The sequence below is a fragment of the Saccopteryx leptura genome, chromosome 2 (assembly GCF_036850995.1).
Source record: "Saccopteryx leptura isolate mSacLep1 chromosome 2, mSacLep1_pri_phased_curated, whole genome shotgun sequence".
Classification (NCBI taxonomy): Eukaryota; Metazoa; Chordata; class Mammalia; order Chiroptera; family Emballonuridae; genus Saccopteryx; species Saccopteryx leptura.
This window is the reverse complement of record NC_089504.1, coordinates 284,547,066-284,619,154: the sequence shown is the minus strand read 5'-3', so window position 1 is coordinate 284,619,154 and position 72,089 is coordinate 284,547,066. Positions and strand designations below refer to the sequence as shown.

General features: G+C 39.4%; 1 protein-coding gene across 3 annotated transcripts; it reads right to left on the bottom strand.

Moving 5' to 3' along the window:
* Window positions 1–18,115: 18,115 nt before the first annotated feature.
* FMO5 (flavin containing dimethylaniline monoxygenase 5) lies at window positions 18,116–44,859 on the bottom strand. Of its 3 annotated transcripts, none has more exons than XM_066362115.1 (9): window positions 44,729–44,859; window positions 44,083–44,260; window positions 36,681–36,869; window positions 33,474–33,636; window positions 32,535–32,677; window positions 28,680–28,879; window positions 24,838–25,190; window positions 21,479–21,551; window positions 18,116–19,366 (listed from the first exon to the last, which is right to left on the bottom strand). In XM_066362115.1, exons 2-9 carry the CDS (start codon window positions 44,215–44,217, stop codon window positions 19,021–19,023), a joined length of 1,602 nt encoding a protein of 533 aa, XP_066218212.1. In that variant the 5' UTR covers window positions 44,218–44,260; window positions 44,729–44,859; the 3' UTR covers window positions 18,116–19,020. The 3 variants fall into 3 exon arrangements, with proteins under 3 accessions (XP_066218212.1, XP_066218211.1, XP_066218209.1); XM_066362114.1 differs by lacking the exon at window positions 44,729–44,859 and adding an exon at window positions 44,477–44,626; XM_066362112.1 differs by lacking the exon at window positions 44,729–44,859 and having other exon boundaries at window positions 44,083–44,470.
* Window positions 44,860–72,089: the final 27,230 nt, after the last annotated feature.

Here is a 72,089-nt window from a genome sequence, read left to right as displayed (position 1 = left end):
GGCAGATAGCCACATGTGTGTGTATGTAGCCTATATAAGGCTATGGGTACTTTACCTCCATGCGGATTGCTTGCCTGCCACTGTGAGGGGTAATTTTCTTCTTTGCTCACCCACTGCTGTGAGAAGAGGTTTTCCCGGCCTGATCTGTGGTGGCGCAGTGGATAAAGCGTCAACCTGGAAATGCTGAGGTTGCCGGTTCGAAACCCTGGGCTTGCCTGGTCAAGGCACATATGGGAGTTGATGCTTCTGGCTCCTCCCCCTTCTCTCTCTCTGTCTCTCCCTCTCCTGTCTAAAAAATGAAAAAATAAAAAATAAAGAGAAGAGGTTTTTCCCTTGCTTGTTTGTTCACCCACTGTGAGAATCTAATAAACAGAAATGGCCCAGTACTTTCTGGCTCTGCAGTTCCTCTACTATCTCTGCCAGAATCCAGTGTGAACCTGCCTGGCCTCAACCACTGGCATTACAGGTGCCTATGTGACTAGCCCCCATTTAAAAAGCTTGGGGACAGTGAAAAGAGGTGAAAGCCTTCTGATTGTTTTTGTTTTTTTAGAGGAAAGAAGAAGCAAAAAATTGACTGTGGGAGAGGGGACAGATTTGAGGTTTGAGCAGGTAGAGGTTGTGAAATCATCAACTAGGAAAGAGTAGAAGAGAGAATTGACTAGAAAAAATAAGGTGGGATTGGTAGGTAGCACTGAAGGCCCACTTAGATTTGGTCATGATGAATTTAAGGTAAGTCATCATAGTGGTATTCTGTTGCCATTTTTAGCTCTTTTATTTCTGGCACATAACTAAAGGTAAAGTTCAGCCAAGCAAGTTTGGGAAAGAAGAGTAAGGAAGCTGAGAGTACACGGGTAGGGTGTGATTATGTTAGACTATTTTAAATCTGGTGGTCTGGAAAGGGAACACAGGGCAGGTTGACGGAGGGCCCAGTGGAGTCTAAGGACTGTTGGGATTAGAATGAATAAGCTGAAAAGATAAGAGATGGTTTTGGGACAGGGATGCTTGACATCGAGATTCCGGTGGTGTTGGAGCTATTGATAATGATAATGTCTTAGATATGGCCATGGGTGTAGGTAGCTAAGATGAGGTAGATTATAAAATCATTGAAATAAGAAGATCATTAAACAGAGAGAGTTAGAGATCTACCTCCACACTCAGACTCATTCTTTATTCCTCCTTAATAATAGGACCTTGATTTTTACCTGGACACATTGCCTCTCTGTATAAAGACACACATTTCTTAGCCTCCCTAGTAGCTAGGTATATGTGACTAAGGTCTAATGACATCTCAGTGGAAATGTTATATGGAACTTCTAGTAAGTCTCCTTAAAAGAAAAGGTCTGCGCACTTCTACATTTCTCTTTCTTCTGTGTAATGTTCATATAACAGCGAGAGCTCCAGTAGCCATCTTGGACCATGAGGTAGAAACCACATGCTGATAGCAGAGAAGAAAGAGGAGCTGTGAAGCTGTTAGACATTTCAGGACTGTCTTCCTTCAGACTTTTATATGAGAGAAAAATAAATTTCAATCTTGTCTAAGCAACTGTTACTTTGGATTTTTCTATTATAGGCAGATGAACCTAATCCTAAATAGTACATTGAATTGGTGAAAATATTATTGACATAGGTGTTAATACCAACTATAGGGGTAATTATAGAGAGAGGCAGAGTTTGGTGCTAAAACCTTCAGTGAATGAAAGGAAGTAAAAGGATGTCTGTAAATAACTTCAAACAGGCAAAGTAGTGAGTGCTTCAGAAAGGTTGAATTTGAGAAAGCAAAGAGAAACAGTCATGAGGATAAAAAAAACAGTGAGGGCCAAAAAAGATATTTACTGCACCTTTTTCCTTTATTAACATATTGACTTTTTAAATCCTGTGTTTGACTGAGGAAATATAATATACCTCATTTTATTGTGCTTTATTTTATTGTGCCTCACAGGTTTTGCATTTTTTTTTACAGATTGAAGGCAAGACCCTCCACTAGCAAAATGATTAAGAATCACTTTATTGTGGTACTTGTTTTATTGGTGTGAAACTAAAATAAAATATCTCTAAAGTATGCCTGTAAGTTATAGACAAGACATATCACTTGTATTTCAAACACATATAGAGATGACATGCTGACTCAGATTAGCGATCTATTCCAGAATATTTTCTAGAACAAGTTTTCCCTAAACATTTCAAAATTAAGCACTCCTTAATCTTCTTAATCACTTTTTTTCTTAGTGAGAGAAAGAGAGAGAGAGAAAGAAAGAAAAAACAGACAGAGACAACTAGACAGGAAGGGAGAGAGATGAGAAGTATCAACTTGTTGATGAGGCACTTTAGTTGTTCATTGATTTGCTTTCATATATGTGCCTTGATGGGGTAGGGGGCTCCAGCTGGGCCACTGACTTCTTGCTTAAGCCAGAAACCTTGGGCTCAAGCCAGCAACATTAGGCTTCAAGCCAGTGACCTTTGGGCTTAAGCCAGTGACGATGGGGTCCTGTCTATGACACCATCCTCAAGCCGGCAACCCCACACTCAAGCTGGTGAGCCTTTACTCAAGCCAGATAAGCCTACAGTCAAGCCAGCAGCCTGAGGGATTCAAACCAGGGTCCTCTGAGTCCCAGGTCGATGCTCTATCCATTATGCCACCACCTGGTCAGGTCTTAATTACTTTTTACAAAAGTATTATTAACCATTTTTTTAAAATTTATTTATTTATTTATATTGAGGCATATTCACTATTTTATTAAATCTTTAAAAAAATTTTTATTTAGAAAATTAACTTTAACCGGGTGACTGATAAATAAGATTACATAGGTTTCAGGTAAATATTTCTATAGCGTTTGAACTGTTGATTATGTTGTATACCCATCACCCAAAGTCAAATCATTTTCTGTCATCATGTATTTATACCTCTTTATGCCATTCCCCTCCCCCATCCTTCATCCCCTCTTTCATGTTCCCCTGCCCTGGTAACCACTTCACTTTTATCTATGTCCATGAGTCTCAGTTTTATATCCCACCTATGTGTGAAATCACAGTTTTTAGCTCTTTCTGATTTACTTATTCCACTCAGTATAATTCTCAAGAAATTATAAATGTCACTATGTAAATGTCACTATGTCATCATTTCTTATGGCTGAGTAGTATTCCACTGTATATATGTACCACATCTTCTTTATCCAATTCTCTGTTGAGGGAGACTTTGGTTGTTTCTATGTCTTGGCCACTGTGAATAATCCTGTGATGAACATGAAGGTGCATGTGTCTTTACAAACCAATGTTTTTGTGTTTGGGGGGTAGATACCCAGTAGAGGAATTGCTGAGTCATATGGTAATTCTATTCTTAATTTTCTGAGAAACCATCATACTGTCTTCCATAATGGTTGTACTAATTTTCATTCCCACCAGCAGTAAATGAGAGTTTCTTTTTCTTTATAGTCTCTCCAACACTTGTTTTTATCTGTCTTGTTGATAATAGCCAGTCTAAAAGGTGTGAGGTGGTATCTCATTGTAGTTTTCATTTGCATTTCTCTAATAACTAGCAAAGATGAGCATCTTTTCATGTATCTGTTGTTCATTTGCATGCCTTCTTAGGAGAACTGTCTATTCAGGTCCTGTCCCCATTTTTTAGTTGGATTGTTTGTTGATGAGTTTTGTGAGTTCTTTATATATTTTAGCTATTAACTCCCTATCGGGGCTGTGGTTTACAAATATCATCTCCCATTTAATTGGCTGCCTATTTGTTATTTATTTATTTATTTTTTTTACAGAGACAGAGATAGAGAGTCAGAGAGAGGGATAGATAGGGACAGACAGACAGGAACAGAGAGAGATGAGACGCATCAATCATCAGTTTTTTGTTGTGACACTTTAGTTGTTCATTGATTGCTTTCTCATATGTGCCTTGACCATGGGCCTTCAGCAGACCGAGTAACCCCTTGCTCTAGCCAGTGACCTTGGGTCGACGCTGGTGAGATTTGCTCAAACCAGATGAGCCTGCGCTCAAGCTGGTGACCTTGGGGTCTCAAACCTGGGTCCTCCGCATCCCAGTCCGACACTATCCACTGCGCCACTGCCTGGTCAGGCATGGCTGCCTATTCGTTTTGTTGTCAGTTTCTTTTGCTGTGCAGTTGTTTCTTAGTTTGATATAGTCCCATTCATTTATTTTTGCCTTTGCTTCCTTTGCCTTTGGGGTCAAATTCATAAACTGTTCTTTATGACCAAGGTCCATGAGCTTAGTACCTATGTTTTTTTTAATGTAATTTATTGTTTCAGATCTTATATATATTTAGGTCATTGATACATTTTGAATTAATTTTTGTGCAGGGGGACAAACTGGTCAAGTTTCCTTCTTTTGCATGTGGCTTTCCAATTTTGCCTGCACCATTTATTGAAGAGGCTCTATTGTGTGTTTTGGCTCCTTTGTTGAAGATGATTTGTCCATATATATGTGGTTTTATTTCTGGGCTCTCAATTCTGTTCCATTGGTCTGTATGTCTGTTTTTCTGCTGTTTTGTTTATTGTGGCTATACAGTGTAATTTGAAGTCAGGTATTGTAATACTTTCAGCTTCGTTGTTTTATTCTCAGGATTACTTTGGCTATTTGAGATTTTTTTATGGTTCCCTACAAACCTGGTGATTTTTTTGTTCCATTTCTTTAAAAAAATGACATTGGAATTTGGATGGGAATTGCATAATTTGTACACTGCTTTGGGTATTATGGCCATTTTAATGATATCATATTTCCCCATGTGTAAGATGCACTTTTTTTCTGAAAAATGTGAGGTCTAAAAACTAGGTGCATCTTATACAGTGGTTGTAGATTTTTTTACTGGCATTTCTGCTTTTTTGCACTTGTTTTTGCACTCATTGTTTAAGACAATGATTTGTCATCAGATACAGATGAGGACAAGCTAATCAGTGGGAGTTTTGACAGTGATGAGGACTTGTATGAATTTTATGATGAACAAAAATTGAGTTCAATAACTTTATGTAATATATTTTCTTTTTTTCAAATTTAGGGCCCCAAAATTAAGGTGTGTCTTATACATTGGAGCATCTTATACATGGGGAAATATGGAATGTTGATTCTTCCAATTCATGAACATGAAAAATTTTTTTATTTCATTGTATCTTTTTCAATTTCTTTCAATAATGTTTTGTAGTTTTCAGTACATAGGTCCTTCATATCCTTTGTTAAGTTTACTCCTAGGTATTTTATTTATTTTTTTGTTGCAATTGTGAAAGGGATTGTTTTTTGAATTCATTTTCCAAAATTTCATCATTGGCATATAGAAAAGCAATAGACATTTGTTTATTGATTTTGTATCCTGCAACTTTACCATACTGGTTTATTCTTTCTAGTAGTTTTTTGGTGGAGTCTTTAGGGTTTTCTACATACAGGATCATGTCATCTGCAAAAAGTGATACCTTTACTTCTTATTTCCTGATATGAATGCCTTTTATTTCTTTCTTTTGACTGATTATTCTGGCTAAAACTTCCAGAACTATGTTGAATAAAAGTGAAGAGAGTGGCAGCCTTGTTTTGTTTTTAATTTTAGAAGTAAAGCCTTCATTTTTTAACCATTTAGTACGATATTAGCTGATGGTTTGTCATATATGGTTTTTATTATGTTGAGGTACTTTCCTTCTATATCTATTTTATTGAGTGTCTTAAACATAAATGGATGTTGCATCTTATTGAATGCCTTTTCTATATCTATTGACTTTTATTTAATAGATCATAGGATCATATGACTTTTGTTTTGTTGATATGGTGTATTATGTTAATTGATTTACGTATGTTGAACCATTTTTGTGCTCCTGAAATGAATTCCACTTGGTCATGATGTATTATTTTTTAATGTGTTGTTGTATTTGATTTTCTAGTATTTTGTTAAAGATTTTGCATCTGTATTCATTAAAGATATTGGTCTGTAGTTTCCTTTTTTGTATTGTCCTTGCCAGGTTTTGGTAACAGGGTTACGTTGGCTTCATAAAATGTGTGAAGAAGTATTTCTTCTTCTAAATCTTGGAAGACTGAAAAGGTAAGGTACCAGACCTTCTTTGAATGTTTGGTAGAATTCACTAGTGTTTTCATCTGGTACTGGACTTTTATTTTTGGGGAAGTTTTTGTTAGTTGTTTCTATTTCCTCCCTTCTTATGGGTCTATTTAGGTTTTCCACTTCTTTGTGACTCAGTCTAGGAAGATTGTATAGTTCTAGGAATTTATCCATTTCATCTAGATGGCTGAATTTGGGGTTATATAATCTTTAATACTATTCTACTATGATTCTTTGTATATCTATGATGTCTGTGGTAATTTCTCCTCTTTCATTTTGAATTTTGTTTGTTATGAGTCCTTTCTCTTTTTTCCTTAGTGAGTCATCAATTTTATGGATCTTTTCAAAGAGTCAGCTCTTTGTTGTATTAATTTTCTCTATAGTTTTATTGTTCTTTATTTCCCTCAATTCTGCTCTATTTTTTACTATTTCCTTTCTTCTGCTGACTTTAGATTGCCTTTGTTCTTTTTCTAGTTCTTTAAGATGTGATATTAGGTTGTTTACTTGGGATGTATCTTCTTTCTTTCTTTCTTTCTTTCTTTCTTTCTTTCTTTCTTTCTTTCTTTCTTTCTTTCTTTCCTTTTATTTTGTGTGACAGATACAGAGAGGGACTGACAGAAACAGACTGACAGGAAGGGAGAGAGCTGAGAAGCATCAATTCTTTGTTGTGACACCATAGTTGTTCAGTGATTGCTTTCTCATATGTGCCTTGACCAGGGAGCTACAGCAAAGCAAGTTACCACTTTGCTCAAGCCAGCAACCTTGGGTCAACCCAGTGACCTTGGGCTTCAGGCCAGTGACCTTCGGGCTCAAACCAGCGACCAAGGAGTCACATCTATAATCCCACTCTCAAGCCAGCAACCCCGCACTCAAGCCAGATGAGCCCATGTTCAAGCTGGATGCTTTAGAGTTTTGAACATGGGTCCTCTGCATCCAGGTCTGGCACTCTATCCACTGCACCACTGCCTGGTCAGGTTCTCTTGTTTCTTGATATAAACCTATGATATAAACTTCCCTATTTTTACTGCATCCCAGAAATTTTGATATGTCATATTGTCATTTTCATTTGTCTGTATATATCTTTTAATCTCTGCTTTTATTTCTTCTGTGATCCAGTCATTTTTTTTATAGGTATGTTGTTTAATTTCCTCATTTTTATGGCTTTTTAAAATTGTTTTTTGCAGTTGAATTCTAATTTCAAAGCCTATGGTCAGAAAATATGCTTGGTATAATTTCAATCTTTCTGAATTTGTTGATGTTACTTTTGTGGCCCGACATATGGTCTATTCTTGAGAATGTTCCATGCACACTGGAGAAGAAAATATAATCTTATGTTTTGGGATGAAATGCCCTATAAATGTCTATTATGTCCAGTTAGTCTAATATGTCATTTAAGACCAATACTGCTTTATTGATTTTCCGTTTGGATGATTTATCTAAAGCTGTCAATGGTGTGTTGAGATCTCCAAGTATGATTGTGTTTTTGTCTGCTTCTATTTTTATATCAGTTAGTAGATGTCTTACATACAGTGGTACCTTGACACATGAGTTTAATTCATTTCATGGCCAAGCTCATGACTCAATTTGCTCATGTGTCAAATCAAATTTTCTCATTTAAATTAATGGGAATGCATTTAATCCATTCTGGCCTCCAAAAACCACACAAAATTTTTGTTTTATATGCTTTTAAATAAGAAAATGTAATTTATAAATAACAAATACATATATATAATAAGAGAATGTAAAAAAAATAAACTGAATTATGAAGTATTTACCTTCAAGGTCAGGCAAAGATGCTGGCGGTGGGGGAGGAGACCAGCAGAAGAGGTTTTCATTTCATGCGCTATTGCTTAACATAACTTACTCTCTACACACTTCATGCTACCTTTAATTGCAAAATTTGACTTACATACTACATATGATATGTAACTTTATCGCTAAACTTAATTGCTATTTTTTTACTTTGCTTAATCATCATTTTCTTCACTGACTTTTGGCTTTTTCGCCACACTTCCCTTGCTTTCACTTACAGGCCGTTTCAACAAAAACCTTTGCATTGAAGTTTATTTTTTCCTCCCTTTTAGAATGTTCGGAAGGCCATCTAGTGGAGGGTGGTAGAAGCTCATGATTCAAATATCTGTTTGTGACTTAAAGCAAAAAATCCCGCCAGTGACTGCTCGTCCCTCAAATTGCTCGTGTGTCAAAATACCACTGTATTTTGGTGCTCTCTGAGTCTATGCATATATAAGTGTTATGTTTCTTGATACAATGTCCCCTTTTTAATCAGGAAATGCTCTTCTTTTTCTCTGGTTGCCTTTGTTGTTTTGAAGTCAACTTACCAACTCAGTTTTTAATTCATGTATTGAGTTCCTTTTCTTTTTTTAAATTAATTTTACTAGGGTGACATCAATAAATCAGGGTACATATGTTCAAACAAAACATGTCGAGGTTATCTTGTCAATCAATTATGTTGCATACCCATCAACCAAAGTCAGATTGTCCTCCATCACCTTCTATCTAGTTTTCTTTATGCCCCTCCCCCTCCCCCTTTTCTTCTCTTCCCCCCCTTCCCATAACCACCACACTCTTATCAATGTGTCTTAGTCTTGTTTTTATGTCCCACCTACATATGGAATAATACAGTTCCTGTTTTTTTCTGATTTACTTATTTCACTCCGTATAATGTTATCAAGATCCCACCATTTTGTTGTAAATGATCCGATGTCATCATTTCTTATGGCTGAGTAGTATTCCATAGTGTATATGTGCCACATCTTCTTTATCCAGTCTTCTATTGAAGGGCTTTTTGGTTGTTTTCATGTCCTGGCCACTGTGAACAATGCTGCAATGAACATGGGGCTGCATGTGTCTTTACGTATCAATGTTTCTGAGTTTTGGGGGTATATACCCAGTAGAGGGATTGCTGGGTCATAAGGTAGTTCTATTTTCAGTTTTTTGAGGAACCACCATACTTTCTTCCATAATGGTTGTACTACTTTACATTCCCACCAACAGTGAATGAGGGTTCCTTTTTCTCCACAGCCTCTCCAACATTTGCTATTACCTGTCTTGTTAATAATAGCTAATCTAACAAGTGTGGGGTGGTTTCTCATTGCAGTTTTGATTTGCATTTCTCTAATAACTAATGAAGATGAGCATCTTTTCATATATCTGTTGGCCATTTGTATTTTTCCTGAGAGAAGTGTCTGTTCATGTCCTCTTCCTATTTTTTTATTGGATTGTTTGTTTGTTTGTTGTTGAGTTTTATGAGTTCTTTGTATATTTTGGATATTAGGCCCTTATCTGAGCAGTTGTTTGAAAATATCATTTCCCATTTAGTTGGCTGTCTGTTTATTTTGTTATCAGTTTCTCTTGCTGAGAAAAAACTTCTTAGTCTGATGTAGTTCCATTCATTTATTTTTGCCTTCACTTCCCTTGCCTTTGGAATCAAATTCATAAAATACTCTTTAAAACCAAGGTCCATGAGTTTAGAACCTATGTCTTCTTCCTTGTACTTTATTATTTCAGGTCTTATATTTAGGCCTTTGATCCATTTTGAATTAATTTTAGTACAAGGGGACAAACTGTAGTCCAGTTTCGTTCTTTTTCATGTAGCTTTCCAGTTTTCCCAGCACCATTTGTTGAAGAGGCTTTCTTTTCTCCATTGTGTGTTGTTGGCCCCTTTATCAAAAATTATTTGACCATATATATGTGGTTTTATTTCTGGACTTTCTATTTTGTTTCATTGGTCTGAGTGTCTATTTTTCTGCCAATACCATACTGTTTTGATTATCATGGCTCTATAATATAGTTTGAAGTCAGGTATTGTAATGCCCCCAGCTTCATTCTTTTTCTTTGGGATTGCTTTGGCTATTCGGGGTTTTTTATAGTTCCATATAAATCTGATAATTTTTTGTTTCATTTCTTTAAATAATGTCATTGAAATTTTGATGGGAATTGCATTAAATTTGTATATTGCTTTGGGTAATATGGTCATCTTGATCATATTTATTCTTTCTATCCAAGAACAAGGAATATTCTTCCATCTCATTGTATCTTTTTTGACTTCCCTTAACAATGATTTGTAATTTTCATTATATAAGTCCTTTACATTCTTTGTTATGTTTATTCCTAGGTATTTTATTTTTTTTGTTGCAATTGTGAAGGGGGTTATTCTTTTGAGTTCATTCTCAAATGTTTCATTGTTGGCATATAGAAAGGCTATGGACTTTTGCATGTTAATTTTGTATCCTGCGACCTTACTGTATTGGCTTATTGTTTTTAGTAGTCTTTTTGTAGATTCTTTGGGATTTTCAATGTATAGGATCATATCATCTGCAAAAAGTGATACCTTTACTTCTTCTTTTCTGATATGGATGCCTTCTATTTCTTTGTCTTCTCTGATTGCTCTGGCTAGAACCTCTAGCACCACATTAAATAAGAGTGGAGAGAGTGGACAACCCTGTCTTGTTCCTGATTTAAGGGGGAAAGCCTTCAGTTTTGTGCCATTTAATATGATGTTAGCTGATGGTTTATCATATATGGCCTTTATCATGTTGAGATATTTTCCTTCTATACCCATTTTGTTGAGAGTCTTAAACATTAAATTGTGTTGTATTTTATCGAATGCCTTTTCTGCATCTATTGATAAGATCATGTGGTTTTTATTCTTTGTTTTGTTGATATGGTGTATTATGTTAACCGTTTTATGTATGTTGAACTATCCTTGAGATTCTGGAATGAATCCCACTTGATCGTAATGTATTATTTTTTTAATATGTTGTTGTATTCAATTTGCTAGTATTTTGTTTACTATTTTAGCATCTGTATTCACTAGAAATACTGGTCTGTAGTTTTCTTTTTTGTGTGCTGTCCTTGCCTGGTTTTGGTATGAGGGTTATGTTGGCCTCATAAAATGTGTTTGGAAGTATTGCTTCTTCTTCAATTTTTTGGAAGACTTTGAGTAGAATAGGAACCAAGTCTTCTTTGAATGTTTGATAGAATTTGCTAGTATAACCATCTGGGCCTGGACTTTTATTTTTTGGGAGGTTTTTAATAGTTTTTTATGTTTCTTCCCTATTAATTGGTCTGTTTAGGCTTTCTGCTTTTTCTTGACTCAGTCTAGGAAGGTTATATTGTTCTAGGAATTTATCCATTTCTTCTAGATTGTTGAATTTAGTGGCATAAAGTTATTCATAGTATTCTACAATAATTCTTTGTATATCTACAATGTCCCTGGTGATTTCTCCTCTTTCATTTTGGATTTTGTTTATATGAGTTCTTTCTCTTTCTTCCTTGGTAAGTTTTGCCAAGGGTTTGTCAATTTTGTTGATCTTTTCAAAGAACCAGCTCCTTGTTCTATTAATTTTTTCTATAATTTTTCTGTTCTCTATTTCATTTATTTCTGCTCTGATTTTTATTATCTTTTTTTTTTTGGCTGGTTTTGGTTTGTCTTTGTTCTTCTTTTTCCAGTTCCTTAAGGTGTAAAGTTAAGTGGTTCACTTGGGCTCTCTTATTTGTTCATATATGCCTGAAGTGATATGAACTTCCCTCTTATCACTGCTTTTGCTGCATCCCATCGATTCTGATATGTCATATTGTCATTTTCATTTGTCTGTATATATCTTTTGATCTCTGTGTTTATTTCTTCTTTGACCCATTCATTTTTTAAATGTATGTTGTTTAGTTTCCACATTTTTGTGGGTTTTTTTTCCTCTTTTTTGCAGTTGAATTCTAGTTTCATGGCTTTATGATCAGAAAACATGCTTCGTAATACTTCAATTTTTCTGAATTTGCTGATGTTGTTTTTGTGGCCCAACATATGGTCAATTCTTGAGAATGATCCATGTACACTGGAGAAAAATGTATACTCTGTCACTTTGGGATGAAATGTCTTGTAGATGTCTATCATATCCAGGTGCTCTAGTGTTTTGTTTAAGGCCAATATATCTTTATTGATTCTCTGTTTGGATGACCGATCTAGAGCCGTCAGTGGTGTATTGAGGTCTCCAAGTATGATTGTATTTTTGTCAGTTTTTGTTTTAAGGTCAATAAGTAGCTGTCTTATATATTTTGGTGCTCCTTGGTTTGGTGCATATATATTAAGAATTGTTATGTCTTCTTGATTCAGTGTCCCCTTAGCCATTATGAAATGGCCATTTTTGTCTCTGAGTACTTTTCCTGTCTTGTAGTCAGCATTATCAGATATGAGTATTGCTACGCCTGCTTTTTTTTTATGTTATTTGCTTGGAGTATTGTTTTCCAGCCTTTCACTTTGAATTTGTTTTTATCCTTGTTGCTTAGATGAGTTTCTTGTAGGCAGCATACAGTTGGATTTTCTTTTTAAATCCATTCTGCTATTCTGTACCTTTTTATTGGTGAGTTTAATCCATTTACATTCAGTGTAATTATTGACACTTTTGAGTTCCCTATTGCCATTTTATACATTGCTTTCTGTTAGTTTTGTGTCTTGTTTGATCCTTCTCTTTCATTTTTCTATCTTTTGTTTTTGTTTGGTTGTATTCCATACATCTTTCCTCTGTTGCTATCTTTTTTAAATCATGTGCTTCTGTGGTGGTTTTTTCAATGGTGGTTGCCATTAAGTAATGAAAAAGGGTTCCTACCCTGTTCATTGTAGTGCACTATCTTGTGAGTACTTTTGCACTCCATTGTCCTTTGCTACTGTTAATCTCCATCCTCTCCCCCCCCTTTCTTTGTTGTTGTCACAGTTTAAATTTGGTTTTATTGTGTTTTTGGTGGAGCTTTTACTTGTCGTTTTTTTTTTTTTTTTTTTTTTTTTTTTTTTTTTTTCTTTTCATTTTTCTGAAGCTGGAAACAGGGAGAGACAGTCAGACAGACTCCCGCATGCGCCCGACCGGGATCCACCCGGCACGCCCACCAGGGGCGGTGCTCTGCCCCCCAGGGGGCGATGCTCTGCCCATCCTGGGCATCGCCATATTGCGACCAGAGCCACTCTAGCGCCTGAGGCAGAGGCTACAGAGCCATGCCCAGCGCCCGGGCCATCTTTGCTCCAATGGAGCCTCGGGTGCGGGAGGGGAAGAGAGAGACAGAGAGGAAAGCGCGGCGGAGGGGTGGAGAAGCAAATGGGCGCTTCTCCTATGTGCCCTGGCCGGGAATCAAACCCGGGTCCTCCGCACGCTAGGCCGACGCTCTACCGCTGAGCCAACCGGCCAGGGCAGTTTTCTTTTGTTTTGTTCTTTGTATCTGATTGGAGAACCCCTTTTAGTAATTCCTGGAGTGGGGGTTTTCTGATGATAAATTCCCTCATCTTTTCTATATCTGTGAATGTTTTTATTTCTCCTTTGTATTTGAAGGATAGCTTTGATGGGTATAGTATTCGTGGCTGAAATTTCCTCTCTTTCAGAACTTTAAATATTGGGGTCCACTCTCTTCTAGCTTGTAGTTTTTTTTTTGAGAAATCTGATGATAATCTAATGGGCCTTCCTTTATATGTTGTATTCTTCTTTTCCCTGGCTGCCTCGAGAATTTTATCTTTGTCATTGGTTTGTGCCAATTTCATTATGATGTGCCTTGGAGTAGGTTTGTTGGGGTTAAAAAAACTCAGAGTTCTGTTTGCTTCTTGAATTTGAGGCTTTAGTTCTTTCCACAGGCTTGAGAAGTTCTCATCTATTATTTGTTTGAATATGTTCTCCATTCCATTTTTTCTCTCTTCTCCCTTTGATATACCTATTATTTTTATGTTATTCTTTTTGATGGAGTCAGACAATTCCTGTAGGGCTTTCTCATTTTTTTTTTTAAATTTTTGAGTCTCTTTCTTCTTCTCTCTGTTGTGCCTCAAGTTGCTTGTCTTCTATTTCACTAATCCTACCTTCTATCTGGCCTGTTCTATTAGCTAAGCTTGTTACCTCGTTTTTCAGCTCGTGAATTGAGTTTTTCATCTCTGTTTGATTTGTTTTTATAGTTTCAATTTCCTTGGAAATATATTCTTTGTGTTCATTGAGTTGTTTTCTGAGCTCCCTAAATTGCCTTTCTGTGTTTTCTTGTATATCTCTGAGTATTTTTAGAATTTCTATTTTAAATTCTGTCATTTAGTTCCAAGGTTTCCAATATATTAAATTTTTTCTCCATAGATTTTTTCCTCATCTATCTGTGCTTCCTCTCTGTCTTTTCTATCCATGATATTCAATTTATTTTTCCTTAATGGCATCTGAGGGTGGTTTTGTTGATAGTATTAATAAGAATTAATAAAGAATAAAAAGTTTAAAAAAATAAATTATTATTCCCCCCCCTTTTTTTCCTCTCCTCTCCTCTCCCCTCCTTCTTGAGAAAATTTTGTGCTGAACTGTGAATTATATTATGCTAAATAGAACAAAAGCTACCTATAATGGAGGGCCTGAGTTGGGGAGAAGTGGTAAAGGAGCATAGAAGGGGGTATGGACCCACAAAATGCAAAAAAGGAAAAAATTTGGGTCAAGAATAAAATGATTTGCTTTTAGGTGATGGTTGACTAAGAGATATGATGAGAGGAATAACAGGGAAACAGGAAAAAGGGGGAAAATTTAAAAATTACTATTGTATTTAGTGGAGCAAGAGCTAGATAAAATAGAGAGCCAGGGTTGGGAGCACTGCTAGTGAGTTAAAAAAGTGAAGTAAAAAAAACCCCAAAGTGCCACAAAGAAAAATTTGAGTCCCAGATAAAGTAATTTGTTTGTGATTGAGGATTGAATGGGAGGAAAAGTAAAGGAGAAAAGAAGAAACTAATATAGAGGGAGAAAAGAAAAGGAATAGGAAAACACAAAAAGAAGAAAAAGAATAAAAGGAGAGAGAGAGAGAGAGAGAGAGAGAGAGAGAGAGAGAGTTAAGGGTTTTGGAGTGCAACCCTCATAGAGAGAAAGGAAGAAGAAAGAAAAGACAATGGGAGATGTAACACTTATGGGTAGTGTAGTTCAAGGAGAGGAGAGAGTAAGACCAGCAGAGAATTAAATGACCAAATTGGAAGAGGAAGAAAATAATCAAGATAAGAAGAGAAACAAATGAGCAAATATAATAAAATGGGATAGGTTATAAATTCTATGAAATATTCTTGATTTTGAGAGGTTATCTTCTTGCTTTTTCTTTTCTCTCCTTCTTCCTGGTCGGTGACTCTGTACCCTGGGTTCTGCCCCTGTGGCACGCTCAAGTAGAGATTTACAGTTGATAAGTCTCTATAGTGATGTCATATATTGGGCTTCAGTCTCGTTGGCAGTTGAGGCTCATTAACATTTGCAGGCTCCGCCAATGAGAGAGTCTGTATTCCCGGAGCCTGTCTCCTAATCTTTCCTTCCTGAATTAGTAGCCTGATGATCCAGCTATGGGGTTGCTGCTGCCTCTGCTTGGAGAGTAAGAGGCTCAAAGAGTTGGCAACTCCCCACTCTATTCCCACTCAGCACAGGGCTCTGGGTAAGGCTCAATCAGTCATAGCCACTAGTATAATCAGACGGGGCTTCGGCTCACACAAAGACCTCTGACTCTGCCCCTCTGTCTGGGAACACGGGTGCCCAGTCCCGGGGGAATCGCTAGCCCAGTATCTGCCCTTGCTGACCAGGATATCCAGCCAGTTGCCTCTCACTCCCGGTGAGGCGCCCCGCCCACAGGGAAAAGTTCCAGCGTAGGAAGTTTCGCTCCCACTCACTCCTCACGTGCTGCTTTTTGGGGCACAGGGGCGACCTCAAGATTCTGGTTTCGGCCCATAGAAAGGCCTCTGACTCTGCCCCTCTGTCTGGGAACACGGATACCCACTCCCAGGGGAATCTCTTGCCCACTCTCCGTGGTTGCCGACCAGGAGATCAGGCCGGCTGCCTCTCACTCTGAGTGAGATGCCCCACCCACACGGAAAAGTTCGAGTGTAGGGAATTTCACTCTCACTCACTCCCCACACGCTGCTTTTCGGGGCACAGTGGCAACCCCGAGACTCCGGTTTCAGCCCACAGAGAGGCCTCTGACCCTGCCCCTCTGTCCGGTAATGGGCGCCCTCTCCCGGGACTCTAGGAGGAATCTCTCGCCCACTATCTGTGTGTGCCGACCAGGAGATCGGGTGGATGGCTGTCCCAAGTGCCTTTCTTTGTCTGGATTTGGTGTGAGCGTTAGCTTGTGTTGACTGGGTTGCCACAAGCACAGTTTTTCCTCGGCTTGGATGTCCGTGCCACAGCCTGGTTTGGACATTTGTGCTGCAGTCTGGTTCTATTCACACCCTATGCCCGCCTTAGTTCCTATGCTCTCAGTTCCCAGTGAAAGCAGCCCTTATTTAGGTTAGTAAGGAAGGCAGAGTGTTTCTTCCTCTTATTTCCTTCGGGTTTGATTATATATTTAGTCAATTTTTCACTCAATCATACCTTCGCGTTTAGTGTGGAACTTCTGGAGGCTCCAAGGATAGATTTTTCTGTCACAGGTTGAAGATCTTGTTGAATTTTGGGGGAGATTTATTGGTATCGCTCCTTATAGAGCCATTTCTCTGACATCATCCCCATGTATTGAGTTCTTCATCTCTGTTTTTAAAGTTTCAGTCTCCTTGGTGAAATACTCATTTTGTTTATTAATTTTTTTGTCTCATTATATTGCCTATCAGTGTTTTCTCTCATCTCATTGAGCATTTTCAGAACTTCTATTTTGAATTCTCTATCATTTAAGTCTAAGGTTTCTATGCAATTGAGATTGCTTTCTTGAAATTTTTCATTTTCTTTTTTGAACTATTTATCTGTGTGGCATGGTATTTGATTTCTTCTTTCTGATGCCATTTGAGAGTGGTCTTGTTAAGAAGGCTAACGAAAAACAACTAAGGAAAATAACAAATAAAAATCAAAAAGTACAATAAAAAATAGAAAAATTTAGAAATAATGACAAGTAAAAAAGAAAAACCACAAAAACAAATAGTAAAAATAAAATAAAAACAGATAAAACACTCATAAAAAAGAATAAAAATGTAAAAATTAAAAATGAAATTCAAAAGAGAAAGAAAAAAAACAATAAAAAAAGAAAAAAATTCTGTTTTGAAAGGTTACTGTTTTCTCCCAGTAGGTGTCACTGTATTACAAGTTTTAGCTCTGTGAAATTCCTGGGCTGACCTCTGCTAAAATGTTGCTGTTGCAATGATGTAGGTAGGGCTTCAGCCACGTTGGTGGGTGGGGCACATTGTGAAGACTTTATGGCTTTAGCAGTGGTGATCTCAGGCTTCCAAGCACTCCTCCCTACATCCCAACAGACCAGGGAACCAGATGCATGGCATATCTGTTCTTCAGGGGAGAGAGTGGCTCTGGAGAGTTAGCTGTGGGGTCTCTCTCCACAACTCTTCATACCTGCAAAGTGAGAGAGGCAATATCTGGGAGGCCAGGGGGCCACCCTTTGGTTTTCTCTGTCTCTGCCAAATGTGGATGCAGGCAGACTGCAGGAACACTGGCCATGACCCCTCATTCTGCCACCACTTTGGTTTAGTATCTCCCCCTCTGCCCCTCAATCTCTCTGCTCTTCCTGGCAGAAGAAGACCCAGTCAGTCTGGGCTTTTCCCCTCAACAGTGTCATGGCAGACAAAACTGTCACTCTGGGCTTCCTTCCTCTGCAGAGCCCCAGCAGAGAAAGAAAAAAGAAACAACAAACCCTTCAGTTTGAGCTTCTCTCCGGAGTGGACCATGAGTGTATTTTATCTTTCACTCCTCTTTCCAATCCTTCCCATCTTTAGTCCATTCAGTGCATGTATCTTTCATGCACACCTGCGAGCCTATCTGGGATTACTATTTTGCTGCATTATAATATTTCAACTTATTGAAATTTTAAAGGAAGAGATCAGAGGTATCCCTCATGCTGCCATTACTCTGTTTTTTTGTTTATTTATTTTTAATTAGATGTATTGGGATGACAATGGTTAATAAAATTATATAGGTTTCAAGTATATAATTCTGTATAATAATCATCTGTATATTACATTGCATGCCCACCACCCAAAGTCAAAGTTTTTTCCATTATTTGACCCCCTTAACCCTTTACTACCCCCTTCCTTCTGAACACTTCTATATTTAGTTATTATCAATTCTAACTTAATAAGAAATGACTTCTTTAAATACTTATTACTTTTTATTTTATGTGTCGGAGGGGTTGGAGAGGAGAAAGCAGGAGTTGGGGGAGACAAACCAAATTACATTTGTATGCCATGCTACAACAGTAGGCAGCTACTTATATTTCTTAAGGTAAAGTCTTGTTGGATTCTAATGTGTGAACTAGAGATAAAAGAAGATAGGACTAATTTAAAATCTCAAGTTTTTCAACCAACTTGAATCGTCTGACAAATGCTAGATTATTAGAAACAACCTAAGAGCCTAAAAAATTTCTTCATTGAGATAATAAAGACCTTTGCTGAAGGAAAAAAGAATCTAAATGACCAGAGATCAGATATACAATAAACTAGTGAATAGCTAATGAGACAAAATGTTTAAGTATCTTTATATCTTAGCTATAAAAAACTGCTACAAAACCATTATTTCTTTTATCCCTCAGGAAACATATATTTAGTTACAATATTAAAAAAATAAAAGAGTGAGCTTCTAATAGAAAACCAAATCAGAAAACCTTCAGAAGCAGAGTTACATGGAATCATCCATTTCTTATACAGATATTGACTTATGCTCCCACCATAATATTTGATAACAAACATTTATTAAGCACCTATCATGTGTTAAGAATTCTGCTAAGGACATAAAAAGGTGAATAAGAGAGTATCTGAGCTCACAGTATAGGGACTGCTGGAAGGAAACATGATGGGTCATAAGAAGGAAGATAAATCAATATGAATGAAAAGCTGGAATTTCATTGCAGGGAAAAGAGGATTAATGCTTTGGAAAGAGAAATAAAAGTAGATTTCTGGGCAATGTGAAACTGAGAGTTGTTTAATCTTGACAGAATCTGAAGGCATCTCTAGACCCAGCTCCCCAAAGAAAAATGGGGCAACAACAATGAACAGCTAAAAATAGGCTATAATTAGAGCAAAGAGAACAACAACCAGCATAAGCCTGCCCATTGTTATTGCTGAAGTCGTGGAATTACTGCTTTTGACTACTCTTGTCATCATAGGCTTCCTGATACGATCTTCAGTGGTGAGGATAGCTTTTCGAGCTCCGTCCCACTTTCCGGGGCCCTGTAGACGATACTGGATTGGAGTACTGGGTCCTACTAATAAATGTAATGCCAATTTGGGGTCGGTGAAGGCCAGAGACAGCAGATTGGGCCTGGCACCCACCAGATCAGCAAGTTCTTCCAAGGTATCTATAAAGTCTCCCTGAATGGTATGGCGTTGGCTGTCCACATACCTGAAGCAGAGAAGACAAAAACCATGGCCTATCAACAATGTAATCAATCAATCAATCAGTTAATTAATTGGTGCTCTAAGTACCTGTTACTGGCTCAGTATTGGGTTAGGAGCTATGGAAGATAGAGAAGAAAGATGACATTGTCTATCCTTAAGGACTTTAGAATCTACTGGAGGATATTAGATAGGTATACATGAAATATACAAGAATATCAGGCTTTTGGCAAATCATATGGTTTTAGACTGCTAAACAGAAATGTAGAAGAGGGTAGTTAAAACAGAGCTATTATAAATCCTTGAAGAATGTGGAAGCTATGGATTAGCTTAGAATGAAGAGGAAAGTACAGTATTACAAGTCAGGGGAACAGTGTAGTGAAGTAATAAAGAAGAAATGAGTATAGAATGTGAGTGTAAAATGTCTGTAGGCACTTCCTACAGTAGAGGAGGATTGTTGTGGAAAACACAGATGGATATAGATGAAGCAAATATAGCAGATCCAGATCCAGAGAACTCTGCTTTTATCATAAAGAGAGAACTCATCACAAAAATTCTCAAGTTCAGGACCCTCAACTGTTTTATGAGGGCAGTAGGGGTGGGGTACACAGAGCAGGACTTTCAAGGGCCAATGTTAATTCAGAATCTAGAAAGGAGGTGAGAGGATGACTTATCCTACAAGAAGAAGTGACCCTCCAAGTGGAGCCAGAGGGAATGATTACATCAAGTGCAGATTTGAAGAGCTAAAGGGCTCTTAAAGGAAAAATGTGGTAACTGATGATATCTGTGTGGAAGGAATGGGATTTAGAGAGCTAATTGGTAACTTTCTTTTTTTTACTTTCTATAATAAAAATAAAAGAAAGAACAGTGGGACAGAAAGGAGGTAAGAGAAAAGGCAAGTCAAAATAATTGAGATCAGATGGGCTTATTGAAAGAATCTAAAAACAAGGACAGGAAAAAATAATATAAAATAAATTTGAAGTAGAAATGGTAAAATGAAATTCCACAGGAACTGACAGATTCTAAAGTTTAAAAGAGAAGGAGACAAAACAGGACAGAATTTGAGAGCTCTCTCTTATGAATGTTACTTTGATTCAAGAGTTTATAGACATGCATTTACCCTATAGTTCTGAGTGTCCATGAAGCTTTCACAAAGAGAGTCACTAGTATCTGCCTTGCAGGGTTATTATGAGGAATAAAAAAATTCATACGCCTAAACCATTATAAGTGTATGTACATAGTTGACCCCCAATGAAGGGTAAATTATATCCTCAGGAACTGTTCAGTCAGAAGGTGGCTAGACAAAAATAAGTCGAAGTAAAGGGAAGAGGAAAGTTGAAATAAGATATTTTAGTACCAGAAAAACAAGGAAAGAAAGCACTCCAGGAAGGATGAGATGTTTAAAAGCATCAAACTCAGAGAGGAAGGAAAATGAAGTTGGTCATGGATGACCTTGAAGAGAGCAGTTGGAGAAGTTACAATGCAGGGAGATTACTAGGGAGAAAGGGTGAGAATTTAGAGCATATAATGCAGAACATTTATTGCATAAGTTTGGCAGTGAAAGGAAGGAGGAAAATTGGGTGCCTTAAGCTTATCTCTTCTTTCCTATCCATATCCAAACTGCTTGGTGCTATTTCTCCATTCTATCGTCACACACTATTACCTCCTTTTCCTTCAAAATATTTATATAATCTAAAGCCTTAAACCAGGGGTCGAGAACCTTTTTGGCTGAGAGAGCCATGAATGCCACATATTTTAAAATGTAATACCGTGGGAGCCATACAACGACCCATGTACGTTAGGCATTATCCAATAAAAATTTGGTGTTTTCCAGAGGACAGCTGTGATTGGCTCCAAGCACCCGCAACCATGAACATGAGCGGTAGGAAATGAATGGATTGTAATACATGAGAATGTTTTATATTTTTAAAGTGATTATTTTTTTTATTAAAGATTTGTCTGCAAGCCAGATGCAGCCATCAAAAGAGCCACATCTGGCTCGCGAGCCATAGGTTCCCGACTCCTGCCTTAAACTAACACAATGAAGATAAATATAGTACAATATTGTACTTATTAAGTAGAAAAATTAAGCACATACTTCCCTGGGAGAATTTCTCACCTATTTTTCATTTCCTCTTGAACCATAGTTATTTCTTTAATCATTTCACTTTGTGAGGGCAATGTCGTTAGCCCTAAAGAGAAAAACCAAAAATTTAAGTGTAAAGCTAGCTTACTAGGAACAGCAATCCTATTAACAATTACTATGTTATGGAGAATTCAAAGAAACACAGAATAGTTTTCTGTGCCCATGGAAGTTACACCTTCGCTTGGTCACCTTACCCTACCACCACCATAATATAATATTAATTAACATAAGTAGTTTTCTTTATTCTACTTTGTTTTTGGAAGCTATTTCTCTTAACTTTGCCTTCCAACTGATACCTGCTTCTTCCCTAGCATAGTCGTTCAATGGGGAAATGAAATACGGACACAAAGAAATGATAAATGGCCTTAAAGCAGTGGTCCCCAACCCCCGGACCACAGACCGGTACCGGTCCATGGGCCATTTGGTACTGGTCCGCAGAGAAAGAATAAATAACTTACATTATTTCCGTTTTATTTATATTTAAGTCTGAACGATGTTTTATTTTTAAAAAATGACCAGATTCCCTCTGTTACATCCGTCTAAGACTCACTCTTAACGCTTGTCTCGGTCACATGATACATTTATCTGTCCCACCCTAAAGGCTGGTCCATGAAAATATTTTCTGACATTAAACCGGTCCGTGGCCCAAAAAAGGTTGGGGACCACCACTGCCTTAAAGTATTGAATATAAGGAACATAAAGTACAAAGTAAAAGAGCTGGGGGCACAGCCTTAGTTGCCCCCCTTACTAACAAAAAGTACCACAGGGAGAGGGAAATAAAAATTAACTCTCAATCCCATTTCATGCCTACAGTCCTGTGGAAGATAAACCTTATCTTCTAAAACTTTTTATTTAGTCAGAATGGGGGTAAAGCCAAAGGCAACTCATAATAGCCAATCTTGACAGACAAATTTAAGCACTGATGAACAAACAGTTCCATAGTAGAAATTTAACATCAAGGACCTGGCTAGAGAAAGGTAGAATAGTATGAAAATCACTATAAACAACTCTAAGCTTAAAGGATTAACTTTATGCCCAGATTTATAGGCACTATGCCATGTAGATAATTTTAGCTACACCCAGCCATAAAATTACTCCATAAAATTCTTGATGGTATAATTTTAAAATGGTAATATACCTTACCTAGTGCCAGCCTTCTTTTTACAAATACTCTAATCAAATGGTTATCTCATTCCTCCTTAAACATCTTATCTGGTGGTGATTTCATTACCTTCTGAGGAAATCATTTAATTATCTGGCTGCTCTAGTTGCTACAACATATTTTTTCTATTGGCCCTAAAGTCTATCTCCATGCAACTTGTACTACTGGACTTAGCTCTGCTCTTTGAAGCCAAAGAGTCTTACCCTTAAATGACAGCCCTTGAAACATTTGAAAACAACTATCATAACTTCATGTCTTATCAGCAGCAGAGTACTAGTTTGCCACATAATGGGTTTCACGTACTCTGCCAGGTTGGTTGACCTTCTCTGGACACACTAGTTACTATCCTAGTGTGTCCCTCTTAAAATGTGAGACTCAGAAATTCAACACTCAAAAAATAGCCTTCAGCATTTTGCCATGTGTTTTCTCATTTTAGCCTTGGAAATTCTTACTTATATTCAAAAGTCAATGAGGAAACACTAAAATGCTTCATTTGAGATTAAGCATAGGTCTCTTATGATGCTCATGAAACATATTTTGGGAGTTGATTTCCAAATTACTTCTTACACTTCAACCATGACTTTTACTTCTATTAACTAGAAACATTACGGGGAAGGAGGTATATTTCTTGCCTGGGAGAGGCAGCCAATTTATCAAAAACAAAAAATAAAAAACAAAAAAAAAACTTCTATAGATTAGACAGATAAATAGATAGGAATATATTCATATAAAGCATGTATTATATATACAAAATCCTGCAGTGCAGTTCTTTCTTAATTCATTAATACTGTTCTTGCAGTGTTTTCTTGTTCAGACATATAATATATTTTTATCATATTTTTTCTCTCCCATCTTCCTATCCTGCTCCCCCTCTTAGGTTACCAATTTAAATTAATGGCCAGATTCTTTTCTCGCTTTCAAACCCAACATATATTCCATCACCAAACCCTTTCAAATTCACCCAATGATATAGCTAAAAGGTTGTAAGAAAGAATAGAACTTTGGGGAAATTTGGGAAGGTTTTTGATTTATCAACTCTAATACTATCGTTTCTTTTTTCTTTGCTACCATGACAATCTGCACTAGGGAATAGGAAGCTGTAATTTTAACAAGAACTCTGAATAGTTTTAATTAAACATTAGTAATGATAGCAAATTTTATTTTAACCACCATGAAATCAAATGATTTCTTTGTTAGATTTCTTCCTGTTCTGCGGTTTGAATCTACTCCATATTGGCCTGGCCAAATGGCCATCCAGCCATTTTCATTTTCTTTCTGTTCTGCTTAGATTCCTCACAATTTCAGAGGCAGCCCATTTCATCTGTAAATGGCACCAGCTGATAGAAAAAAAATGTTGGTTTGTTTGTCTTTAATGTTAAGCTGATATTGTGCAATCCTCAAAGTTTCACAAAGTCCTGGTGCAAACTTTCGAAGTGATACTGAGGAATCAAATCCTGCCTTGGGACACTGCTTCAGATATTTGAAGGGAGGGTTCCTGTCTCCCCTGAATCTTATCTGCTCCAGGGAAACCTCTCCAGCTTCTTCAGTTATACTTCAAATAATACATTTTCAAATCCCTTAACCATTCAGGCCTCTCCTTTTAATGCACTCCCCTTGCACTTTTAAAGCTTGTCTTTGGGTATGCTCTGACCAGTTTAGAGAAGAACAATGATAAGTTCTAGGACATTATAATTTTCTAATAATGCTAGATATAATTAACATCTGGACTAGTCTTAATTTTTGGCTGAAATCAAATCATACCATTTCTGTATTTGGCTTTATCTATAATGAAAGAAGATAAACTTCTTTTGCTTCACACATACATTTATCAGTTGTCTAAAATCTAGATGAGTGGATTCTGATCTGGAGTGCACATTGGAATCACCTGAGGAACATTTTCTCAATGATCTCTAAGTTTCCCCCACCCCATACTTATAAACACCACCAGGCAGAGCATGCCTGTTTTGGGAAAATTTCCCAGCAGATTCCAATAGATGTTCATAGTTAAATATTACTTTATATTACCTCAAAAATTAATTTTGAGCACTAATTTTTTGTGTCAGGCACTGTAACAATCTAACATACTCTGTCAGCTATTTAAAAGTAAGAACATAAACATAGTTAAACATACTACCAAGTAATTAAGTAGTCAACTTACATGGTTACTTACCTTTAAATACTTGAGTGACCCAGCGTGCTTGGAGCTCTGAAATGGGCATAATGGCACCCAAGGGCTGGATCAAGCCTATCATGGCAAGAGTTGGCTTTTCCAGGTTAGGAGGGAAGACCTTTTTATACAGGGATATCTTGTTTTTTACTACTTTGACAGACTCTTCAAGAAAAGGAAAAGCAAAGCTATAGCCTGTGGCAAAGATAACAGCATCAATGTCATCTTCCCTGGAGCCATCTTCAAATATGGCAGCTGTCTCTGTGAATTCCTTCACATTTCCTTTCACCTTCACAAAGCCAGAAATTATACGATTTGGCAGGTCATCATTGACTGTTGGATGCTGACTCAGAGCTCTGTGAGTGGTGATAAAGACCAAAAAGAAGGAGAAATTAGAGTAATCATGGGGGCAGGGAAAGAGAGAGAGATCAGTAACACGTAAGTAAAATTCTATTTTGATGGTGGTAAATAAACAATATGCCAGTGGTCTCCCTCTCTGTCTATCCATGGAATTTAGGAAAGGTCTAATATATACTGGCACAGGTCAGGATCTCAGAGAAGAAGTTGGAGCCTGGATGACATTGAGAAGTGAAGGAAGAAAGGTTTTATTTGGAAAGTGCATGTATGGTTTCTTAAGGAATAGTAATGTTCTCAGTGATATAATAAGGCTACAAGTTAATAGTTTTTATCTGTTTGACAAGAAGTATACAGAACTGGACTGTCAGCATTCTGTTGAGTCTCATTTCCAGTTCCAAAGGCCCAAGAAGAGCTAGACTTAAACCATCATTTTCCAAACTGTATAATAAATTACATATGCCTAGTAATTTATACTTATAAATTGATTGTACATGTAATAAATTATTTGAGTCTCACACAACCCCCCCCCCCAATGAAGAAAGTAGAACAGGTATCATTATCCAGGTTTTATATATGGGGAAACTGAGGCATAAAAAAGGTAAGTGGCTTGCCCAATGTGACACAGCCTAAGATTATATAATTTATATCAAAATGATTTTCTACAAACTTCCTTGCGATCCCCCGGGCCTGTTAAGCAGTATTTCCTAGAGACAGCATAGGATAAGGGTGCCAAAAAATTAAGGTAGGGTTTCCAGTCCTTTCTAAAAAGCAGTCTGAATCCTTGGATCCTAAGTTAACAGGCTCTGTGAACCCTTAGCCCATCATGTTCAGACAAAGCTAGCCTTGACTCAAGAACCTGGTATGTTTAAATAACTATTACTGGTTTGTTGCAATTAATTATGCCTTGACTCTACCCTTTCAGACATAGATTGTGCTCTCATTCCAAGCTCATGCTTTCATTTTTTTCTCCAGACTTACTCCTTTTCACTAATAGTACCACCATCAACATAGTTGCTTTATGCCACAAAACAGCGAGTCTCACACCCAGCCACCCAGTCTTTTCCCTTTCTCCTCTTATCGTCCCCAGAATAGTTTTCTCTATTTTCCATCTCACCTAGACTATTACAATTGTCTTTAGGGCTTCCTACTCCATCTCCCTTCAACATATCCTCTACATAATTTTTGGCATGGTTGTTCCAAAATGCATTTATTATTATGTTGCTCACTTGCTTAAAATCTTGCAATGGATCTGAACTATCTTCATTCTAAACTTTTTATTTAGCAAATCCTACAGAGGTTTGCCCAGTGAGCCTGGAGATGTGCTCAGTCACTCTTCCATCTTTGCCACATAAGTCCAGCCAAACCAGACTACATGCAAGTCCCAGAGCATATTCTTTTGCTATTACAGATCTTGTATTTATAATTAGAATGCTACTTCCTTACTCTTATTTGCTTGACAATCTGCTAGTATTCCCAAAAGCCTCAATTTATTTTATAATCACAAAAGTTATAAATGCTACAGTTTCCATAACTTAGGTAAAAGGTTGTTGGGAAACAGAGCCTCAAAATATCACCCCACTGAGTAATTTCAAAGGAAAAAGATCTTTACAAAGGAGAAAACTTGTTGATACCACCTTATCCAAGTGATCAAATTTAACATCATTAATGTGGCATAAACTGTTACCATGTGGCTCCTGATGTGATCTACCAAGAAGGCACAATATAACCTATGAAAGTTTGTGCCAAAACTGTTTAACCTGAATATAAAATGAAAAACAACTATGCAAGTCCAAATATACAAACTTTCTGCAAAACAATTGGCTTGGACTTTTTTTTAAAGGAGATTTCAGATTACGAGAAATTAAGAGACATGACAGCTAAATGCAATGGTGTAATACCTGACAGGATCCTGGAGTTAAAAATAAAAAAGCTATAAATATATATTATTGGAGCAAATTGGGTAAATTTAAATACATTAGATAATGGTATTTTATCAATGTTAATTTTTCCAAGTGTGATATTGTATTATGTTTATGTGGGAGAATGCCACTTTTCTCAGGCAATATATGCTGATAATTTAGGGCAAAGTGTATTAATGGTAGCAATTTACTATTAAATGGTTGAGAAAAATATGTGTGCATGCATATATGTATGTAGCATGTATGATATACATGTATGGATCTATCTGCAGAGAGAGAGAAAGGAAATATAGCGAACTTTTAACAATAGGTATATCTAAGTAAAGGGTATATGGGTGTTCACTGTACTTACTATTTTGTATGAAGTAAATCTGAACATTTAAAAAAATAAAAAATAGGAGGAAAAAAGCATTTAAAATCAGCTTCTAGAAATGCTTTCACAGTCTACCTTCCTGGCTGTGGGAGGACTCCCATCCTTCATGCTCTCAGAGCTTGCCATGGATTTCTTTATTTTATTCTACTGTCTGTCTTCTCTTTAGAATATTTAAGGTAAAGTCCATTTCTCGAATCTACAATTTGTTTCTTATGTGATCTTAGGCTAATTAGTTTCTCTAAGTGTCAATTTTTTTTCTTTTTCCATTTTTCCAAAGCTGGAAACAGGGAGGCAGTCAGACAGACTCCCGCATGTGCCCGACCGGGATCCACCCGGCACGCCCACCAGGGGGCGATGTTCTACCCCTCCGGGGCGTTGCTCTGTTGCATCCAGAGCCACTCCAGCGCCTGAGGCAGAGGCCACAGAGCCATCCTCAGCGCACGGGCCATCTTTGCTCCAATGGAGCCTCGGCTGCGGGAGGGGAAGAGAGAGACAGAGAGGAAGGAGAGGGGGAGGGGTGGAGAAGCAGATGGGCACTTCTCCTGTGTGCCCTGGCCGGGAATCGAACCCGGGACTCCTGCACACCAGGCCGACGCTCTACCGCTGAGCCAACCGGCCACGGCCAAGTGTCAATTTTTATGTCTGTAAATTGGAGGGAAAACACCAACCTATAGGGCAGTTGTGAGGGTTAAATGAAGTAATGCTTGTAACTCATTTAGCACTCTGCTTGTCTTATATTAAGTCCTCAAAAAGGTAAGGTGTTATTATTTGTATTAGTATTACTATTAGATCTTTAATTTCTGTATGCCCATGCCCAGTATAATGCTTGGCTTAGAAGAGGTGCTCAATGTTTGTGGGCTGAATGAATGAATGATGCGCTGCCCTCTACTACCATTGTGTTGTTGGATATCACATAAAAACAAAATTAGTACCTGGGGAAATAATCAGATAGTTAATGGCAAAGCGAAGCATAGACTGAAGACTATACTTTCAGGGATCATTTCTATAGTTTGTTGCAGAGAAGCATAGACTGAAGATTATAGTTCTTGGACTTCTGTGAGAGCAAGGTAGAAAGCTGATCTCAGATTCTGTGGATTTTCTTAATGTATAGCAGTAGCTCTACTATTAGCCTAAGTGAACAGTCCTTATTTTTGTGCTTTGGCTATTACCACCCCAATCCCATCCTGAAAACATACCTGTGCTTAGGTTTTAGGCCATACATTTCATGGTTAAATCTTTGGTTTATTCTTGTTTCCAAATACATGTTCAAAATTGACTGACCACAAATCTTCCCCAAGAAATTTTTAAGTCGAGTAAACATCACCACATCAAAAGGATATCCATAATCTGATACACGATTCAGGACCCAAGCCCCTCTCCTGGTGCTGAGAAAAACCTGGGATGTGGGAAAAAATTGTCTGCTTTTACCATTTTCTGGTTCATAATCCCTTACAAGTACCCCATTTTCTTCAAGAGTAAGTTTAAACTCAGCCTGGCTTTTCAGTGCCTGCACAATCCTTTTTTATTTTCTGCTAGTTTCTCTCTCAGACACTAATTGTACAATTAAATTGTTGTATTCACTGACCAAGAATATGTCTTGCTCTTAACCACCACTGAATTTCTATTTAATGTCATTATGCCTCCCTGAAAATCCCCCTATCCTCTTAATTCTCCAGAGCCTATTCATTTTTAAGATTCAGATCAAGTCTGCCTCCTCCATGAAGACACTGCTTTTTTGGCTGACAATTTTCTCTCCATCCACTGAATACTTTAGCACTTACCACCTGTTCAACTCATTTAAAACCATGCAATAGTAAAGCTGAAAGCACTGGAAATCATTTAATCCAAAACCCTCAGCCTTTTTGCCTTTGACAGTGTTTGTATTATTACAAAATAAAACCTTGTAATTTAAAATTTATATTGACATTAAACATTTTTTTCTTTCAACTGCGCAAAAGTGCTTAATCATGATAGTGCTCAAGGTCACCATCGGTGAGAATATACGTGTGGAGTTCAACACTCCTATTTTCTGTTCCTCCTAATGTTTTCTCCAGGGTGGAAGTTATAGCATACACATCTTTTAGTCTCTCCAAAACATTGTTATCATCACTTCCATTTATTGAGAATTGTGACCCATAAGTCACTATGCTAGGTCCTTTATCTGTATTTTACTTAATCAACACAAAAACCTCTTGAGGTAGGTAATAGTATCCCCATTTCAATGGATGAGAGGCATAGAGAAGACTTATAACCTGCCTCAGATCATACAGCTAGTAAGTGGCAGTGATGAATTTCCAACCCAGGTCTGACTGACACAAAAGCTTATACTTAAAAAAATGTTTCATTGATTATTTAATGGAAACATTGAAGATTGCTAGTAGAATAACAGGAAGCTGGTGGGAATTTTTATGTCCTCTGCTGGCTCCATCCGTGTTCAGAGCTGATAAATGTTTGATATTGAATTACCTGGTAAAAGTAATCACTTTCTCTACATTATAAAACTTTCTAGATATAATTTCAAGTTAAAAGGTATCTAAGTACATTGTAGCTATATGGTCTTTAGTCTCAGCTGTAAGTAAAAAGGTAGCCTGTCTACATTTAGGGGTAATCATGTACTTCACCCATATATTCTCACCGACAGTGACCTTAATTTAGCACTATTACAATTAAGCACTTTTACATGTCACAGTTGAAAGAGCCAGCATAGTCTTAGGAACCAAATGGTTTCGTGTGCAATCTATATAACTTTTGTTATGTAAGTATATGAGTAATATAAATGCTCAGAGCCTCAATTTAAAGGTTTCCTGTGTATAAAACAGTGCCAATAATCATTTGGCACTGTTTATACAGTGAAAGTAGTGGTTTTGTAAAGGGTGTGAAATACAGTAAACAATAAATGCTTAATGGCTATCATCATACTTATTTCAGTTTTCCACCTATATTTTATTTTAAGCAAACAGCACATTTACATTTTTGGGTTTATAAGAAACAAATATAAGGAAAATTGTTTTATAAGAAAGGGATGTTTTCTCTTCACAGATGCATTAGAGCATAAGAATTCTCATACCAAAATGTCCTTGTTACACTAAAATTTATAGGTTCATTTAAAATGTTTGATTTACAAACCACCTCTCATAAGTACAATTTAATATGTAAAACAAAAAATCAGAACCTAGCAATTGAGTTTCTTCAGCTTGCTTTAGTGGTATGACAGAGCTGTCCCTGCTAGGCAAACATCATTTTGCTATGCATTTTCCCAGGCTTTCTCAGATACAGTTACCTTAGCTGCACTCACTCTGTATGCTTTCTTCCTTGGCAGTCTACAATTCCTCAGTGCATATAAGGCACAGATCCTTATTAAGTGAGAGGAAGGGAGGCAGAGAAAGAGAGACTCTGCATGCACCTCGACCCAGATCCACCAGCAAGCCCTATATGGTGGGATGCTCTGCCCATCTGGGGCATTGCTCTGTTGCTTTGCAACTGAGCTATTTTTAGTGGCTGATCATGGAGCCATCCTCAGCTTCCCCGGCCATCTTGGCCATCTCGCTAGAAACAACAATCAAGCTATGGCTGTGGGAGGGGAAGAGAAAGAGAGGTGTGGAGAAGTGACGTCCTGATTGGCAATCGAACCGGACATCCACACATGGGGCTGACACTCTATCACTGAGCCAACTGTCCAGGTCCAGTGCAGTTCCTTATAACTGACCATTTGACAAGTCAATGAGCCTTAAAGAAGACTCATACCTTGAGTCCCCACCACATACCTTGCACATTCTTTTTATCATAACAGCCACACACATTTTTACCCTTTATTGTTTACATAGCTATTTTCTGATAAATGCTTGTTGAATTAATTCATGGAGCATCTGAAATCACTTCTGTGGTGACAGAAGGTGATAGGACTGAGAAGAAGTATTACTAAATGGAGTTTCTGAGTAAAGGTCATTTAACAAAGTTGTAGCATTAACCTTCTATTTTTAAAAAATAATTTAAAACATTTTTGTGGAGAAGCATAGCTTAATTAAAGTTACTGAAGAACAACAAGACATTTATCTATTGTTGATATTATTATTCAATAAAGACATGAATAACAAAATATAAAAATGACATGTCTTTGCCCTAGCTGGTGGCGTAGTAGATAGAGCGTCATCCCAGAGCGTAAAGTCACTGTTGAATCCTAGGGTTGCCAGCCAGACCATGGTGTCACTGGCTTGAATCTGAAGGCATTGGTGTGACATCGAGGTTGCCAGGTCAAGTCCCAGTCAGGGCACATATGAAAAGCAATCAATGGGTGAACATCTAAGTGGAACAATGAATTGATGCTCCCCTCACCCCTGCTCCCCCCACCACCAATTCTCTCTCTCTAAAAAAAAAGACATCTTTTTTCCTTGATTTTATAATGAAGACACCTTTTCCCTAGTTCAAAATCTATGATACAAAATAAAACCAATCAATCAATCAAACAAACAAAACCCCTCAAGAACATAAAAATTGCTTTAGTGAAAATGTCTATGTTACGTGTTAGGCTGAGGTGAGCTGCCTGCATGTGCTATATAGCATTTTGTCTTTTGAAAGATTAGACTGCTACTTTTTTCCACTTGGGGAGTGAGGCAGAAAACTCCTCCACCATCCTATGAGTGGAAAGCTTTCAATGACTCTGTGTGCTTTCCTTCACATAAGAACATGGCACTCCTGCTGCTCAACAGGGATCCATACTTCTGAGTGCCGCACTCTGGCAAGCTCTCCTATTATTTAGTCATCTTCAAAGCCAGAGGCACACTCTGAAGAGACAGCTGACTGGAATTATGAGCACAGTCTGTGGTCATTGCCTAATTCCTTAGTGTGAGGCCAATTGAATGATGGAAATCTAACTGGCAACCTTGGATCCATCATATCATCAATCATAATGTTGCCAAGTGAGGCAATGAAAGCAAGCCCTACATTTGCCATTGGCACTGATGAACCATGCACAGGTATTCATACTCTCTGTTGAGTCTACCTGCAGCTCCCTGGGTGAAGCAAAGTATGATAAATAATTTGCTGATTCAAACCTGCTTGGCTGTGTGGCTAATCTCCACAGCCAGATCCCCTCCTGAATTCCCAATGCCGATGATAATGACTCTTTTTCCTTTGAAACTGTCTGGATTCTTGTAGTCTCGACTATGGAAGTACTGTCCTTTGAACTTCTCAATTCCTGAAAAAGAAGGGAAAATAATTATCAGGTGATGGTTTACTTGATATCATTTCACAGATAATTTTTTTTGTAGTGTGTATAGAGTTTAAGCATATACTCTCCATATGTTCTCCTTTTACTTAGCTGCACACCTGCTTTTCTGAATATTTCTGCCTACATTTTTTCCCAAAGCCTCAGAGCAAAACCTTGTGATTTTCTTATCATAAATAGTCTGCTTTACTCAGGACCTGTTTTTATTTTGGACTTGTAGACTCAGAAATATAAATGGCTTCAGAAAAACTTCATTCTCTTTTGTCTTTTTATCCTCTTTAAAAACCTACTCCCATTTCAATTGGAGTATACATTTTTATAAACTCTAAAATATACATAGGGTGCTTTTTGGTTTTCAAAATAAATCCAGGCCCAAGATTGTAATAAATTCCTTCCTTAAGCCTTAATTTCTTCCTTATAAACTCAACATTTGTTTGTTTCCTTGATTTCTGAAAATCCTCCTTTAACCTAATGTACATCAACTCCATGTTTTTTCTTTTGATCTTTAGAAAAATTAGTTACTGTAAAACTAAAGATAGATCCCTCTAACTTCCCTCTAGTCTCTAAAAGTACCATTATCTCTCCTTCCCAAATAGTAGTAATACAAGTTACTCCAACATCTTTCAGGAGAACATGCACGATTAGTATAAGCCTTATTCCATACCAAGGTAGGAATCACTGTGACTGAAAACCCTCATTCCACAGGGATCAGGTCACAGGTATGGTTCAGGAGTTAGTTTTCCTTTGTGGTAGGCTGGCTACTCACCAGGGAAGCTTTCCAAGGGTAAGTGAGCAGTGGTATGATGGCCAGTACAAACCATGACTCCATCAAAGACATGCACCTCCTTTTTCCCTTCAGACTCTGTGACTACTTCCCATTGGCCTGAAGTGGAGAAATCAGGCCGCTTTTTCACACTGCACACAATAGTCTGAAAAGAAAAGTGATAGCTACAGGGAATGGTGATCATAGCCTCTAGAGTGGACATCTTCCCTGACATAACTCTCCTTGCAGAGTGTGACACAAAGGGCTGGTATCACAGAAGAAGGCATACTGGCTTTCCATACTCCACAAATAAGAACAGAGTGAGAAAACTTCCAGGAGACAGGCTAAATAAAACAGAGTTGGCAGGCTTCTGGAAAAGTGCCAATTGTTGGACCTTGCCCTAAGGCAGCAATCTGCAACTGGGGTGCCACAAGAAATTTAAAAACATGTAATACCTGACTATTTCTTTATTCAGGGCACTGACTTCTTTTTCCTTAGATTGTCAAATAAAAAAATGACAACAGCCATTACAACAGTAGCTGTCTGGTGTAAATGAATCAAAATTATGCCTACTTTTTTTTTTTTGGTCAAATCAGCAAAGATACATTTTTTTGGTGTACTGCAGAGTTTTAGTAGCTACGTGTGCCATGAGATGAAAAAGTTTGAAAATTGCTGCCCTAAGGCAGTGAAACACTTAAATAAAGCTTAGCCTTCTCCTGTGCTTCTAAGATACTCTATGCACTAATTGCCTACTCCCTCCAATCCCCAAACATCCTGAGACCCTCTGATATCTTCTCATCCCAAAGATGAGAATCCTGTTCTCACAGTCTAGCCTTAAACATGTGACTGAGATATAGAGTTCTATTCCCTAGCAGAGTAGAAAAACATCTCAGTGGCTCATTTATGTAAGTTTTGTGTAAATGACCCACTCACTGGCTCCCATAAATGCCTATTTTACAAGTAACTATAAAAGAAGAAGCTGTGAGATGGGATAGTCAGTAAAATTTTGGTATAATTATTAGTTAAAAAAATATATGGGTTACTCTACCCAGCCTAAGGAAACATTAAGAATGTGTTCCTATGTGCTTCTGGGGTCTACAACAATGTCTTGGTAAACTAATAGAAACATCACACCTTTACACTTTAGCCAACCTGCACTATTTATAGTTCTTGCTTTTACATAGGCTGGTGCCTCTGTATATAGATCATCCTTTTATTTCTTCTTCATTTGGCTGATTCCTGCTCACCCTTCAAACTCTACTTTAGATATTATCTCCTCTAAGAAAACTTCCCTGGTGCCTGATGCCTCATGCCTAGATGGATTAAGCATTCCTCCTCTTAGCTGTAACATAAAGATCTCTATAGCATTTATTACCCTGTAACTCTTTTAAAAAATAAAAAAGTAAACAGAAACCTCATTTAAAATGAAGTAGGAAGGGGAAAGGTGAGCTCTCATGCCCGATGCCAATCACAAAAGCACAACAGGCTCTTTGTTACAGCCCTCCCAACTTTTTCTCTCCTCTATAAAGAGTTCCCTCTCCTTTGTTTTAGCCAACTTGCACATGGCCTACCACGGTTGTATGTTCCAGATTGCAATTATTTGTTGTGTCTAAATAAACCCATTTTTCTGGAGAAAAAACTGGCTTTTTGTTTAAGGTCAACATTCTTTATTATTATTAATTATATTTATAATAAAGATTTTCTTCAGTTTTCTTTCTCCTTAACGAGATATAAAATCATTGGATTTTGTTTTGTTATGTTTTTGTCTTAGTATTTTCACTGCTTAGAATGGTAACAAACTTGTTTAGTAAATATTTAAACAAGTGAAGAGAAGCACTACTGGGCTGGATATAACTTACTTTGGAAGTTGTCACTGGATATTACCATTTCATTATTGTTGTTAAACAGAAAAAAGGCATGATTTAGCAGAATCATCAGAAAGTAGAAGGGAGGTGGGGGTAGGGGAATTGAATTAGGTGGTCAAAAGATACAAACTTTCAGTTATAAGATAAATAAGTACTGGGGAGATAACGTACTACATGTAACTATAGTTAACATTGCTGTATGACATATTTGAAAGTTGTTAAGAGAACAGGCCCTGGCCAGTTGGCTCAGTGGTAGAGCTTTGGCCTGGCATGTGGATGTCCATGGTTCAATTCCCCATAAGGGCACACAGGAGAAGCAACCATCTGCCTCTCCACCCCTTTGCACCCCTCTAATCTCCTCCTGCAGCCATGGCTCAATTGGTTCAAGTGCATCACCCCAGGCACTGAGGATGGGTCTGTAGAGCTTCCACCTCAGGTGCTAAAAAATAGCTCGGTTGCCAGCATGGCCACACATGGGCAGAGCATCGGCTCCAGATAAGGTTTCTGGGTGGATCCTAGTTGGAACACATGTGAGAGTCTGTGTGTCTATCTCCCCTCCTCTCATTTGGAAAAGAAAAGAAAAAGAGAATAACTGCTAAAAGTTTTCATCACAAGGAAAAAGAAATGTAGAAGATTCAAGCTTTTTGCCAGCTGTTAGAAATATCTGTCTTTTAAGGTCATGGCTAAGAATGATAAAAAAGTCATGGAAGACTTTACAGCAGGAAGAAACCATTGATATGATCTAGTACAATCATCTTGTTTTACAGAAAAGAGAATTAAGACATGTAGAGTTGAGGAACTTACTTGTCTGAGTCACAAGTTGGTTAGCAATAGAACAAAGACTAGAATTAAAATTTTTATTGCCCATTTCAATGTTCTTTCCTCTTCACCAGCACTAACTTCTTTGCTTTCTCAATAACTTCCCAATAACAACTTAACAGGGTTCTCATAATCATATAAAATAATGCATTGGAAAATATTTCAGAAAGTATAAAAGGGCTGAGAACTTGGTGGACAAGCTGTGGAAGCAGGGGTTTTTAAAGTTTCCATACCTGTCAGTTCCCCTCTCTAACTGGAAAAACATTCTCCCTAATTTCTTTTACTGCAGTAAAATAGTACAGAATGAAGGCAATGAGAACACTCTGGCAGGTGGCTTCCATAAGCTGCAGCCAAAATATATAAAAGAGGAACATCCTATAAGGACAAAGAGTGCAATTTCTATGTAGATAGGATAGATACATGTGATATTAAACCAATATTTACACGTAAGTACTGGTAAATTAAGCCTCTCTACTCATTTATTTGACAAACAACTTCGCACAAAGATACCCACAAAATTCCTTACCTTAAATCGGATATACTTTAGAAGGTCAAATTCTTTGGCATACATCCTGAAATACTCCAGGACCTGGGAGTTGTGCATAAAGTTAGGAAAATGATCTGGGATGGGATAGTCACTGAAGCACATCATCTCCTTTGAAGTATTGATGATCACTGATTTGTAAATACTGGCCCTTCCTTCTTCAGGATTCTCCTGCAGTAAATAAGGAGCATTCATAGCCACTTGTGAATTAATTACATGGTTTATAAACAGTCAATAAACACTTCAAAAAGTTTTCTGAAAGAAATGCCATTTTTTAAAAAGTCACACACACACACACACCACACACACACACACACACACACACACCCAGCCCTTCACAGTTCCCAGTATTTGTGCCTTATATAGTCTCTTCCCCTTGAATCTGAGTTGTCTTTATAATTTGCTTTTAACTAACAGCATGAACTTGGGAAAATACTGAATGGCTTCCAAGGCTAAATCATAAGTAGTCTTATAGTCTTTAACTAGTTCTCTTAGAAAACTCTGGTGGAAATCAGCAGTTATGTAAAAAGTCCAACTACACTAAAAAAAATAATCCCTTTTACAGTTGCAACAACAACAACAAAAACCTAGGAATAAACATAACAAAGAATGTAAAGGATCTATATACTAAAAACTATAAAACATTATTAAAGGAAATTGAAAAAGACCTAATGAAATGAAAAAATTTACCATGTTCTTGAATAGAAGAATAAATATACTTAAATGGCCATATTACCCAAAGCAATGTACAAATTTAATGCAGTTCCCACCCAAATTCCAATGTCATTTTTTAAAGAAATGGAACAGAAAGTCACCAGGTTTGTACGGAACCATAAAAATCCCTGAATAGCCAAAACAATCCTGAGGAAAACAAAATAAAACAAAACAAAAACCCTGAAACCAAGGTATTACAATCCCTGAATTCAAATTATATTACAGAGTCACAATAATCAAAACAGCATGGTATTGGCAGAAAAATAGACACACAGCCCAATGGAACAGAATCGAGAGCCCTGAAATAAAACCACATATATATGGGCAAATCATCTTTGACAAAGGAGCCAAAAACACACAATGGAGAAAAGAAAGCCTCTTCAATAAATGGTGCTGGGAAAATTGGAAAGCCACATGCAAAAGAATGAAACTTGACTACAGTTTATCCCCTTCCATAAAAATCAATTCAAAATGGATCAAAGATCTAAATATAAGATCTGAAACAATAAATTACATAGACGAAAACATAGGTACTAAACTCATGGACCTTGGCTATAAAGAACAATTTATGAATTTGACTCCAAAGGCAAGGGAAGCAAAGGCAAAAATAAATGAATGGGAGTATGTCAAACTGAGAAGCCTCTGCACAGCAAAGAAACTGACAAAAAACCAGACAGCCAACTAAATGGGAGATGATATTCACAAACAACAGCTCAGATAAGGGGTTAATATGCAAAATATATAAAGAACTCACAAAGCTCAGCAACAAACAAGCAAACAATCCAATTAAAAAATGGGGAGAAGACATGCATAGACGCTTTTCCCAAGAAGAAATACAAATAGCCAACAGATATATGAAAAGATGCTCACCTTCACTAGTTATCAGAAAAACACAAATCAAAACTACAATGAGATACCACCTCACACCTGTTAGATTGGCTATTATCAACAAGACAGGTAACAACAAGTGTTGAAGTGGCTGTGGAGAAAAAGGAACTCTCATTCACTGTTGGTGGGAAATGTAAATTAGTACATCTATTATGGAAGAAAGTATAGTGGTTCCTTGAAACATTAAGAATAGAATTACCATATAACCCAGCAGTCCCTCTACTGTGTATATACCCCTCAAACTCAAAAACTTTGGTACATAAGGACACATGAAACCCCACGTTCATTGCAGCATTATTCACAGTGGCCAAGACATGGAAACAACCAAAGTGCCCATCAATAGAGGATTGGATAAAGAAGATGTGGTACATATATACAATGGAATACTTCTCAGCCATAAGAAATGATGACATAGTATCATTTATGACAACATGGATGGACCTTGATAACATTATACTGAGTGAAATAAGTAAATCAAAAAAAGTTAAAAACTGTATGATTCCACACATTGGCAGGAAACAAAATTGAGACTCATGAACATAGATAAGGGTGCAGTGGTTACCAGGGAGAGGGGGATGTGGGGGAGGGGGTGGGAGAAGGATATAAAGAGGGACAAATATAAAGTGATGAAGGATGGTTTGACTTTGGGTGATGGGTATACCACATAATCAACTGTCCAAATGATGTGGATATGTTTACCCAAAATCTATGTACTTTTGTTGATCAATGTCATCCTGTTAAATTTAATTTTTTATATTAAAAAAAAAAGTCCAACTACTCTGAGACTACTATACTGTGAGGAAGGCCAAGCTAGTCACATGAAGAGAATGTATGAGATAGAGAGTTGTTTAGTCAGCTCCCAGAAATTCTAGTTGTCTCAGTTGAAGTTCTAAACATGTGAGGAAAGAGACCATAGCAGATGTCCAGTCTTGGTTGTCAACTGACTGCAATGACCTGAGATTCCAAGTGAGAACTGCCCATCTGAGTTACAGTCTTAATTATTTTACATATTTCTAAGTCCAGGTAAATTTCAAGGGTTTTTATATACTTATAAGATTGCTCTCCACAAATCATTGTACTAATTTAAATTCTGTCCAGTATATATAGTGGTCCCTCATCTGTTGCAGGGGTTAGGTTCCAGAACCCCCTATGATAGGTGAAAATCCGTGAAGTAGCAACCTTATATCTATTTTATTATTTCTATATATTTTAAGGCTTTATAAACCCTCCCCACAGTCTTACAAACCTTTCCCATGCTGTTATTAACCTTTCCCACACTCTTATAAACACTTCCTATGCTCTTAAACACTTTCTACACTCTTAAACCTACGTAATTTTAACAACATATAAATTCTATATGGGTACTCACCAGTGAATATACTACAATTTGAATGATGAAGATGGTGATGAATTAGCTGTGCAGTACTGAGGACAATGAAGGTGATGACGATGAGATGAATGTACCGCACTGCCAAGAAGAGCACATGGGCAAACTAGCTCAAGTGGAAGCAGCTGTAGCTGCGTTTTCCATATGAGTGAGTCTTTGTCTACTCATCTGCTGTATGCTATGTATTTTATTTTGATTTAATATTCTTTTAATATGTTTTAGTTAATTTTTTATAGTTTTCAATTTTTTAGGCTAGACAATGTTTATTTTACTGCAAAAATAATTAAAACAATAAATATATAAAAATATCCACATACTGCAAAATCCCACAATATATAAAAAGATTCGTGATACAAATTTAGATATATACAATTTAAAAATCCATGATACAGTGAAGCTGCAAAAAGTGAACCATAATATGGCGAGGGACAACTCTATGTTCTCATTTTGCCTCATTTTCACTTATTTAAGAGGCAATAGCTCAGTGTTAGCAAAAATGGGGTAAAATTGAAACTTATGCTGGAGAGAGTGGAAGTAAGTGCAGTGTACTTTTCCACCATCAGTCTTACCTAACATTAGTGATATCAAGAATTGATTGAGCATGACTAGGTGGTGGCACAGTGGATAGAACATTGGAGTGGGACACAGAGGACACAGGTTGGAAACCCCGAGGTTGCCAGCTTGAGCACAGGCTCATCTGGTTTGAGCACAGCTCACCAGCTTGAGCCCAAGGTCTCTGGCTTGAGCAAGGGATCACTCAGTCTGCTGTAGCCCCCCAGTCAAGGCACATATGAGAAAGCAATCAATAAACAAGTAAGGTGCCACAACGAAGAATTGATGCTTCTCATCTCTCTCCCTTCCTGTCTGTCTATCCCTATCTGTACCTTTCTCTGTCTCTCTCTCTGTCTCTGTCACACACACAAAAAAAATTGATTGAAATTCATGCCATGAGAACTTATATATACAGTAGTTCCCTCACCCCCTATCTGCTTTCTGCAGTTTCAGTTACCCAAGGTCAACTGAGATCTGAAAATATTAAATGGAAAATCCCAGAAATAAACAATTCCAAGACTAGATGTAAGAAGTTGAAGAGATTAGCCAAAAAACATATAGACATAACACATAGACACAGATAACATTGTGGTGATAGCCACAGGGAAAAGGGGGTGGGGCTAGGTGGAGGTGGACAAAGAAGGGGAAAATGAGGACAGAAAGAGTCTTTGCTTGGGGTGATGGGCACACAATGCAATGTGCAGATGATGTTTTGTTGAGGTGTACAATTTAAACATGTATGGTTTTGCAAACCAATGTCACCTAAATAAATTCAATAAAATAAATTAATTAATATAAAAATGTTTCTAAGTTTTATATTTTGGGCCATTCTGAGTAGCATAATAAAGTCTCATTTTGTTCTTCTCCAACCCATCCATGTATCATCCCCTTGCCCAGCATATTCATGCTGTATATGCTTTCCACAAGTTAGTCACTTGCAGCCATCTTGGTTATCAGATCAACTGTCAGCAGTATCACAGGACTTGTGCTCAAGGAACCCTATTTTACTTAATAATGGCCCCAAAGTGCAAGAGTAGTGATGCTGCAAATTGCAATATGCCAAAGAGAAGTCATAAAGTGATTCAAGTGAAAAGTTGAATATAAAACAATAAGGTATTTATTTTGAGAGAGACCACATTCATATAACTTTTAACTGTTCTACTTTATTATTGGTTATTATTGTTAATCTCTTCTGTGCCTAATTTATGAATTAAACTTTATTATAGGTTGAGTACATATAGGAAAAAGCAGTATATATAGTGTTTGGTACTATCCCTGGTTTCAGGCATCCACTGAGGATCCTGAAATGTATTCCCATATGGGAGGCAACTATTACTAGAAAGTTTTAGCAATAACAAGGAGGCAAGTGGTGAATCCTATTCTTCTTTGGCAGGTGGCATAGAGAAAGAGGAATACGAATACAGATAAGAAAACGCAAGTGATGGTATTTGAGAAGAAAAAAATATATACTGTATTTCTGGGAACTGTCACAAAAGAACAGCTATTTCTGACATAAACACACACACACACACACACACACATGAGATAATATATATGTATATATTAAAATATATGAAAAATATATGATGTAGTATATAACAGACACATATGTGGTCTGCCTTAACATAAGTCAGAGAGTTATGATGAAATATAGCTTATTTATTTTCAAGGAAGTAACTTTTAAGTTGTTGAAATCTGCCAAGAGGATAATCAGAAAAAAAATTCCAAGTCAAGTCTTTAACAGAGGACAGTGTTAAACTACCTTGGAGATAAAAGTTAGGTACCTGATAATAGGTGGATGGAAGACCCTGGGATGGTGATTTCATGCCTGATTAGTAGTCGTCAAACCTGGCTGAGATGCTTACTAGAGACAAAAATGCATGGGTCCCATTCCAGGCCTACTGAATAATAACTTACATGTAGCACTTATTGTGTACTTGGCACTGTTATTAATAATTGACACAATTATTCATACACTTAATCCCCACAATAACTCTATAAAGTGGGTACTATTATTAGTACTATTATTATCTCCTTCTTAAAGAAGAAGAAATAGGTGCAGAGAAATTAACTGATTTTCCCCAACATCACACTGCTAGTAGGTGCAGACACAGACTATATGTGGGTTCACAGACATAGCCAGTGGTGCAGACACAGACTATATGTGGGTTCACAGACATAGCCAATGGTGCAGACACAGACTATATGTGGGTTCACAGACATAGCCAGTGGTGCAGACACAGAGTGTATGTGGGTTCACAGACATAGCCAGTGGTACAGACACAGACTACATGTGTTAACAGACCATGCTGTTTACTTCTACACTACATCATGGCTGTATACAAAAACAGAATTTTCTGTTGATTACTAAATACTAACTAACAGCTTTTTCAGCCCATGCCCAGGACTGATTATGACAGAAGCATAGGGGTTATGGATTGCTAAGGGGTGTCCACTCTAGAACTAAGTAAGAATTAATGTTAAATAGAGTTAGACCCCAAGACAAAGCCAAGATGCAAAAGGACAGTACTGTTCTTCAACTGTGTAATGCTGTAAAGCCACTATTAAATAACTGGTCAATATTATGTTAGTTTTTATGAAGTATGAAACATGTGGACACCCCAATACCATTCACTGGTTTAGAAAGTGAGTTTAAAAACAAACTCAATGTATGTCACTTTGGAGATCAGCAAAAGAGGTTAATATTCTCTGGAATATAATAAAATTAACTATCACCTAAGTAGATGATACTTTAACTGTTAGTAACAAGTTACAACTCTGGATGTGCATATTAAAGCAACTCCACTTTAAAACTGAATATTTGCATGCCTTGGCTGGTGGTGCAGTGGATAGAGCAGCAACCTGGAGTACTGAAGTTGCTGGCTTGATCCCAGGGTTGCCAGCCCAAGCCCCTGTCAAGGCACATATGAGAAGCAATTAATGGCAACCACTAAGTAGAAAAGTGAGTAGATGCTTCTCTCTCTCTCTCTCTCTCTCTCTCTGTCGAAGGAGGAGGAAGTAGAAGAAGAGGAAGAAATAAAGAAAAAAAACCACCCTGAATATTTGCAAAGATAAGAAAACCCAGTTGGAAGTGTCCTCTGCCTTCTCAAGACAGGACTTTGAGCTGATTTGATTTCTCAAGTGAAGAAAAAGTTCAAAGGAAGGAAGGCAGCCAGATTTTATATTCTACTGAATGATTAAGATTATGAGAGAATTATTGAAAGTGAACCAGACATGAAGGAAGGAAGGAAGGAAGGAAGGAGGAAGGAAGGAAGGAAGGAAGGAAGGAAGGAAGGAAGGAAGGAAGGAAGGAAGGGAGGGAGGGAGGGAGGGAGGGAGGGAGGAAGGAAAGTGAGGGAGAAAGAGAGAGAGAGAGAGAGAGAATATAAGGTTACAGAAGATTAAAGGGGGGAATTCCTGGAAGGAATTGGTAGCAGGTAATCTACATCACTTACCTATTAATGCAGACCAGGAGCAACTCCAAATTTTCTAAGCACTTTATATTTTCTGTTTGGTATTTTGTCCCCCCCCCACACACACACACACACACCACCACCCAGTGTTACCCTCTTCTGGATAGCATCAACACTCAAAGGAAAATGATCTCTGTACCATTTTCCTGGATATCAGTAAAGGAAAAACAAATGATACCTGTGTTCCATTTTGCTGCAGCCTAGGGAAAGAGGAAATGGTATTGAGACGATGGCTGTTGAGAAGAGGTCGGGAGGCTGAATTCTAGCAGATTTAATCACTGTCAAGGCCATCATATTTCTTGACACAAGATTAAATATCTCATGCACCTACTTGCAGCGAGGGTTCCAAGTATTAATAAACCAAATTTACCTGAAATCTCCAGAGCCCTCCGATGTCATCAGTCCTTTCAAAGCAGACGGGCTCCAAACCTTCGTCTAGGCAGCACTTGATAGATGTGAGCCCGCTAGCACCTCCGCCAATCACTGCGATTTTTTTGTTGGTCATGGTCTCCAGAGATCTTCACAGGGTTGGGTCTACGCAATCTGTTCTAAAGAAAGGATGACAAAAGACAAGAAGCACATATCAGGTAACAGCTTTCAAGAAAGACCTTAGCCGTGGTATCCAAATAAATCTGGCAACAACAGGTGTCTTTCGGGAAACTGGGTTCTGCCGATCTTTTAGCCTTAGGGAATTACAACGCGTGGGACAGGGGAGCCCAGTGCGATCTCGCTGAGGCCAGGAGTTGAGAGCTCTGCGGTCATACCTAATCTCACGACCTTTCCTACAGCAGCGGGCGGATCCTTCAGCAGCACTCTGGACTTTGCTCTGCACTTTCGGTCGTTTTCAGGAAAATTGAAAGCAACAAAACGTAAACAGCAACAGCCAGTGGGGAGGCGCTATGCTTCACCACCTCTTTTGGCCAACACCCCGCCCACTCAGCCGCACCCTCTCCCTCTTTCGCTGGAATAAAACATAGGCGGAACTCGCTTTCGGCAGAAAAAATTAATCCTACAACCTTTATTTTTCAGCTGCAGTTGTCCGCACTCTCGACCGCTCTCTCTGGAGACAGAAATGCCTTCTGTCACCATCGCTCCCACCCCACCCCCACTGCCGCCGGCCCCTTGGTGTCCACTGTTAACTTCCTGGTGTTTGCCTTAAAGTGGCAAACTCCTGCTGGTGAAGGGAAACACAACAACCCCAACAGCTTAAGTGAAGAACCCAAACCTTTCAGGAGATCTGTTAAAACAGGTCCCGGTCCCTCGTTGGGCCCACCCCCGTCCCAAACCCCTCCCCACAGATTGGCCCTGTAGTTTTATGCTACTGATGCAAACCAACTTTAAAATACCCATGCACTGAGCTGGGTGCTGGCCCACAGTGAGGAATGGATTGCCTGCCGTTCCTACTTAGAGGAGCTCATAGTTTAGTGAAGAAGACCAAAACATAGACTGATAATTTCAGTAAAGTAAAGATGCTTTTTAAAGGTGTTTTCTCTCACGCAATTACATGTGGAATTAAAACCAAAAAATGTCCACCCTTAAAATGTCAATGTGAAATATCAAATATAAAATCATGCACAAAAGGCCAATATGATAGAGGATTTTGTTCACTGAGCCACAATCAGGGCCCGCCCAACCGAGGAATCTATTTTGACAGAGGTTGTTGGAGAGATGTGCTGTGTGTGGCTGGTGCCATCCATCTTTGTTTATCTTCTACCTCTCCCAGAGTCAACTTTGTTCAAGATGATTGGATGCCAATAATGCCAGCCCTGGGTTTTGACTTACTGGCCCCACCATGGGGTGAATAGTTGTGGTTTCTTAAGAGCTTACATTGTGTGGTTCAAAGACTTAGTGAGAATGAACACTTAATTTTCTCTGCAACCTTCTGAGGCAAACACTATCATCGCCTCCATTTGGCAAGAAGGTCGAAAGGCAGGGACACAAGCCAGGTGCCTAGCTTTAAGCCTGGGCTTTAGATCGCTGGGCATACTGCCCCTTTAGGAGGATATTTTTAGTTCTAATTTAGTCACAGGTCCTTCCATTTCTCAACTCTTTTATTATTGCCTAACTTCTGCCTTTATAACAGTCTAGTTGCACTGCTTTTATCTGAGCTATAGTGTGCCTTATTTCAGCCACTTTAAAAATAGGTTTAAAAATAGATCTTTGGTTGGGGGAATCATTTGGCTCCATCAGGAGGATTCTTGCTCACACTTACGTGGGAACACATGACATCAACATAGTCTAATGGAGAGTGAACGGAAAAGGCTCAAGGATGGAGTTTTATATATTTTCTCAATAATTAAAAATAAAAGTTTTTGCTTTTTGATGTGGTTCTGTCTTTTAGATGTGGTTATTATTCATTAAAATCTTTCAATAGTCACTTCAAGATGACCTAATAAAAGTTCTTATTTTAAAAAGGCTGGCATTTACTTTTGCTCTGGATTCTCTTTTCTCTTTGCTCTAAAAATCCTTTATTTAGCTAGTATCTTCACAGATTACCACCAAATACCTGTAGAATGCCTTTAGTCACTAAATATCTTTCTTTCTATCTAATATTACTTCTCCTCCTAGAAAGAAAAAGCAAGATGTTTTTCCCCCCAGATACTTAAATGTGTCTTCATTGAGATTTCAGAAAAATTAGCTTCTCATTCTATCCCTCCCAAGATTTATGGTAGTGGAAGGGCCAGAGACCCTTAAAGACAAGAACATTTTATACAGTCATCCTAATAGACCATTGTTTATCTGTTGTTAGAGAAAGTAAGTGGCTTCTTTTCTGTTACTGAGTTGTTGGACCACAAGGAGCCACATCTGAATCTGAGGTAGATAATTGCAAGTTGCCCAGAGATCCCAGAACTTGAGCTGAGTAAAGTAACTGGATGGGTGGGATGAGCATATCAGGAGAAGGAAAAACACAGGATTTTCATGAATAGAGGGGTTGCAGATACTGCTAGTTGTTCATTACAATCTGTGCTCCTCCTCATACAGCATAAAAGGGTAGAAACTGCATTTCCCAGTTCCTCTTGCAGCAATGTATGCCCGTATGACTAAGTTCTCACCGAGGAATGTAAGAAGAAGTGACATAGGCAAGTTCTACTTAACCTGTTTAAAGGTAATGGCTTGGCCTAGAGTTCTACTCTTTCTTTTCTGGTAGCCTGGACTATTGATAACCAGCGGGACCTTTGGAAGTCACACACTAAAGTGGTAAGTCTACTATCAGGCTGGACTAAATGACTGGATCTTCTCATCTGGATCTACTCATCTTGGTCTGTTACATGAGAGATAAGTAAACTGCTATTTTGTTTGTACTATTAAATTTTTTATTTCGTTTTTTACAGCAGTTTAGCCAACCCCAATAAATGCTGATGTTGTTTAATACTAATATTCTTGTACCTATAGCTTTCTTTTTGCCGAGTCTTGGCTACTCTTGGACTTTTACATTTTAAAAAAATTTTTCAATTACAGTTGACATTCAATATTATATTAGTTTCAGGTGTACAGCATCATGTTTATGAAATTGAATAACTTATGAAGCAATCTCCCAATAAATCTAGTACCCACCCAGTACTGTACATAGTTATTATAATATTGACTATATTCCCTTTGCTGTACTTTATATCCCATGACTATTTTGTACCTACCAGTTTGTATTTCTTAAACCCTTCACCTGAAATTATCAGTCTTATTAAAAAATGGGCAGAGGACCTGAATACATATTTCCAATAGATACATTAAAAGATGCTCTAAGTCACTAATCATCAGAGAAATGCAAATCAAAATCACAATGAGATATTACTTCACACCTGTCAGAATGGCTGTCATCAATAAGTCAACAAACAACAACTGTTGGTGAGAATGTAAAGAAAAGGAAACCCTCATGCACTGTTGATGGGGTTGCAAATTGGTGCAACCACTATGGAAAACAGTATGGAGGTTTCTCAAAAAATTAAAAATAGAGCTACCATATGACCTATCAATTCTACTTCTGAGTATTTATTCAAAGAAATCCAAAACATAATTTGAAAAGATATATACACCCCAATGTTCACTGCAGCAGTATTTATAATAGCCAAGCTATGGAAGCAACCTAAGTGCCCATCAATAGATGAGTGGATAAAATAGATGTGGTACATATATACAATACAATGGAATATTACTCAGGTCATAAGAAAGAATGAACTTTTACCATTTGTGGAAACATGGATGGACCTAGAGGGTATTTTGCTCAGTGAAATAAGTCAGACAAAGACACATATCATATGATTTCACTTATATGTGGAATCTAAAAAATAAAATAAATGAACAAACAAAAACAAACTCATAGATATAGTGAACTTGTAACTTTTAAAAGATTGATATATTTCATAAAAGCTTTCAATTATAAATGTGAACCTATACTACAATAGTTTCTTTTTAATATAAAATTCTGAAGAGAGTGTTTTAACACAACTATTTTACATATTGGAAGTTTAACTTACAAATGTGTTATTTGTGGCCTGATCAAGTGGTGGCACAGTGGGTAAAGCATCGAACTGGGATACAGAGGGAACAGGTTTGAAACCCCAAGATCGCCAACTTGAGCGCGGGGTCATCCAGTTTGAGCAAGGCTCACCAGCTTGAGCCAAGGTTGCTGGTTTGAGCAAGGGGTCACTCAGTCTGCTGTAGCCTCCCTTCAAGGCACATATGAAAAAGCAATCAATGAACAACTAAGGTGCCACAACTAAGAATTGATGCTTCTCATCTCTCTTGCTTCCTGTCTCTCTGTCCCTAACTGTCTCTCTCTCTGTCTCTATTACAAAAAAAATGTGTTATTTGCTATATGGCCAGGGGCTGCCATTGTGGCCATTCACATGCAGGTTTTCATTGAATTCAGGCAAACGGTAAAGAAATGGCGGGGTCAGAGGATGATGGGCCATTCTGTTTATTGGTGTCTCACCAAGACAGGCAAGCTACAAGAAAAGCCAAGGGAAAAGCAGAAAACCTGCTTTTCCCATGGAGGGCAAGGGATCAGGGAGGCCTCTCCAATGCTGAGAGAAAGAACTGAGAGAAAGAACCCCTGATCTGCTTTATTTTACAGTGTAGAAAATTAAAGCCTTTAAGGCAATATACAAATAAGGAAGTCTCTGATACAAAGCCACTTACCTGAGGCATAAATGGGATTCCTCATAAGAGTGCACCAGCCCCCATCATGCCCCAGTCAAGGATGTGGGGAAAAGCTTAGTTTTGAGAAGATCTTAGTATTAGAAGGATGTTGAAAAGGTCTTAGTATTAAAAGGGTAGGAAAGGCTTAGTCTTAAAACTAAGCCTTCGGCTATAAGGACTTTGCCAGCTTACAGCCTGTCTCCCACACTCAATGCAAACTATAAGCAAGCAAACATATACATCATATTTATATACTTATTTGACCAACATTTGTGAATTGGATTATATGAGTGTACTTCCTAGTTACAGGAAAACTGGTGAACACTTTTACAAAGTGAATATTAATCTCTTTCTACTAAATCAGTCTTACAATTTTACAATATACAAGAATTACTTTTAAAATGTTATTTATAGTTCTATTATGTGTTTTATAATTAATTACTTTTGAATTTAGCAAATATACTTTATATTGTCTTTAAACTACTTGTAAAATGTTAAGCCTTCACTCAAATTTTTTCTGTTTAGACCAACCACTGATTTTCAAGTGAGTGAATTTCTTCTTTGGGCTATAAAAACATTCAAAGTAATATACAAACTTAACTCAGTTACTCATGCTCTCCCATACACTCCTCAAGTAAAGTCTTTCTTCTGGCATGTTCATCAGAGACAATTGAGACCTGGACTAGAGTGGGGACAGCGGAGATCATGAGAAGTAGAGGATTCTGAGTATGGTTTGAAAGTAAAATGACTGGCATGAAGATGCGAAGCAGAGATGTCACACGGAGGCTTCCCAGCCAATACCCACCTCCAGAAGTAAGTGCTATTTTTATTTATATCACCATAAATTAGTTTTGTTTTTTTGTTTCTTGAGTATTGAGGGATGATAATGCCATATAACATTATATTAGTTTCAGGTATACAACATAATGATTTAATATTTGCCGATATTGTGATATCATCACTACGAAAGGTTAGTTAACATCTGGTAGTTAGTTTGTTCTTGACCTTCATTATAGAGTATGTACTCTATATCTTGGAATCATTACACAACCTAATAGTTTTAAGATTTATCCAAGTATTTGCATATGTCAGTAGTTTGCTCTTCTTTATTGTATGTGTCAACGTAAAAAATGTCCAAACTCATAAGGAATTTTTGTAAGAGTTTATTTGAGCCAAACTGGTAACATATACTGGAAGCAAGATCTTAAATATTTCAGAGAATAACAGTTTTGCAATTTTTTTATGCATTTGAAATTAAGGAAGGACTATAAGTAAAATTATGTGAAGATAGGAGAAGCAAGGCAAGAATTGGATTATGGGCTAGTTAAGATTACATTCTCTCCTGTTTTAGTAACAAACTATAGAAATGATCCCCAAAAGTATAGTTTTTCTCTCCTGTTTTAGAAGGAGGAGGTCTGAAATTATGGTCACATATTACAAGGAGAAGTCTGAAAAGAGGAATTAAAAAGGTGTGTTAACCTTGATGCATAGAAACAATGGACAAGGCTTGCTTAAGGCAAAAATAAAACTTTTACTAAAGAAGTTACATGCCTGAGATGTAACTACCCATCATGACCTGCCCAATTAGGAATTTATGATCAGATCACCCTGCGAGGGTACTTTCCATAGAATCCCCCTTTTTTGTTCATGCATGAATATACAATTTGTTATTTATTCTTCTATTATGAACATTTGGGTTATATCCACTTTTTGGTATTAATGAAGAAAGCTTTCTATTTTTTTTTTTTCTGAAGTGAGAAGCGGGGAGGCAGAGAGACAGACTCCTGCATGTGCCCGACCAGGATCCACCTGGCATGCCCACTAGGGGGTGATGCTCTGCCCATCTGGGGCGTTGCTCTGTTGCAACTGGAGCCATTCTAAAGCCTGAGGGGGAGGCCATGGAGCTATCCTCAGCACCCAGGCCAACTTTGCTCCAATGGAGCCTTGTTTGTCAGAGGGGAAGAGAGAGATAGAGAGAAAGGAGAGGGGGAAGGGTGGAGAAGCAGATGGGTGCTTCTCCTGTGTGTCCTGACCTGGAATTGAACCTGGCACTTCCACATGCTGGGCTGACGCTCTACCGCTGAGCCAACTGGCCAGGTCGAAAGCTTTCTATTTTTTGCAAGTCATTTTCGTGGATGTATGCTCTCATTATTCTTGTATGCTTAAGAATGGAATTGCTGAGTTATAGGGTAGTCAACATTAAGCATGCATGTTTAACTTTAGTTGAAACTTCCAAAAAGTTTTCAAAAGAGGTGTACCTGAAAGGCAGAAACTGTGCGCTGAACGAAAACAAGATGATAGTGTGTTCCAAAAGGAAAATTTATTTTAAAAACATCTGAGTGCAGGCAGGCTGAGACAAACAAAGGATGTCAGCCCCGTGGGAGGGCTGGGACAGGGATTATATGGGTTCGTCAAAGGGCCTTGGGCAAAGGCAGCTGCAAGATAATATCTTCTGTTTGTGGTTGGGAATGGCACCATAGTTCTTCAAAATTGTCTGCACTCTATTTCAATTGTCCCTTATCAGCATCCAGTTACAAGGGAGGTCTGAGCTGGATTACTGAGTAGGCAAGTTCTTCTTCCTCCTTCAGGCCTGCATTGTGCCTAACAAAGATGGTGGCTGAGTAGCCATTTTACCTAACAGTATCATTTCATTTATTACTTCCAGTATGTAAGGCCAGGAGCCACCATCGTGGCCATTCACATGCAGGTTCCCATTGGATTCGGGCAGACGATAAAGAAATGGCAGAGTCAGAGGATGGGGGGCCATCCTATTTATTGGTGTCTCACCAAGACAGGCAAACCACAAAAGAAGACAAGGGAAAAGCAGAAAACCAGCTCTTCCCATGAAGGGCAATGGATCAGGGAAGCCCCTGCAATTGTGATAGCAGGAACTGTGTGTCCAAGCTCCTGGTCTGTCCCACTTTACAGTGTAGAAAACCAAAATCTCTCAATCCAATATACAAACAAGGAAGGCTCTGATACAAAGTCACTTATCCAAGGCATAACTGGATTCCCCATGAGAGTGCACCACCCAGATCATACAATCAGTCAAGGGTGTGGGGAAAAGCCTAGTCCCAAAACCAAACCTCAGGCTACAACGACCTGGCCCACCTATAGCCTGTCCCCCACACCCAATATAAGTCACAAGCGAGCAAACATATATATCATATTTACAAACTCATTTGACCAACATTCCACCCCTTTTGCTCGCTTTACAATCTAAACCACAGGCATCTTCCATGATGGTCACTGTGCAAGGAGTAGGATACATTGCATAAACAGAAATAGTACCAACTACAGCAATAGGATTAACAGATCAAAAACTATGGGCAAAATGAGAGAGCTGTCAGTGGCACCAAAAGAGGCAAATCTTTTCCCTCTGGCAGAATACAGGCCAGAGTTTTGTCTGCAGACAGCACCGTAGCTGGCACCAGAGGCCGCCCTGAGCGGGCATACCAAACCTTATTGGCCAATACACCAGCATCTGCTGGTTCTATGTGTAGTAAAATAGGGGAACTCATTATTGGCCATAAAGAAATTACAAAGGTGCCCTTCAAAATGCTGTCCCCTTGAGCACTCAAGGGATAATACACTTCTACCTTAGGTGGCCAGGTGCTGGTTGCCCAAGGAGTTAACTGGAGGTCCACCTCTAACCCCTTTCCCCATGGTGCCAACAAGGCCACCCATCTCAGATGGGGGGCCTGTACAGTCCAGGGCCAAGTCCATTGAAGCCATTGTCCTTTAAGAAGGGCTGTTGGAGCAGGCAAGAGCACGTTGCCCTGCTGTCCGAAACCTGGCTTGAGTAAAATGTCCTTGGTGCGTATCTGCAACTGAATAGGGGCAGCTGTCCGATGCAGGAGGGCCTCTACTGGAGCTGGGCTTCCCCGTCGAGGTCGCTCATTCAAAATCCGGAGTACTGTCCATAAGCGGCGTGTCCATCCAGTAAGAGAGCTGGTGCCCCCCTCCTGTCGCAGTCCCTGCTTTAAGAGTCCATTATAACGCTCAATGATACCAGCAGCCTGGGGGTGGTAGGGAACATGGTACTTCCAGTCCACCCCCAGCTTTTGAGCCCATTGCCTCACCGTTGAACCAGTGAAGTGGGTACCATTGTCACTTTCAAGGACCAGCGGTCGCCCGTATGCAGCACTCAGGCGGTCCAGAGCCTGTATGACTGCCCTCTGGTCAGGGTTACGAGCGGGGTAAGCAGCAAGCAGCCCGGTGGCAGTATCTACACAAGTGACTGCATACTGGTACCCTTCTGACTTTGGTAAGGGTCCAATGATGTCTATCTGCCATCGTGTCAGTGGGACATGACCCCTCTGGATCTGTCCAGGTGACACCAGTGGTCTCCGAGGGTGTTCCTTGGAACATACTGCACATTGCTCACAGGCTGCAAGTACCTCTGCATAGGACACAGGCAAGTTCCAAGCCTTAACCGTAGCCCACATAGTTTTCTGTCCTGCATGGAGCAGGCGCCGGTGGAGCCACTGTGCCACATCACCTGCAGGTGCAGTCTCCAACCATCGCACCCTTGCCAACGTATCTGCCTCATCATTCCCAGGATGGGCTAGAGGGGCATGCCCTGTGACATGACATACTGTCACCTGCTTCTGGTGTCCTATTTCCCATAAGTCCTGCCACATGGCCTGACCCCATAATGGACGGTGCATTACCATCCACTGGTTAATGTGCCAAGTAGCAATCCAAAGGGTCAGTCCACGATAGACAGCCCAACTGTCAGTACAGATCACCAGAGGTGAAGGTTCATTATGGGCAACTAGCCAAACAGCTCTTAATTCTGCCCATTGGCTGCTTTGGCCTGTACCCGTGTCCATCCAAATAGTCTCAGTGGCCGGATGGAAGGCAATAGCCGTCCATTTGGCAGGTTGGCCCCTGCTGGAACCATCAGTATACCAGGCATCTTCGGGGATGGGCACTCGCCCCTCCTGGTAGGGACTGACCTCAGGTTCTGCCTCCTGAGCCCCAGTTGCACCTGACTCTAAGGTCGCATAGGTGACTGGACCCAAGACTTCCTGCAGTTCTGCCCTCAATGGGCTGGTGCTAAGAGCACAGCGTTGTTGCAGATAGGCACCCCACTTGGCCAGGGTAGACATTTGGGCCATACCACTACGTGGTTTAGTTGCCCAATCTCTCACCCATCCAGCTATAGGGTATGTTGTTTTGACTATAACTGGTGTTGTGGTTGTAATACTCTCAGTTGCCAGGAGGGCAGCATACACAGCTGCCAGCTGCTTCTCTACTAATGAGTAACGAACTTTAGCACCTTTCCACAATTGGGACCAAAATCCAATAGGTTGCCATAGGCGCTCTGTCCGCTGCCACAAGCCCCATCCAAACCCCTCTGAGGTTACATGAACATCCAGCTCACAGGGCCTGGCAGGATCAAACACATTCAAGGCCTATGCCACCTTGACAGCTCTCTTAGCAGCTGCAAATGAACCTTGCGCCTGCTCAGTCCAATCCCAGCAAACCCCCTTTCGAATAAGGTTGTACAAGGAGCGTAATAACTGAGCCAAATGCGGTATAAATGCTCGCCAATACCCCAACAAACCTAAGAATTCCTGTAACTGCTTTACCGTAGTGGGCACGGGGTATGCTTGAATCTTATCTATAACTGCGTCAGGGATAACTTTTGTCTTACCCGACCAGACAACTCCCAAGAATTTAACAGATAACCCAGGTCCTTGTAATTTGTTCTCGTTAACTGACCAGCCACATGCTTTCAAATGGGATAGCAGGGTAGGGACTGCTTGCTCCAATTCTGAAAGAGAATCACTAGTTAGCATAATATCATCAATATAATGGTACATGCAGACTACCTCTGGCTGTTTCCATTTAGCCAGGTCAGCAGCCACCAGCCCATGGCACAAGGTGGGGCTATGCAAATAGCCCTGGGGTAACACTGTAAAGGTCCATTGTCTCCCTTCTCAACTGAAGGCAAATTGGTCTTGACTCTCTGCAGCTATATCAATAGAGAAAAAAGCATTGGCCAAGTCTGCCACAAAGTGGTATGTCCCCAACTCATGGCTTAGCTGATCCATCATGTTAGCTATCGAGGGAACAGCAGCATGCAAAGGGGGAACAACTTTATTAAGTTCCCTGTAATCTACTGTCATTCTCCAGGTTCCATCTGCTTTGCGCACAGGCCATACTGGGGAGTTGTAAGGACTGTGTGCTGGCCGGATGATCCCCACCTTTTCTAGTTCAAGGATTGTCCCTGTGACTTCTTCATAACCACCTGGCAGGCGGTACTGCTTGGTGTTAGTCACATGCCGAGGGACGGGTAATTGCAAAGGGGAATGTGATGCATGTCCCCGCAATACTGCCTTCACAACCCTGATCTGCAGCCGGAACTCCCCAGCTGTAGTTTCCAACCACAGTCCTTGCAAGACATCTACCCCCAAAATATATTCAGGAATAGGAGATACATACACCTTATATGGCTTAGGAGGCAGTCTCCCTATCCCCAATGGAATAGTTATTGGCTTCACTTGAACAGTTTGGCCCCCATAACCGTCAATGACCATTGGGGTCCCAGCAAACCGCTCTGGGTTTCCATAGAGAAGGGAACATTCTGCACCTGTATCCACCAAGGCCAACACCTGTTGTACATTGGAAGGGGACCAGTGGATAGCCAGTTCCACATGTGGCCTCCGGTCCCCGCCCATCCCCGTTAGACAGGTCCCTCGGCCTTTTTCCTATTCAAACTGGTACAATGGGTTTTGGGAGTTCCCCTCTCCCTCAGCCGTCTCTATCATATAATGTTGTAACCGAGCTGTGCGTGCACCAAACGTTTTATTGGTAGCTGCTGGGGCCTTTCGTCTCAGTGGCTGGAACTTCTGTTCTGGTTTAAGCTGCCGCCAAAGCTCCAAAAGAATTTTATTAGATTGGCCATCCAATTTCCCCTTATCTGCTCCAGCCGCAATCAAGTCTACCCACATCTGCGTTCGGGTAACTTTTACAGGCCCGTTTCCCTTGTTAGTTGGGGGGGAAACATAGGCAGCAGCCCTCACTGTTTTATGATCCCGAGCGGCCTCCAGCTCTCCCAAATCTGCTACCATCTGTGTAACTGCATTGATGGGCTGCCCCACATAGGGGCCCAAGATAGCCACAAGTGACCCAAAAAGGGCTGGCGGGGCGCTAGCAAGGACAAATTCCCTCATTTTGGCTGTAAACACTTCCTCGTCTGGCCCACGAGACCCAGGGTTGAAAACAGCATTCTTCATACCTAGTTCTTGAAGGACCTTTACTAACTCACTGTAGCACTGCCACCGACTCATTGCCCCCGACAGTTCTCCAGCATTCTGCCAGACCATATGAATGGCAGCCATCACCCATTCTAATAGGGTATGGTCTCCTGGGTTGCCATGGCAGTTCTGAAGACGCTGCCTCAAGGAAGAGTGTGTGGTAATGGCGGCCAATTTCTCCATCTCTGTTCCGGAGAGCATGATGCCATCCACCCCTATATCCCATAATCGTAGTAACCAGGCTACCAGGGATTCAGTAGGTTTCTGCCTAAATTGTGCCCCCAACTCCATCAGCTCTGCCTGGGTATAGGGCCGGACCACAGAGTGTTCCATTACCTGGAGAGGAGGCTGTGGCTGCCCCTGAGGGACTCTTTGTTGCTGGGTTTTTACCTTCTTGGCGACAACTGGTCGGGCTCTCAGTGTGCGTATGGCAGCTTCAGCCTGAGCCTTCTCATCCTCAGAAGAGGAGTCGCAAGCGCCTGCTCCCGCTGACTCAAAGCCAATCCACCGGCACGGATGCTGCTGCTCCTTTGGTGACCGTTTAGGCTCCTGTGGCTGCTGGCTTTTGGCCAGAAGCTGAGACTCGAGCTCTTGAATCCGCAGTTGTTTCTCCAACAACTGCCGGTGAAGATGTTCAGCTTCCAGGGTAAACTGCAACTCTCGAACACGTAATTCCTTCTCCAGTGCTCGCTCCAATTCCAGCCTTTTCTGCCGTTCTATTTGCAATTCACACTGAAGCTTTTGACCTCGGGCAGTTTCCTCTTGAGTAAAAAACATGTAGCCCATGGCCCCTAAAAGGACAGCCATGGGGAGCCAGAGCAGCAGCCAGTACTCTATCCCACCCATCAAGGGTGGTGGCTCCATACCAATCTCTGTATCCTGCCGACTACGCCAGTTGTAAGGCCAGGAGCCACCATCATGGCCATTCACATGCAGGTTCCCATTGGATTTGGGCAGACGATAAAGAAATAGCGGAGTCAGAGGATGGGGGGGCCATCCTATTTATTGGTGTCTCACCAAGACAGGCAAACCACAAAAGAAGACAAGGGAAAAGCAGAAAACCAGCTCTTCCCATGAAGGGCAAGGGATCAGGGAAGCCCCTGCAATTGTGATAGCAGGAACTGTGTGTCCAAGCTCCTGGTCTGTCCCACTTTACAGTGTAGAAAACCAAAATCTCTCAATCCAATATACAAACAAGGAAGGCTCTTATCCAAGGCATAACTGGATTCCCCATGAGAGTGCACCACCCAGATCATACAATCAGTCAAGGGTGTGGGGAAAAGCCTAGTCCCAAAACCAAACCTCAGGCTACAACGACCTGGCCTGCCTATAGCCTGTCCCCCACACCCAATATAAGTCACAAGTGAGCAAACATATATATCATATTTACAAACTCATTTGACCAACACAGTAGTTTGTAGATTCCTTGGCTATTCTTTGTATACAATTATGTTATTTATGAATTAAAATAGTTTTACTATTCCCTTTCCAATTTTTTCTTTTCTTATTATACTGGCTATCTCTCCAATGCCATGCTGAGTAGAAGTGGTGATAACAGATATCCTTGTCTTCAAGGATGCATTCACTATTTCACCATTAAATGTGATGTTATTTATGGATTTTTGTTAAATAATTGTAAAGCCAGTAGCCAGGGCTGCCAACACAGCAGCCCGGCCCATGTAGGTTCGCATTGGATTCGGACAGTCGGTAAAGAAACAATGGAGCCAAAAACTGATAGGCCATTTTCTTTAATCCTAGCTTGTACCCGGCGGGCAAGTAAAAATACACACTGGGCTCCAAAACCCACTCACATTCAGTGCTCACAAAGCCACTGACTTATCCGAGTTTCCTAGAATCAAAGGTTTCTAGCTCACCAGCCTTATTCTCCTCAGTTCCCCATCTCCTTCCTTCTCCCTGCATAAACTGCACACAAACTGGCATCTCACTCAGCACTCTGCCATCTTGGCTGCTTCCCCTGGCCACATGGCCTCTTTCCGCTGCTCTCTGCTCTGCTCCCTCTGCTCTCTCATGCTAATCATCCCAGGAACCAAGAGAGCAAGCTCCCGTTCTGCCCCCATTTTATAGTGTAGATTCAAAACCTTTAATCCAATATACAAAATAGGGAAGTCTCTGATACAAAGTCACTTCTCTGAGGCATGATTGGATTGTACTGCTCCACATCAAAAAAGGTGGGAAAAGCTTAATCCCAAAACCAAACCCAAGGCTACAAGGATTCTGCCTGCCTTTAGCCCACCCCCAACACACATTAATATCACCTGGGCGACAGCCTCCTCATGGGCAGCGCCATCTTTAACAAAGTGAGCATAATATATTTTATCTGCCCAACAATAATTTTATCAAACTGAGGAAGTTTCTTATATTACTAGTCAACTAAGAGGGTTTTCTTAAAATTATAAATGGATGTTAATTTTATAGAATGCTTTTTTTTTTGTATCTTTTAAAATGATCATATTATCAACATAATATTGAATGATTTTTTAAAATGTTAAGCCAGCCTGACCAGGCGGTGGTGCAGTGGATGGAGCGTCGAACTAGGATATGGAGGACCCAGGTTTGAGAACCTGAGGTCTCCAGCTTGAGTGCAGGCTCATCTGGTTTGAGCAAAGCTCACCAGCTTTGACCCAAGGTCGCTGGCTTGATTAAGGGGTTACTCCATCTGCTGTAGCCCCAAGGTCAAAGCACATATGAGAAAGCAATCAATGAACAACTAAGGTGTCACAACAAAAAACTAATGATTGATGCTTCTCATCTCTCTCTGTTCCTGCCTGTTTGTCCCTATCTATCCCTCTCTCTGACTCTCTCTCTGTCTCTGTAAAAAAAAAAAAAGTTAAGCCAACTATATCTTTCTGGAATAAACTCACATGACAATGTTGTGTATAGTTCTCATATAACACTGTATTTGATTTGTTAATAGTCCATTTAGAACTATTTCCACATATCTCCATTTTTTTGTAATGTTTTTAATGGTTTTGGTATCAAGCTTATACTGCCTTCTCTAAAAGATATTTCTGTAGAATTTTCATCTTTTTCCTTAAAATTTGGTAGCATTTACCAGTGTAGCCATCTGTTTTTCTGTTGGAATGTTTTGTTATGAATTTAATTTCATTAAAAGATATGGGATTGTTCAAAAATTCTCTCTCTTCTTGTGCCAATTTATATAAGTTGTGTTTTTCTAAAAAGTTGCCTGTTTCACCCAGGTCTTTAAATTTATTGGCATAAAGTTATTCATGATATTTTCACATTGTTCCTTTAATGTGCATAGCATCAATAGTGATGTTGCCTATGTCATTTCTGATATTAGACATTTCTGTTTTTTCTCTTGCTCTTTCTTTCTTGATTGTTCTATAAATTTTAGAAATCTTTTTTAAAAAGCTTCTTTTGGCTTCATTGATGTAAGGCCGGTAGCTGCGGCCACCATCACAGCTGCCTGGCCCATGCAGGTTTGCATTTGATTTGGACAGACGGTAATGAAACAACGGAGCCAAGAACTGGTGGGCCATTACATTTAATCCTATCTTGCACCTGGCGGGCAAGAAATACACACAGTGGGAAAACACTTCCCTTTCGTTCAGGGCTCCCTAAAGCCACTGACTTATCTAAGTTTTCCTAGGATCAAAGCTTTGTACCTCACCAGCCTATTCACCTCTGTTTCCCATCTCCTTCTCTCTGCACAAACTCTGCACAAACTGGCTTCTCCTTCAACACTCCGCCATCTTGGCTGCTTCTCCTCTCCTCCACATGGCCTTTCTCTGCTCTCCTCCAGCATGGGCTCCTCCTAGAACATAATCACTCTTCCATCCCTGGAACAATGTGATCTCTCTTCCTTTTAAAACCTTTTGGCGTGAAAACCCTACCCCAACACATATTAATATAATCATGCCCATCCCAAGCAAGAAGGGCAACTAATATTATTACCTGGGCAACGGGCTTCCACGTGGGCAGCACCATCTTTAACAAAGTGAGCATAATATATTTTATCTGCCCAACACTCATTTCTTTCTCTCTGCACAAGATGGCTTCTCCTTCAGCACTCAGCCATTTTGGCTGCTTTTCCTCTCCTCCACATGGCCTTTCTCTGCTCTCTTCCAGCATGGGCTCCTCTGCCCCATTTTATAGTGTAGAAATCAAAACCTTTAATTCAATATACAAACAAGAAAATTTCTGATACAAAGTCACTTATCTGAAGTACAGCTAGTGCTCGACTTACGACCATGATTGGTTCCAAAAGACCAGTCATAACATGATTTGGTCATAGGTTGAGTAGGCTATATGTACAGTACTGTGAAATGATGTTATAAAAATCTTTAAGTCATATTTTATCGATTTTCTTTCATTATTGTTATATATAATTTTCTTTGTTCATTTTAATCCATTTGTATAATCTCTACACCATTTTGTTTCTTATTTTTTACATTCACCAGGTTTAAGTAAAACACTGCATTACCAGTACAACTGGTTTTTAATATTCGCAAAGGCAATTTCCTCTTGGTAGATATCTTGGGAGGGTTTTGATGAAAAATATCCAAGACACAAAACACAAATTGCTATACTGAGTTTGGGATAACAGTTGAAATGGTGCACGCAAAGATGGTAGTGCTGCCGGAAGCTGGTCCGTACTATTGTATGCCCAGCTGGGCAATGCTTGCACTGTCAGATGTGAAGCAGTCATGGCTAGTGATTGTGGTCATAAAGTCAAATGGTTGTAAGTTGCATAGGTTGTATGTCGATCAATATTTGTATAATGGGATTCCTCATGAGAGTGCACCACCCCACATCATGCAACAGTCAAGGGTGTGAGGAAAAGCTTAGTCTTAAAACTAAGACTTAGGCTATAATGACCCTGCCTGCTTACAGCCTGTCCCCCACACCCAATGCAAACTATAAGCGAGCAAACATATACATTATATTTACAAACTTATTTGACCAACATTCCACCCCTTTTGCTCACTTCACAATCTAAAGCACAGGTATTCCTAAACAAGGAAATTAGGCACATTACACAAATTACAACAACACGACAAATCATACAATTTCAACAATTACAAAGGTACATTTTACCAGTCTCTGAGCACTTTGCCAAAAGCACAAAATGTCCTTGGCCTCCTTTCAAGCTGTTTGAAAAGCTTCCTGGGGCAGGGAGAGGGACTCCAGAATGCTGCCCCCTACCCCCATTAGAGTATTTCACATTGTCCAAAATCCATAAGTCCATCCAACAAAGGAACCAGTGCCCACTCTGGTTGTAGTCCAGGAATCAGTCCAAGCACATGGGGCCTCAGCCACCCCCTCATCCCTACCGTCCTGGCAGGTCTTACACTGTCCCAAGGAGGAGCACATGGCAATGGCAGTCAGCATTTCCATCTCTTCTCTGGGGAGCATGATGGCATTCACCCCTATGTCCCCAAATCGCAGACCTACCAGGGGCATAGCAGGTACTCTTTGCTGCTGAACTCTCATCCTCTGGAGACTGTGGATTGCAACTCCAGCCTGATTCTCCTCATCCTCCAAACAGAAACTGAAAACACCAGCTCCCGCTGCTGGGCTCGAGCCCCGGGCCACTGCCACCTTCTGCTCTATGAGCCTTGCAGCTCCAGCTCCAGCCTCAGCCCCAGCCTCCCGCCACTGCTGGCTCTCCACAATGTCCAGGGCAATCTGCAACTTATGAACCTGTGATTCCTCTCCAGTGGCTGCTCCATTTCCAAGTGAATATCATGATCCTGGTCAGCTTCCTTCTCCAGTGCTTGCTCCAGCTCCAGGGTCAGCATCTCTTTCTCCCACATTTGCTCCAGCTCCTCCTACTGCTCAGTTTGCAGGTTCCAAGCAGCCTCTTCCACAGAGCTCTCAATTTGCTCTCACATGGCTGTAAAAGTCAGCCAGCCTACGGCCCCAAAAGAACAGCCATGGGGAACCATAACAGCAGCCAGTCTTCTACTCCACCACTCAAAGGTGGTGGTGGCTCCATACCGATCTGTAACAAATCCTGCCATAGACTACACCAAATGTAAGGCCAGTAGCCATGGCCACCATCACAGCTGCCTGGCCCATGCCGGTTTGCATTGATTTGTACAGATGGTAATGAAACAACAGAGCCAAGAACTGGTGTGCCATCACCTTTAATCCTAGCTTACACCTGGCAGGCAAGAAATACACACAGTGGGAAAACACTTTTCTTTCCATTCAGGGCTCCTAAAGCCACTGACTCATCCGAGTTTCCTAGAATCAAAGGTTGTACCTCACCAGCCTTATTCACCTCTGCTCCCCATCTCCTTCTCTCTGCACAAACTGGCTTCTCCTTCAACACTCTACCATCTTGGCTGCTTCTCTCTCCTCCACGTGGTCTTTCTCTGCTCTCCTCCAGCATGGGCTCCTCTGCCCCATTTTATAGTGTAGAAATCAAAATCTTTAATCCAATATAAAAGCAAGAAAGTTTCTGATACAAAGTCACTTATCTGAGGCATAATAGGATTCCTCATGAGAGTGAACTACCCCACATCATGCAATAGTCAAGGGTGTGGGAAAAGCTTAGTCTTAAAACTAAGCCTTAGGTTATAATGTCCCTGCCTGCTTACAGCCTGTCCCCCACACCCAATGCAAACTATAAGCAAGCAAACATATACATCATATTTACAAACTTATTTGACCAACAATTGACTTTCTTTGTTTTGTGTCTATTTTCTATTTCATTAATTTCTGATTTTATGTTATTTCCCTAATTTTGCCTTTTTTTTTTTCTAGCTTGTTGAGATAGATACTTAATTCATTAAATTTTCATCTGAGGATTGCTATAGCTATATCTCACAAAATTTGATATGTTGCATTTTTATTACTGTTATTTTCAAAATATTTTCTATTTTTATTGTAATTCCATTTGATGAATGGGTTACTTAGAAGTAACTTAATTTGTTAAATTTGGTGGGATATAGTTTTTCATAGTATTCTATAATAATTTCTTGTATATCTATGATATCTGTGGTAATTTCTCCTCTTTCATTTTGTTTATATGAGTCCTTTCTCTTTTTTCCTTAGAGAGTCTTGCCAGGGATTTATCAATTTTGTTGACTTTTTCAAAGAACTAGCTCTTTGTTGTATTGATATTTTCTATAGTTTTCCTATTCTCTATTTCATTTATTTCTGTTCTAATTATTATTATATTCTTTCTGTTGATTTTGGGTTGCCTTTGTTCTTTTTTTTTTTTTTTCTTTTTTAGTTCCTTAAGATGTGATGTTAAGTTGTTTACTTGGGCTTTCTCTTGTTGTTTTTTTTTTTGTTTTTTTTTTTTAAATTTTCTGAAGCTGGAAACGGGGAGGCAGTCAGACAAACTCCCACATGCGCCCGACCGGGATCCACCTGGCATGCCCACCAGGGGGCAATGTTCTGCCCATCCGGGGCGTCGCTCTGTCACAACCAGAGACACTCTAGCACCTGGGGCAGAGGCCAAGAAGCCATCCCCAGTGCCCGGGCCATCTTTTTGCTCCAATGGAGCCTCAGGTGCGGGAGGGGAAGAGAGAGACAGAGAGGAAGGAGGGGGTGATGGAGAATCAGATGGGTGCTTCCCCTGTGTGCCCTGGCCGGAAATCGAACCCGGGACTTCCGCATGCCAGGCCGACACTCTACCACTGAGCCAACTGGCCAGGGCCCTTTCTCTTGTTTTTTGATATAAGCTTGTAATGATATGAACTTTCCTTTTATTACTGTTTTTGTTGCATTCTGGAGATTATGATATGTTGTGTTGTCATTTTTGTTTGTCTGTATATATCTTTTGATCTTTGCTTTTATTTCTTCTTTGACCCAGTCATTTTTTAAAAGTATGTTATTTAATTTCCACATTTTTGTGAGTTTGTTTACTTCTTTTTTGCAGTTGAATTCTAGTTTGAAAGTCTTATGGTCAGAGAATATGCTTGGTATAATTTCAATCTTTCTGAATTTGTTGCTGTTAGTTTTGTGGTTCAACATATGGTCTATTATTGAGAATGTTTTATGTACACTAAAGAAAAAAATGTATACTCTGACATTTTGGGGTGAAATGTCCTGTAGATGTCTATCATATTCTATTGTTCTAGTGTTTCATTTAATGTTATTATTTCTTTATTGATTTTCTGTTTGAATGAACTATCTAGAATGTTCTGTGGTATATTGAGATCTCTAAGTATGATTGAATTTCTGTCAGTTTTTATTTTTAGAACTGTTTGTAGATGTCATATATTTCGGTGCTCTCTGGTTTGGTACATATATATTAAGGAGTGTTATCTCTTCTTGATTCAATGTCCCCTTAATCAATATAAAATGATCATCATTGTCTCTGGTTGGTTAACTTTCTTGTCTTGTAGTCAGCATTGTTAGATATGAATATGGCTACACCTGCTGCTTTTCTTTGGATATTATTTGCTTGTAGAATTATTTTCCAACCTTTCACTTTGAATCTATTTTTATCCTTGTAGCTTAAATGTGTTTATTGAAGGCAGCATACAGTTGGGTTTTGTTTTTTGATTTAATTCTGCTACTCTGTGCCTTTTTATTGGTAAATTTAATCCATTTACATTTAATGTAATTATTGACACTTGAGGGTTTCCTATTGCCATTTTATATATTGCTTTCTGATAGCTCTGTTTTTTGTTTGGTTCTTCTCTTTTGTTTTTCTGTCCTTTGCTTTTGCTTAGTAGTATTCCATACTTCTTTTCTCTCATCCTCTTTTTTAAGCTATGTGTTTCAGTAGTGGCATTTTCAGGTGTGGTTACCATTAGATAATTTAAAAATATATGACATATTCATTATAGTCCATTATCTCATGAGTGCTTCTGCATTCCATCCTCCTTTGCTACTGCTAATCTTTTTCCTCTGCCCTTTTTTGTTTTTGTTGTCACAGATTATCCTTGTTTTTATTTGATCTTTTTGGAGCTTCTACTTGTAGTTTTGTTTTGTTTTGTTTTTTGTATCTGGTTGGAAACCACCTTTAGTATTGATATTTTCCGAAGTGGGGTTTTCTGGTGATAAATTCCCTCATCTTCTCTCTATCTGTGAATGCTTTTATTTCTCCTTAAAATTTGAAATATAGCTTTGATGGACATAGTATTCTTGGCTGGTAGTTCCTTTCTTTCAGTACTTTAAATGTTGGTGTTCACTCTCTTCTGGCTTGTAGAGTTTCTGCTGAGAAATCTGATGATAGCTTAATGGGCCTTCCTTTATATGTTTTATTCTTCTTTTCCCTGGCTGCCTTGAAGACTTTTTCTTTGTTATTGATTTGTGATAATTTCATGACAATGTGCCTTGGAGTAAGCCTGTTTGGGTTAAGGTAACTCAGTATTCTCTTTGTTTTTTAGATTCGAGGCTCTAACTCTTTCCACAAGCTTGGGAAGTTCTCATCAATTATTTGTTTGACTATGTTCACCATTCCTTTTTCCCTCTCCCCTCCTTCAGATGTACCCATTATTCTTATATTGGTTTTTCTGATGGAGTCAGGCAATTCTTGTAGGGCTTTTTTATTTTTTTAAATTCATGAGACGCTCTCTTCTTCTCTCTGTAGTATCTCTAGTTGCCTATCTTCAATGTCACTGATTCTCTCCTCTATCTGGCCTGTTTTATTAGCTAAGCTCATTACTTCATTTTTCAGTTAATTTATTGAGTATTTTGTCTCTGTTTGGTTCCTTTTTACACTTTCAATTTTTTTGGTGAAGTACTCTATTTGCTCATTAAATTATTTTTTGAGCTCACTAATTTGCCTTTTGGTATTTTTTTGTATCTCATTGAGTATTTTTAGAACTTCAATTTCGAATTCTCTGTCATTTAGCTCCAAGGTTTCCAAGTAATTAATATCTTTGTCTAGAGATATTTCATCATCTATCTGAGCTACATCTCTGTCTTTTGTATCCAATGATACTTGTTTTCTTTTTCTTGATGGAATTTGAGAGTGGTATTGTTAATAACACTAACAAGAGATAATTAAAAAAATAAAAATAGAAAAAATACAGTGAAAAAATAAAAATTCTATAAATAATAATAACTGGAACAAAAACTACATTGACCAAGGAGCAAAGACTAAGGAAAAATTTAAAAAGAGAAAAAATGACATAAAAAACAAGCAAAATGCTACAAAGAAAAGTATGAGTTTAAAGTATAATAATTTGATGAGAAATGATGTTCAGATGAGAGCAAAAAAAAAAGAAAGAAAAAATAAAGAAGAAAAGGGAAGAGAGAAAAAAGAAAAAAAGAGAAAAACAGAAAAAGAAAAAGAAAGAAGTAAAGTTTTCAGAAATAAAACCCTAACAAAAAAACAAGAAGAAAAAATATAACAACTATGGATAATGAAGTTCAAATGGAAAGAAAGAGAAAAAAAGAAAAAAGTAAAAGAAGAAAAAATGAGAAAGAGCATTTAAAAAAAATATATATATTTTTGTATTTTTCTGAAGCTGGAAACCGGGAGGCAGTCAGACTCCCGCATGTGCCCGACTAGGATCCACCCAGCACGCCCACCAGGGGGCGATGCTCTGCCCATCCAGGGCATCGCTCTGTCGCGACCAGAGCCACTCTAGCACCTGGGGTAGAGGCCAAGGAGCCATCCCCAGTGCCCGGGCCATCTTTTGCTCCAGTGGAGCATCGGCTGCAGGAGGGGAAGAGAGAGACAGAGAGGAAGGAGAGGGGGAGGGGTGGAGAAGCAGATGGGCACTTCTCATGTGTGCCCTGGCTGGGAATTGAACCTAGGACTCCTGAACACCAGGCTGACGCTCTACCACTGAGCCAACCAGCAAGGGCCTAAAAATATATATATTTTTAATCAGTTTTGAGAGGTAACTTTTTCTTGTTTTTTTTCGCTGGTGGTGCTGTACTACCATTTTTTCCTCTCTGGGGCTCTTGGGCTGAGTTCTGCTGATGCATTTCTGGGGTAATGACATAGACTGGGCCCACAGATGCATTGGTAAGTGGGGCTTGTTGTTAAGGCTTTGCAATTTTATAGCTGTAGCAATGGCATTCTCAGTTCTTCAGGTGCCTCTCTTATGTCCCTCTACCTCTCACAGGAGCTATATAGGCTTGGAGAAGTAGGCTTGGGGATCCACTACAGCCGCTGTTTGCACAGCAAGTGGTGTAATGTGCAGCCAGGTCTTTCCTCCAGTACCACTCAGAGCATGGTTCTGGGCAGGGCAGTGGCTGTGCCCCCTAGGGAGACTTGAGCAGGAGAAGAAAGGGCAGGGGCAGATTGCAAATGAAGTGCACCTCTGCTACACATGCAGGCAAAACTCTGTGGGCCAGCAGGCAAGCAGGCCTAGCATGCCTCAGCACCCCGTGGTCCAATTTCCACAAGCTACTTGTGTGCTGTTTGGGAGCTGGCTATAAACTGTGTGTGTGCCCAGCTCACGAGATCCCAGCAATGCAGGCAGACACCCACACCAGCCCCTGTGTGGCCCAGCACCTATGATCTCAGGTGGAACCTGCAATGCAGACAGATGCTCATACCAGCCTGTACAAGTGCCCAGGGCCTGGGATTTCAGGTGAAGCTCACTGGCCTGTGCATGCACCCAGGGCATGCAATTTCAGGTGGAGCTGGCAATGCAGACAGACCCTGTCCCACTGGCCTAGGTGAGCACCCAGTGCCTACAATCTCAGGCAGAGCAGGCATGTTCTTTCATTTGTTTGAGCACCTGTCCTAGCTTTAGATCAGACTTGAGATATAGGGGATTATATCAGAATATATGCTGATATTGGGCCTTCATATATTCAAGGTATGACTATTGCCTCAGTGTTTCAGGGGAGACTTCCAGGACAATATTTTGATAAAAGGCAGAACAAACAAAAGAAGAAAAATCAGGGAAATGGCAATATGGAGGCTCCTCTGCCTCATGGCCTGGTTACTTCAAAGTTGGTGGCATGTTGCTGATCTAAATGGCAGCTTTTAGATCTTCTAACTTTTGTGTGGAGGTTATATCAAAATATTTTAAAACGAGCAGCAAGATGGCGATAGAGTAGGCAGATGTACCAACTTCCACCTCCCAGAACCAAAATGGATTACAACTTAATTTTAAGAACCATCATTAGAAAAACCAACTTTGGACTAAACTAAGAGGATTCTTCAACCAAGGAACACTGAAGAAACCACACAGACTGGTAGGAAAAGCAGAAACATGGAGAGGGCTGCCCAGCTCCCTGAAGAAAACAGCAGCCTGGAGAGACTCACATGACAGGAAGTGAGTCTAGTGAAGAGGGGAGGGTCCTGAGCCCCAGCAACAAATCCCCAGCCTGCATTCCCAGAGCCTAGAAGAGGCATATGGACAGTATTTAGCTGTGAAACAAGTCAGGAAACTGTTTGTGAGACAGATTTCTCAGAACCAGGATTCTTCTTAAAGGAACTGCACAGAAAACTTCTCTCACAACCACCCACCCAGGGCTCTGGGGGATGGGGAGAGAGGAGAGGACCAGAGCAGCAGGAAGAGAGTGTAATATAAGAGGCACAGGGAGAAACACTTTGAGGGGTAGCCACCTTAACCCCTGGGCTGAGTCACTCCTCAAATCTGAAGTGAATACTTCCCCTGGAAACAGCAATACCAGCAAGGGGAAGCAGAACACCAGCCAACTAAACTCTCCCATGACACTCAGAGCAGAGTTGCTTAGAAGGAGGGAGCTTTTGAGACTACAATATTGAGTGTTAGGGTCTGAGCTGCAGCGCCCCCACCCATATGGGCTAAGGGCTTGCTGGAGGGCAGGTGGCAATGGAACATGGAAGTGTGGTTCCATTGGCAGGGGCAGAAGCCGGCTGGCCATGACTGAGGTCTGGGCGTGAGCTTAGTCTTGCCTGGCAGGGCGAAGGAGATGCACGAAAGTGGTCTGGACCAGCTGCGGGCCCGCCTGCAATCCCATCTGTGGGGGAAGGGCGGGAGCCCTGGAAAAGGTGGAGACCCACTGCTGAGCAAGAGCGCTGGCACACAGCCTCACCTGGTCCGTAGAACCAAGGCTTGCTGCCCGACACACGAGCCGGCTTCTCCAGCCAGGGTGCGGTGAAAGCCCAAAACAGGCAGAGTCCCATGACTGAGCGCGGGTGAGCAGCCCCACCTGGCCTGCAGAGCTGAGGCTTGCAGTCCACCCAAGCAGACTCATTTGTGAGAGTAGGGTGAAAGCCTGGAAACAGGCAGAGCCTCGCAGCTAAGCAAAGGTGCTCACCCCTGCCTGTGATGCTGAGGCTTGTGGCCTGGGCACAGCACATAACCCCACCCATGGGGGCACGGCAAAGGCTGAGGGTGCTGAGGCTTATAGACCCAGGTATGTGATCACAGCCCCTCCCATGGAGTAGAGGCAGAAACTGCAGTGAAAGCCCCAGCGGGCTGGCACTGGCAACACCCATACCCGAATGCCCTAGGCAGCAGAGGCAGAGGGGGTGGCAGGCTTGCAGACAGACCACACCTAGGGAACACAGAGGCCACACCCATTGGACTCCAGAGGCCAAAACCTTCTTATACAAAGACAAAATGGGAAGGCAGAGAAATGTAACACAAATGAATCAAGAGAAATCCTCAGAAAAGGAACTGAATGAGTCAGATATAACCAAATTACCAGATGCAGAGTTTAAAATAACAATTGTTAGATGTTCAAAGATCTTAGAACAACAATAGATGATCATTACAAACACCTAAATAAAGACATAGACAATATAAAAAAAGACATTGAAATAATAAAAAAGAATCAGTCAGAAATTACAACTACAATATCAGAAATAAAGACCACAATGGAAGGAATTAAAAGCAGGATGGATGAAGTTGAAGATCAAATCAGCATGTTAGAGGACATAATAAATGAAGGCATGGAAGCAGAGCAGAAAAAAGAAAAGAGACTCAAAACGTCTGAGGAAACTCTAAGAGAGCTCTGTGACAACATGAAGAGAAATAACATCCACATCATAGGGGTTCCTGAAGAAGAAGAGAAAGAACAAGGGATAGAGACTTTGTTCAAACATATCATAGCTGAAAACTTCCCTAAATTAATTCAGAAAAATGTCTCACAAGTTAAAGAATCACAGAGAACTCCATTAAAGAGAAACCCAAAGAGATCTACACCAAGACACATTATAATTAAAATACCAAAGCTAAGTGATAAAGAGAAAATATTAAAAGCTGCTAGACAGAAAAAGGCTATCACCTACAAAGGAGCACCCATAGGATGAAATCTGACTTCTCAACAGAAACACTTGAGGCAAGAAGGGAATGGCAAGAAATATTCAAAGTAATGCAGAAGAAGAGCCTACAACCAAGACTACTTTATCTAGCAAGGATATCATTTAAAATTGAAGGAGAGATAAAAAGCTTCCCAGATTAAAAAAAAAAAAAAAAAGAACTCAAGAAATTCACTACAATCAAAACAATGCTGCAAGAAATGCTAAGGGGTCTGTTGAAAACAGATCAAAGGGGAAAAATATAGCAGAATTACAGCTTTAAAGAATAAAATGGCAATAAACAACTACATATCAATAATAACTTTAAATGTAAATGGATTAAATGATCCGATCTAGACATAGGGTAGCTGTGTGGATAAGAAAACAGGACCCATACATATGCTGTAAACAAAAGACACACCTTAAAACAAAAGATGCACATAGAATTAAGGTAAAAGAATGGAAAAAATAATTCATGCAAATAGAAATGAAAAAAAGCTAGGGTAGCAATACTTATATCAGACAAATGAACCTTTTTTTCTGCATAGACAGAGAGAGAGAGAGAGTCAGAGAGAGGGATAGATAGGGGCAGACAGACAGGAATGAAGAGAGATGAGAAGCATCAATTATCAGTTTTTCATTGCAACACCTTAGTTGGTCATTGATTGCTTTCTCATATGTGCCTTGACCATGGGCCTTCAGGAGACCAAGTAACCCCTTGCTGAAGCCAGAGACCTTGGGTTCAAGCTAGTGAGCTTTTGCTCAAACCAGATGAGCCCAGGCTCAAGCTGGCGACCTCGGGGTCCCAAACCTGGGTCCTCTGCATCCCAGTGCGATGCTCTATCTACTGCACCACTGCCTGGTCAGACAAAAATAGACTTTAAAACAAAGGCTATAGTAAGAGATAAAGAAGGTCACTACATAATGATAAAGAGAGCAATCCATCAGGAAGATATAACCATTATAAATATCTACACACCTAGTATAGGAGCACCTAAATATATAAAGCAGACTTTGATGGATATAAAGGGTGAGATCAACAGAAATATTATAATAGTAGGGGAATTCAATACCCCACTAACATCACTAGATAGATCCTCAAGAAAGAAAATTAACAAAGAAACAGCAGACTTAAAGGACACACTAGGTCAACTGAATTTAATAGATATCTCAGAACCTTTCATCCTAAAGCAGCAGAATATACATTCTTTTCAAGTGCTCATGGTACATTCTCTAGGATAGACTACATGTTAGGGCACAAAAGTGGTCTCAACAAATTTAAAAAGATTGAAATTATATCAAGCATTTTCTCTGATTACAATAGTATGAAACTAAAAATCAACTACAACAGAAAAACTGAAAAATACTCAAACACTTGGAAACTAAATAGCATGTTATTAAATAACGAATGGATTAACAATGAGATCAAAGAAGAAATAAAAAAATTTCTAGAAATGAATGATAACGAGCATACATCAACTCAAAATTTATGGGACACAGCAAAAGCAGTCCTGAGAGGGAATTCCATAGCATTACAGGCATACCTTAAGAAGCTAGAAAAGCTCAAATAAACAACTTGACCCTGCATCTAAGAGAACAGCAAGTAAAGCCCAGAGGTAGTAGAAGAAAGAAAATAATAAAGATCAGAGTGAAAATAAATGACATAAAGGCTAAAGAAACAATACAGAGGATCAATGAAACTAGGAGCTGGTTCTTTGAAAAGGTAAACAAGATCAATGAAACTTTTACCAGACTCAACAAGAAAAAAAGAGAGAGGACTCTAATAAATAAAATTAGAAATGAGAGTGGAGAAATAACCACTGACAC

What these genes read in the sequence shown, in the direction of transcription:
- FMO5 (XM_066362115.1), bottom strand. Translation starts at nt 44,217, where the DNA reads ATGACCAACAAAAAAATCGCAGTGATTGGCGGAGGTGCTAGCGGGCTC. An exon ending in GAGGGCTCTGGAGATTTCAG is followed by an intron (nt 36,870 to 44,082) that starts GTAAATTTGGTT and finishes TATTTACTGCAG; the next exon opens with GAGAATCCTGAAGAAGGAAG. An exon ending in CAAGAGGAAATGAAAAATAG is followed by an intron (nt 19,367 to 21,478) that starts GTGAGAAATTCT and finishes TCTCTGCTTCAG; the next exon opens with GTATGTGGACAGCCAACGCC.